Source organism: Engraulis encrasicolus, chromosome 4 (assembly GCF_034702125.1).
Source record: "Engraulis encrasicolus isolate BLACKSEA-1 chromosome 4, IST_EnEncr_1.0, whole genome shotgun sequence".
In the NCBI taxonomy this organism is placed as follows: domain Eukaryota; kingdom Metazoa; phylum Chordata; class Actinopteri; order Clupeiformes; family Engraulidae; genus Engraulis; species Engraulis encrasicolus.
Genome location: NC_085860.1, coordinates 24,614,017 through 24,686,105, shown reverse-complemented (window position 1 = coordinate 24,686,105; position 72,089 = coordinate 24,614,017). Strand labels below are relative to the sequence as shown.

General features: G+C 43.7%; 1 protein-coding gene across 1 annotated transcript; it reads left to right on the top strand.

Annotated features, from left to right (window-relative positions):
• The first annotated feature begins 33,375 nt into the window (after window positions 1-33,375).
• On the top strand, window positions 33,376-70,047 carry cry2 (cryptochrome circadian regulator 2). The gene is made up of 12 exons (XM_063196940.1): window positions 33,376-33,700; window positions 34,638-34,746; window positions 37,825-37,967; window positions 44,554-44,738; window positions 46,048-46,136; window positions 46,565-46,705; window positions 53,503-53,814; window positions 58,357-58,508; window positions 60,888-61,090; window positions 62,685-62,771; window positions 65,628-65,950; window positions 66,363-70,047. The coding sequence occupies exons 1-11, from the start codon at window positions 33,543-33,545 to the stop codon at window positions 65,942-65,944; spliced, it is 1,896 nt and encodes a 631-aa protein (XP_063053010.1). The 5' UTR covers window positions 33,376-33,542; the 3' UTR covers window positions 65,945-65,950; window positions 66,363-70,047.
• Window positions 70,048-72,089: the final 2,042 nt, after the last annotated feature.

The following is a 72,089-nucleotide window of genomic DNA, read 5'->3' as shown; positions in this document are numbered from 1 at the left end:
ACTGGAGCTTCTTGGGCAAATGAGCTCTTGCAGAGAAGAGAAGAGCTGGGCTGTGGTGTAATGTGTAGTGTCGTGTGTGTGCGTGTGTGCGTGCGTGCGTGTGTGCGTGCTGGCGTGTGTGTGTATGTGTGTGTGTGCATGTGTGTGTATGCATGTGCGTGCGTGTGCATGAGTGTGTGCATGTACAGTACAGTACGTAGGCCTACGTACGTACAGTGGATGGTGCTATGCATGTGTGTGTGCATGTGTATGTGCCATTGTGTGTTGCGTGTGACGCTCGGCATTCATCATGCTCACGGACTGCTGCTGTCTGTGTGTCTGTCTGTGCGTCTGTCTGTCTCTCTGTCTGTCTGTCTGTCTCTCTGTCTCTCTGTCTGTCTCTCTGTCTGTCTGTCTGTCTGTGTGTCTGTCTGTGCGTCTGTCTGTGGCATGGTGGCTGACTTGGCATCAGCTGATCTTTCTCACACATAAACACACAGTAGACACCCACACACACATACCAACATGGCACCATAAAAGTAAGATAAGACGGCTATTTAAAGTGTCCATCGCAGAGCATTTTCGCGTTTAGCCACAGAGTAGAGTAGAGTAGAGTGCTTTTATTGTCACTATATAAATACAGTGAGATTCTGTTTGGAAGCATCCCACAAATGCCCACAAAATAAAATATATATTAACAGTATAATAAAAAAATATATAAAAGTCAATATGCATCTCATAGTATAGAGAGTCCTGAAGTATTGAGGGGGGGCAGGTGACGTATTGAGTTCAGAAGTCTAATGGCAGTAGGATAGAAACTGTCCTTCATTCTCGTAGTGCGGGCACGCAGAGTCCTAAAGCGCCTGCCAGATGGTAGCATGGTGAAGAGCCTGTGACCAGGGTATGTGTGGTCTTAAAGGATGTTTAATGCTCTGTTTGTGCAGCGTGTATGGTGGATCTCCTCAAATGCTGTCCCGGGCCCAGGAAGATAGCGGGCCCAGAATTGGGTCCCTATTACATTGTATGTATTGGGTAGGGGGGCCCATTCAGATGACTTTGTCCCGGGCCCAGCAAAAGCTGTCAGCGGCCGTGTACACATGTGTGTGCCGGGGGGGTCAAAACGAGAGCAACGGCGTAGCAGATGAAGGGAAAACACCTGTGAAAGCCGCTCATGGTTCAAGCCCCTTGACAAGAGCGATAGCTGTGCAGGTGTCAGCTTTAATAAAGGCCGTCTTTATTCTCTTCCCGGACGGAGCCGGGAGGGGGCTGCTACACCTTTAGCATGGGAATATGAATGCGGCTGTGTGGCGGTGGAAATAAGTCTTATAGTATTTCGCTGGTGGTGGTAGTGTACGAGGGCTACGCTGTGCTGTGCTAGGCTGCAAAAACAAACCCATGAAATGCTATGCGATGGAATGAGAGATGTGTGAGATTAGAAGGGTATTTTGGCCTGTGTGTGTGTGTGTGTGTGTGTGTGTGTGTGTGTGTGTGTGTGTGTGTGTGTGTGTGTGTGTGTGTGTGTGTGTGTGTGTGTGTGTGTGTGTGTGTGAGAGAGAGAGAGAGAGAGAGAGAGAGAGAGAGAGAGAGAGAGAGAGAGAGAGAGAGAGAGAGAGAGGAGGGGGGTGGGGGGGAGAGAGAGAGAGTTTGTGTGCTGGTTGGATGGATTGGGTTGTCTGGGCTAAATAGCAAAATTTTACTAAAATGGGAATAAAGAAACAACTTGATAGAATAACAAAGTAGCCCTGCCGTCTGTTACAACCAATCAGTGTCTGGAAGACAAACCAGGTCTCAATGGTGGGCTACAGGGACAGAAACAGAGACAGAGAGAGACAGTCGATAAAGAGAGAGTGGAGAAAAAGAGAGAGAGAGAGAGAGAGAGAGAGAGAGAGAGAGAGAGAGAGAGATAGAGAGAAGCGGAGAGCAACATCGAGTGAAAGAAACACTTTTCACATTGCGAGACTAGTTGTGGGTCAGTCCCCTTTTTTCAAACACTCTCTTTTTTGGAATAGGGGGCTGGTAAGTACCCTCATGAATCTTGCTCTCCCTCTCAAATGGAGGTGGGGAGGCGGAGGGGAGGGTGGGGTGGGGTGGGGTGGGAGGACAGCGGAGCTGGGAGGGAGGATTAATGCTCTTCCACCGATGCCTCTTTTCCACTTTACTCCTCCAGGACCAGCGAACACCCCCCCTGCCCATTCCTCCCACCCCTCCCCCAGTACACACACACACGCACACGCACACGCACACGCACACGCACACGCTCACGCACACGCACACGCACACACGACATACACACACACACACACACACATGCTCACCCCAGGCTAATCCAAATTAATATCCTCCTCTCCCCAGCAAATGAGTCCTTGGGACTGGCCCCATCCCCTGTGCCTGTTAGAGAAGGAGGAGATGCAAAAACAAGAAAGAAACAGAGAGGTGGAGAGGGATGAGCGGAGAGAGCGAGAGAGAGAGAGAGAGAGAGAGAGAGAGAGAGAGAGAGAGAGAGAGAGAGGAATGAGAGGGGAGAGAGAGAGAGAGAGAGAGAGAGGGATGAGAGGGGAGAGAGAGAGAGCGAGAGAGAAAGATAGAAAGAGAGATTAGAGTGATTAGAATGATTAGAGAGAGCAAGAAGGGAAGCAGCGAAAGTGGAAAGTTGTACGCAGAGGGAAAAAAAACAAAGAGAGAGAAAGACTATGTGAGAGGAGAGGAGGAAATTAGTTGAAGGAGAGAAAGTTTGGGAGAGAGAGAGAAAGAGAGACAGAGTAGAGAGAGAGAAAGGAGGAGAGAGGAAGGGAGAGAATGAGTCGCAAACACTTCATTAGTTATTCCTCTCAGCTGTGATGCAGGAAGAGACGAGCTTTTCTCCTCTCCTACCCAGATTGCTTGCTTGATGGCGGTAATCAGTTTTACACCAAATGATTTATTTGCATACTAGGTGCCTTCGTCTAGCCGTAGAGAGCAGGCATTAGGGCCCTGGAATTATAGCCTCATGCGCCGGATTGTACAGCAAAAAATACATTTGGGTTATTGGCTTCTTTTTTACTTGTGCACTTTCTTGGAAAGAAAGGCAGGTAAGGCAACACTTCAGAGGTCAGTACTCCCAGAAGAGATGGACTCTGGGGCATGACGTCGAGAGTGGAAGGGGTTCAGTGGCTCAGGAAACCAGGGAAGCCGACAGGGGTGGGGGGACAAAGTGGTCACTTGTCCCAGGCCCAGGGAGAGAGGGGGCCCAGAATTGCATCCTCATTACATTGGCTGTATCTCAATGTCAAGGATCCTCCTGACCTTGCTACTAGGACGTGAAACGTCCAGTGATTGGATACTCGTTGGTGAACTCCACGGAGTATTCAATCACTGGGCGTTTCACATCCTAGCAAGGCCAGGATCCCTGACTTTGAGATACAGCCACTGTATGTATTGGGTTTGGGGGGGCCCTTTCAGATGTCTTTGTCCCGCGCCCAGCCAAAGCTGTCCACGGCCCTGCAGGGAACACATATGCATTACTATTCTTGTGTGCCTATGGTCACTGTCAAACTCCAGGCTTCTCGCTGTCAACTTCTTGTCAGAATACTGTATATTGTGTATGTATTATTATACTGTGTACTGCATAGGGAAACAAACATAGCAAAGTCCTCTGTGGTGCACATGCCACAGACAGGAGGGAGCCAACAAAGGGGTCAGTTGTCCTGGGCCCAAGGTGAGAGGGGGGCCATAATTGACTGCATTATATTGTATGTACTGACTGAGAGGGAGTCCTTTCAGATGATTTTGTCCTGGGCCAGGGCAAGGCTGTCAGCGGCCCAGGTGGTGCACTGCATGTTGGGAAAAAACAGCATAACTCTCTACAGCCTGTCTAGTGCACATGTACACTACATACATATTCAGTGTACCCACCATAGGCCCAAGGGAACAATGAAATCCACAAAGAAATTCACAACATACATACAGTATAGTTGGACACAACCCTGCTAATTTGTACTGTAATATAACTACTTGCATCCCACTCATCCCTCCAGCTATGGATGGACTGGGAAGCCATGAAGAGACTCAGGGCTGTTCAAATGGGGGCCCTGGGGCCAGATGCATCCCTTGGAAGGCAAGGCTCTGGCCCCCCATGAGGTCAGAACAAAATGTAAACAATACGTGCCCTATCAGTGTCCGTGCATAATTTGCGATCACTAACACTTCAGGTTAGGGATATTTCTCCTATGCATTCACATGAAAGTGAAATCTTATCTGAAATAGTCTCATAATAGACCACCCCAAGGCTACTAAGAAATAGAAAAGCAAATATCTGTTCTGTCTAGAAAGTTATCCGCTTGTTTTGCACCCTCACCTCGGACATTGTGCTGCATGCATTAGATTCAAACACATTCTATCTACGTTCGGCCATTTGGAATTTGAAAAACTGGCCCTCGGGGACGTTTAATTGAATACCCCTGGACTAGAGCAATATTTCTGAACAGGTGGGTCGGGACCCAAAAATGGGTCATGGAGGGGTCCTGGGTTTTCCTGGTTACAGTACCACCAGACTTAATCACAAGTGAGATTTTACATCGGAACAATAGTGCAAAGTAGCATGGGATTTCGCAGGCTAGTCCTGGGTGGGTCACAGAGCTGTGGTGTAAAATGTATGAATTGATCCTTTTATTGCTGGTCACAAAATTGAAACACGATGTGGTATTGAATATGACTGTGATGTCATGGAGAGAGTGGAACATGGTTAATACTCCTCCCCACTAGTTGATAGATATGTTGTATGTCAGCATACAATGCAAATGCTGATGCATATTGTCAAATGGATTTTTGTCATTATTTGAAGATTTCGGTCACACGTAATTACGATGGAATTTTTATTTGTATTTATATATATTTTTAGGGGCTTTTATATCTGTATTGACAGGACAGTACGAGATGCTGACAGGAATAGAGTGGGAGAGAGAGATGGGGGAGGATTGGGAAATGACCCCGGCCGGACTCGAACAGGGGTCCGCGGTGCCCACCTACTACGGAAAATTGTAGGTCCCAAGACTATTCTAGTTAAGAGCCGCTGAACTAGAGTAAACCTCACGGTCACATCTGTCCCAGCGGCCTTGACTTTAATGTAGCGACTATGAATAAGGGAAACGGTAAGAGGCCCAGCTGCTATGTGCTACGCCGGCCATGACCGTCATAACGAAACACACACGCACACGCACACGCACACGCACACACACACACACACACACACACATGTGCGGTGGTGGTGGAAACGAAACAACCTTCGTACGTGCACATGAATTTGTCATGGGGGACTGGCATTGGCCTGTTATCAGTATTCCTCCTGTGTCTCCCATATACCCCAACAGCTGTGGTAGCATGCTTTATAATTAAGGGGTGCGCCTGTAGCCGGAGATGCATGCATGTGTGCCGCCAATGCCGCCTGAAAAATCTTCCAAGTCACTTCACCTTTTATGAAACCTGAATCTAATTTCCATACAAATGATGTTTTACCAGGGACGCTTGCCTGGGAATAATGAAGAGTGTGTGCTCTGTAAATTATGTATACCTGCGACCCACCCTTCTCCTTCCTCTTCTCTTCTCTTCTCTTCTCTTCTCTTCTCTTCTCTTCTCTTCTCTTCTCTTCTCTTCTCTTCTCTTCTCTTCTCTTCTCTTCTCTTCCCTCCTTCTTTCTCATTCTCTCTCTTGTTCTCGTTCTCGTTCTCTCTCTCTCTCTCTCTCTCTCTCTCTCTCTCTCTCTCTCTCTCTCTCTCGTTCTCGTTCTGTCTCTCTCTCTCTTGTTCTCTCTCTCTCTCTCTCTCGTTCTCGTTCTCGTTCTCACTCTCTCTCTCTCCCACAGCCCCCCCCCCCCCCCCCCCCCCCTCCCTCCCCCCCCCGCTATATCTCACTCCTCCATCCTGACATGTTCAAACAGCTTTCCCTCTCAAAGCAAACCTGGGCTCTTGTCAAAATATTGATAACTCTTTATGTGCCTTGACATGTCATGCCACCCAGACTGCAGAGTGAAATCGCAGCCTGAGTCTCCCCCGGCCCCACCAACTTTCTTTTCTCCTTCTCTCTACTCTACTACGGTGCGACTCATCTTCAGTGAGTTGCTGGATTCTCATATTCAGGGCTGCGGACAGCTTTGACTCCAGGCCTGGGACAAAGTCATCTGAATGCCCCCCAATCACCCCCACCCACAGGGCTGGACTGGCCATCTGGCATAGCGGGCATTTATTTCATAGTGGGCCCTGCACCCTCCTGGGCCCCTATTTTCAGAAATGACAAAAATATATATGTATATATTTTATAAAACATTTCTGAAAATAGGGGCCCACGAGGGTGTGGGGCCCACCGGTGAGTCAGTTCTGAGACACTCCCCCTTTAAGCCAAGAGCGCCTGGGCCCTATTTCTCCCTCAGTCCAGCCCTGCCCATCCAATACAGATAATGTACACTGTGATGAGGACCCAATTCTGGACCTCTCTCCTCTCTTCCTGGGCCTGGGACAACTGACCCCTTTGTAACCCTGTGTTGGCTTTCCTGCTTATTTCTGAGTTTTTTTTCCTGAGGTTAACCCTTTTTTTATGTATGCCAGCAGTCTGGCACTGCATTAACAACTAATGTCACCTTTTGCCAATCTCACCTTGAACTTTTTTTTCCATTCCAGGAATTTTTCCAAACAACTCAGGTTCTCTATACTATTCTGAGCCGGGCCGGCCACCTTGGAGACTGTATTTCAGTCCAGGCATGGGAGGTGCAAGGGAAAAGTAACCTTGCAGAAATAACTGTGTACTTTGTATATCCTTGTCATTTTGCCCAGGATCCTAACAATTTCACAAATCAGAAACAACACAGCTTCCCTTCGCATCTGGGCAAGGCGGGAGTTAAGGCATTCAAAGTCTTCTCACCATGAGTTGCGAATTTGGGCGATAGAGACCTCAATCATACTCTACAGGCCTGCTGTGCCCGCAGCATCAGTTTAGGCTGCAGTTGCAAAAATGCAACTTCTCTTTGCCGCTTTTCATTTATTTATTCTTTGTTTCCCGCACAGCTGCTCTAAATCAGATGCCAACCGGTTGGTTTGTGGTCTACACTACAGCAGTCGCTGTACTCCGTGCGCATGTGAATCTTTCTGTCCTCCTCATTATTTTCTCTCCTCCCTTGTGATTTTCTTGTTTTATATTCCTGTTATCCATTTACTGACTTTTTGGCTGAGTCTGGAACATTCTCTCGTTCACTGTGCATAGTGCACTATAGGGTGGAGGTCACATTGTTTCATTTTATTCACAGTGAAGGCATTAACATTCAGGATTTGGTCTCTGCTTCCTAACACATACCAGTCTGCTTATAAAAGAGCTAGGCTATATGCTGCATGATCCTTTTATTGAGAGATTTGACATTAAAGGACCAGTTCAGTCAATTTCAATATGCTGTTGTATTGCTCACGCTACCCTTGACTTGTCAGTACCCGGTGATGCCACATTTTTCGGCTAAGCTGTTTCCGAGATATGAGTCATTCTAATGAGGGCAGCATTTGTTTACATTTATTTAAAAAATAACGTAGGCCTACTCCAAATATTTTCCCAAAAGGTACCGCTGTTTGCTAGTTGTCTGCTGATGTTGTATAGCCTTTCGGATGTTTTTGGGAATAAATAAAAATGTTTTTTTGAAATGTAAGCAAAGCGCTGCCCCCATTACAATGACCAAGATCTCGGAAAAGGCTGAAGAAAAAAAAAACTCAGGTACTGACAAGTCCAGGGTAGTGTGAGCATTACAACTGCATGTTGAAATTGACTGAACTGGTCCTTTAAATAATTGATGAGGAACAATGACAGTGTTTTACACTGCCAACAATTTCCAAAGATCTTTTCAAAACATTTGTTATGCATTTCAAAGCCCTCAGACCACCACAAAACCACTGTTTCAACACTCCATCAGCAGCAGTCCTGTCTAAAGAAATTCATACAGTGAGAAATCCATGCAAAAACTGGTTTTCAAAGCCTTGACGACACAGTTCATGCTTTGAATTCCTTTATAAAACTCTGAAAAGACCAGCAGGCAATCCCTAAAGCAAAGGACATACGGTAATTAATGTGCCCCAATGAGCTGACCCACAGGAATGTGCAATAAGCCAGTGATAAGCTCATCTTTTTTTAAACCAACAGAGTTACTTTATCAGGGCAGGGGGGCGGGCTGCACAACTCTGTTTATTTCACTCACCCCACTTTAAGGAAATATTTTTTCATTCAATTCATTCCACTCACTTGATGTGGAGAGATAGCATCAGTAACAAAATTGGAAAGCACTTATCGCCAACTTCATTAGCAGGGTTATCTAAATTACCGCAGCTTATCAAGTCCTTTTTTAATTTAATGACCATCCCATTTCTGCATCCTCTCAACATAGCTCTAAAGTCTAGAAGCCATTGGATATTGAATAGGCATCGGCACTGATGTTCAGTTGACAGGTCTCTGGTTCCCTTGTGGGTGGTGAATAGTCTACTTTTCTCATAGTGACTGTTTCTTCTTGATGGGTACTTCCTTGTAGTCTTTTCAGTATAGGGTAATTAATGGCAGAGGTGGCAATGAGTGCATTCAGATGCCAAGAATTCCAATTTTTATTACAATTTGAGCGCAAGCATTGCAAAGTGTTCATTCCAAATGTAGCCATATTTCGGGCATTTTTACACATGTTAAGGGGATATTCCACAACTTTTTTTAACCTGAAACTGGAATACTCTGTAACTGAGCTCAATGTTTGACTTGAAGAACAGGAGTATTGTTGCGCTCTAGATGTTTAGAACAATAAGTAGGTGCGTGGACCCAAAAAGTATAGTTCAAAGTAGGAGAGTTTTTTATTTTTTCTCAGAGCAAAGTAGCAACTGAGACATTGAAGCACAAGCACTGACTTGAAGAACAACATGGAGGTTTTCTTGCCTGTAGTAGATCGGCAGTGTGTTTGGAAGAGCATTAATGCACTGAGATGGGTCAAACTTCAGCACCATGGACAGCAGCACACTCACAACACCAACAATTCCTGAAGCACAGGGGAATTTTACTAGCCTGGTGACACCATGTACTTCCACCCAAAGATTTTTTCTCCGTACATAGTCTGGCCCTCCTAGCTCGGTTCGCTCATGGTTCTGCCAATCAGCAAATAGTTGAGAGTGGTGACACAGAACTCACCCGCGGAGTCCGTTACTGAATGGTTAAGGTAACACTATTCACACTTTTGTTATTTGTATGCTTTGGCAACACTGTATTTTAACAGTCATGCTAATAAAGTACAATTTTAATTTTAATTTGGAATTCGGAATTCCAATGAAAAGGTCAGACCATCTCCCACCCTCCATGGAAATGCATTCCTCTGAGCTCGTTCCAGACTGTTTGACAGAGTCAAAAAGTCAGTCGGCTTTCGCCCAGGCAAGAATTTTTGCCTTCCAACCTTTTTTGATAGACTCTCTGTATTTCTCACAATGAGGTGGAATGTCATGTACTGTAGCTTCAAGGTTGCCCTTGTCTTGCAACAGAAGACTAGGCGGCAGAATGCCATTGATGCCACAGAATGCCAAAGATGAATGACTGTTCGGACAGAAATGATCAATGAATGTAGTCCATATATGGAGGTCTGATGCATACAAATATTATACACACGCCATGTGAAAGTAGCAATCATTCAGCTATGGTTCTTTTTTTTATTTATTTTTTAGCTTTTTGTAACGAGGGGGGTGTTTGCGATTCTCACAATAGTGCAAAGAAAAAGGTTCAAATCACGTGTCCGTGCAATTTTCCCCTCATTGTCCGTGGCCTTTGCAGCGCTGAATGCTTCCAATTATAAGTTCCTCCAATCTGTTCTATTTTTCCTCTGTCATTCATGTCTTCCTGGGCCGTAGTAGCCTACTGGGGGAAAAAAATCAGGTTTTAAAAAATACCCCTTCGCCGCCAAGAACTTTAACACCCTTTATACACTATCCCCCACAATTTGCATTTCAATACTGGAACTGGCTCATAATGAAACCCTTTTCATACACCACCCCAAGATTTCTCCTCATCACCTCATTGTGCGTTCATACACCTGTGCCGTGCTTAATTAGTCCTAATAGGCTCCTGCTTTTTTCCACAGCTAATGGCGATAACAAAGTGAATTAGAATTTTGTTTATGAGTGTGAATACAAGCCATTTATTGTGCTTTTCAACATCCTCATCATTTTTCTCCTCACAGTGAAAGACTGTGGGTTCCACACAAGCTGGAAAAAAAAGATAGAAGCTCGCACGCAGGCACGCACGTACGCACAGACACACGCACGCATGCCCACACACACATCCACACATGTGCACGCACACACACACGCACACGCACACGCACACGCACACGCACAGCATTGAAGGAATATTTCTGTGCAAATAATGGAGAGTCTCACTTTGCACACGTGCACACACATGCACACACACACACACACACACACACACACACACACACACACACACACACACACGCGCGCGCACACACACACACACACACACACACACACACATGCACAGACAGGATCAGACACAGGCATGGGCAGACAGACGCATACACACACATTCATGCTCATTCTCTCACTCCTCTGTCACACACACACACACACACACACACACACACACACACACACACACACACACACACACACACACACACACACACACACACACACACACACACACACACACACACACACACACACACACACACACACACACACACACACACACAGACTGCGAAGTAATCTCCCTCTTGAGTTTGTAGTCGTGACAGTCGGCACAAAGTCAAATAATACGGGCCAGTGCTCCTCACACAAATGCTCTTCATTATCATCTGAATATGCATTGTATTCTAATCTTTTTTCTCAGGGAGGAAAATTTGAATATAAACCAATTCCTGCCTTTCTAGATTATTCACTTAGCATTTTTGTGAAAAGGCCACCTTTAATATTTCATATCAGAGGGTCATATCTTGTAAGTTCCCCTCCTCATCATTTCAACATTATGCCTGTATAGTATACACTCTCTCTGGAGAAGCCATTTGCTAGATATCCCCGCTGATTTGAAGGACTGCTTATTATTTCCACGCACCTGTTCAGAATGCTGACTTTGGCGTATTTGAAAATGTTTAGTATCCGGTGAGAGCCAAGGAGGTAGGAACTTTTTTCCTTGCATATACCCTCTCCACAAGCAGGGTCATCCCCATTTCTGCTTGATTTAGCAGTTTAGCATTTGAGAACACCGCGTGAGCTGCCATAAAGTGTACCATGTGCAAGTTGAATGGACAGTATATAATCCAGAATAATAACTATAATTATAATTATGCCTCCACCCCCCATCTGGCTGTTATTGCATCCGTCACCAATTTTTCTTTCTTTCTTTCTTTCTTTCTTTCTTTCTTTCTTTCTTTCTTTCTTTCTTTCTTTCTTTCTTTCTTTCTTTCTTTCTTTTTGAGTGGGTGGACGGAACTAGACCGCATTTTGTATCGCAATAATAGTGCTAGTCAAGGCTTGACGTTGGCAGCTAAAAAACAGCCAAATGCTGGTAAAACTGACTAGTAATAATTTAAATGGCTCTACAGCCACTTTGGCTGGTAGCTAAGCTTACTCTAGGTTATGCCATACCAGAGTAGTCCATCCCCTTGTACATTACTTGTTCGTTTATAGCCTAAGTTTAACCAAAGTGTATAGTTTCTTAGGTTCAATTCAACAAAGGGTCCAAACCAGTGGCACGCCAGACTGACTGACTTTCTTCGTACAAGTTCAGTAGCAGCAAATTCAGATAAAGTCTAGATATCTTTTTTTTTACATACATCACAGGCCTTTCCCATTGTGATTAGAGGTATGTTTCACTTAAGAACCCCTACCTTAAAAATACAATTTTAGTCTGGTTTAAAGTTTGTGCACATCTAGCTGAGCCCCCACAAGCATTATTACAGTTTTCCCCCATTTATGGCAACCTTTACACCTGGTAGATCTGACGCAGGATTTAAATGTTGGGCATCTCAAGGTATAGCCAAGGTGGCTGATCTATTTGATAGGAATATCTTCATGTCACTTGAAGATCTTCAGTCCAAGTACACAATCCCTTCCAAACACTTCTTTAAATATTTACAATTGAGAAGCTTTGTTCTAAGTCATCAAGGACGTTACAGCTACCCACTCTCTCTACTTGTGAAAAAAATCATCCTCAATTTCTTAATTTCCAGGTTTCCTTATTGTATAACCTCTTTGTAAGTAAATCCTCAGAATCATCAGACAATATCCCTCAAGCTTGGAAAATAGACTTACAGGAGGATATCTCAGAGGAAGACTGGTCTGAAGCATATTAGCTCATTCACAAACCATAAATACAAATTCTAAGTTACTACAATGCAAATGGTTGAAAAGACTATATATAACTCCTACCAAGCTACATCGATTTAATCCCAATATTCCAGACACCTGTTTTAAACATGAGAAAGGGTCTTTATTTCATTGTATGTGGGAGTGCCAACTTTCCTTATAATTTTGGAAAAAAGTGCTAGAGGTTGCTAGTCAAATCATTGATGAAGAAGTGCCCCTTCAGCCAAAGCTATGCCTGCTGCACATCTACCCGGAGGACTTTGCCCCCTCTGGGGATGTGCAACGTCCAAACACTGGTTGGCCAGAGAATGGAAGTCGGAAGCACCATGTGTGTTGGCACAATGGATGAATGGGATTTGTTTTTATTTTGCTTTAGAAAGAATCAGTTTTACTTTAAAGGGGAAATTAGACAGGGTTTGGAAAATTTGGTATGTGTTTTATGACTTTCTAAAAAGTAATAATATTTAAGTAGAGGGCTGGGATACAGTGGGAATTTGAATGGGAATTTGCTTTGTTATTGGGATGATGATTATTATTGTGTTTTTTGTATTTGATTTTTTGTTGTTATTTGTATATTGTATATTGTGTGTGTGCCTTGGGTTTGGGGGGGTGGGGGTCGTGATGTTCTGTAAATAAAAGTTCAATAAAGAAATGTTTGAAAAAAATACTTACAATAATGTTCACTTACAATAATGCCACAAATATGTATAGCCTATCTCTCTCTTGCTGACTGCATTTGTAGAAATCCACTTGCGGACCACTTGAGGTACGGTATCTTGGGGACCACCAGTGGTCCCTGGACCACACGTTGAGAAACATGCACTGTTCTAGAAAATGAGCATTCTGCAGCACTGCTGAGATGAATTAATTCTTGTCAGAGTCCTGCAGTCTGCCTCTGGGAAGGGTCAGGGGACCGGGCTAGACTGGCTATCTGGCATACCGGGCATTTCCCGGGGGGCCCTGCACCCTCGTAGGCCCTATTTTCAGAAATTATGAGGGGCCCCTTTAAGTCAAAAGTGCCCCGGCCTTATTTCTCTCCCAGTCCAGCCCTGTCTGGGGATGGTGAGCTATTGTCACATCTTTGCATCCATCATTGGTCCGTTGCCTTTCACACACACACACACACACACACACACACACACACACACACACACACACACACACACACACACACACACACACACACACACACACACACACACACACACACACACACACACACACACACACACACACACACACACACACACACGTGCAGCACACACATTATTGGTGTAATTTTAGAGGCCATAAGAGACATCCCTTTTGTCTTCTTTACAGAACACTTGCATGTGGATTTTAATGGTCATCAGATGGCACAGTTCGAACATAAATGTTGGTCATCAGTCCCTCCTGTAATCATTTTTCAATGTCATCAATAAAATGCTAGTGATTGGACAAAATAGGATGTGTATTGTAAATTAAAACTGAGATCAAGCCATGCAGGGCTGTCAGCCAAGACAGGTCCACCAGGCATTGAGAGAGACAATGAAGCCTGTAACAACATTTTTAGTCATCTACTATAATTTTCACCCCAACAGTCAAAATTTATATTTCAAATTTAACTCGGAGAGGTTTGCTGTAGCTGTATGTGGACTAATACTGTTACATAAAGGGGAAGGCCAGGCTAAAATCATCAACAGCCCACCGGGCAATTGCCCTGCATGCCCTATGGCCAGTCCAGTCCTGCGCCCCTCCCTCATCTAATTGTTTCCCAACCTGGCAAATCCAGGAAATGGTAAAACCAGGCTAGGTTCACATATACTGTACACACCCCCATTACTCAGTATTATGTGAGAAAATAATACCTTTAATATTCCCAAGGGGCTATCTTCTGTAGACACAAAATGTACACTTTCTCTACAAGGGGGCAGGATGCTGCGTGCTTTGCAAATCTGTAATAGCTTGCCAGGCGAATCTTACAAGGCCATAAAGAACAACTTGTGCAGCTACATACACGGCACCCGCAGATATCAGACACAAGATCAGAAGACATATTTCTACAAGTCTCAAACGAGAGCACATTTATGTTTGATGCCAATGTGAGGTGCTGTATTTTAAAATGGAAGGTGCATGTCCGTGCTGATTCTCATTCACAATTTGTCCACTGTGCTGCACACCCAAAATTCTAACAAGCTTTCTGTAAAACTTAAGGCCTGGGGCCTGCGCTCACAGTCTGCTGGCTTACTACTGGCTTAGCATCACAGCCAGGACTTGTCGAAAGTTGGTCTCATGGAAATCAGCACAAAACGACAATGGAAAATGTTTCAGCTTTGCAAGGTGAGACTCTCCATTACTTGATATTTGAATGTCTCTTCAATGCGGTGTGTGTGCGTAATGCGCATGTGTACATGTGTGCATGTGTGCATGTGTGCATGTGTCTATGCGTGCGTGGCTGGCCAGCGTCCATATCATTTATTTGTGCCAAAATACTGGCTTGTCAACACCATCTTGCCTTGATGGTAAATTTGGTTAAGTGAAATGCCTGATACAGGCACCATACGACTAACCACCAAAACTAGCACTAATACCAAATGTTAAGTGGCCTGCATCCCTTTCCCCAACATCCTTTTCAAAGATTGAAGAGAACACACCTTTCCAGAGGCAACATTGAATTGGGTCCAATATACAGCAGAATACTAGCCTGGGAAACCCCATGCTGCTCTCATTCACAGCAGAGCAACCATGGCTGAAATACTTGGGAGTTTGGAATCACAGAATGTTGAGGGAAGGCAAGAATAGATGGTTCCTGCCCGGACTATATCTCACTTGTGATACAGGCTATAGCAATATCCAGTATCACACCAATAATCGCAAACCAAAGCAAGACCTGTGATTCCCTGTGCTGGTTTTGACAAGTCATTTCAGTTATAGATCACAAACACCTGCTACTATGTATTTGAGAGCAGGGCTGGGGCAGAAAAGTGAGTGTGTTCAATCGTCTATCCACCACGTCAGTCCAGATATCCCAACAAGGTTTTGCTTGCACTCGCTGCCATGAATTTCAAGCAGCTGCTCCATTGAACACAACAGCAAAGGTAGGCTAGGCTAGGCTACTACCTCCTGCCGAGCGAGATGTCTCACCACGTCACGTTGGAGATTGGAGACAGTGTCAGCTTTCATTACTCTGGGACTAAGCAGAATTGAGAGCTAATGGACTCCAAAGCAAAGCGAAAAGCAAATCCTGAAAGGCCGGGAGCAAATGCTGCATCGTCCGTGAGACGTGCAATTTGCCCTCATCAACACCTCCCATCTGAAAAACACAGACACACGCATCTGTATATATATATACATACACACACACACACACGCACACACACACACACACAGTCAAGACACCGACACCGATCCACATGGTCGCACGTGTTTGCCAACTGACAGCTTCATCGGAGTGAACTTCTCAGTTCTTCTCTCTGGCTTCTAATGACTTGTCCGTCGCCACCACTCGGAAAGCTAATTGGAGCAACTGTCGACCCTGAGTGGTGCACGGACCAGGGCTGGACTGGCCATCTGGCATAGCGGGCATTTCCCGGTGGGCCCTGCACCCTTGTGTGCCCCTATTTTCAGAAATGTAAAAAAATAAATAAATAGGGACCCACAAGGGTGCAGGGCCCACCGGGGACTTACTTCGGCGCCGCTAATTATGAGAGTACCCTTTAAGCCAAAAGTGCCCGGGCCCTATTTCTTTCCCCGTCCAGCCCTGAGTGCTGCACGGTATATTCCACACACGCCAAGCAAGACGACGACGCAAGGCGAGGCGCAAGACTGCCTGGAGCTCAAGATCATTATGCTTCCATCAGACAAGTCTGCCGGGGTCCCTGGGTCCCCGAAGAAGAGGGAGGAGTAGAAGGAGAAGATGCCTGATTTGAGGGACTGGCGGCTCTATCTAGTGTAATCCCTTTTGTGATAACAAAAAAAGATCTGGCTTTTCAGCTAGCGGTTGGTGGTGTGTGTGTGGGGGGGGGGCTAATTGAGGAACCATGTGGTGCGGAATGCTAATAGGCGTGATACACTCACTCCAACTAATGCCGAGGTGATGGAGAAGGTGGAGAGTGGATTGAATTTTTGTACATTTTCCCCCTCCTCTCTCCCTTCACCTCTTTCCCCTGGAAAAGAAGTTTGATCTGGCTAATGAAAATAGACCTGACACACACATAGGCCTACACATATAAGGACACCACACACACACACACACACACACACACACACACACACACACACACACACACACACACACACACACACACACACACACACACTGCCCAACCTTAATATCTTAGTGGGGCCCGTGTGGGACCCTTTCTATCTTTGTGGGGCCCTTCCATTTATATTGACCCTAACAATAGCTAAAGAATACTAAACTGTGCCCAAACCTAAACAATCCCTATCCCTAACCTGTCAATGAGGAAATGTTTTTACAATTTTACTTTTACCAATAACAAGAAAACTATCCCAGCAAAAGGCTTCAAAACATGTGGGGTCCAGGAATTGGGCCCTGTATGGAGCGAGGGTCCTAGCATGTGGGTGTGCTCCAATAGAAGTGGCCTCTCGAAGGTAGATTAGTGTAGAGCACACACACACACACACACACACACACACACACACACACACACACACACACACACACACACACACACACACACACACACACACACACACACACACACACACGCTCACACACACGTTCACACACGACACAAGCAATGGAACAAGGCCTGTGTGCGCCAAGCATGACACAGATCTACCCTTTAAATGGCATCAGTTCTATATACTAAACCAGTGTTTCTCAACCTTTTTTGTCCTGTATACCCCCTAAGTCTTTTATCACATAATGAGATCCCCCCTCACTCATGCTCTATATCTGTTCCTCTATCCCAATGTGACTACACTCCATATATTTGTCATTATTGGAGTTTTCCACGTACCGCCTGAGATGTGCTCGCGCACCCCTAGTGGTACTCGTACCACTGGTTGGGAAAAACTGTACTAAACCATCTCTGATAACATATAATTTAAAGATTTACTTGAGCACAGAATGTAGGGTGAACAGTCTAATATGGTCACCAATGCATATCATCTGCAATATGAACAACATGCACTTTGCTCTGCTTACAATCACTGACCACATAGTCAGTTGATTTCAGTGTTGGTGTCCTTTCCAGTCTTAACAAGGTGCAATTGCAGATAAATGTCATCGTGCTGTCACAAAATTGGAAACATACTGCTCGACATGGATGTACTTCCTGTTTCATTATGATGCAACAATCAGGATAAACAAACTGCAATACAAGCACTGGCTATGAAAATGAACAACAAATAATGAAGCACATGATAAACGATGTCTAAATGATACAGAAGTGCATAAAGGAAAGCAAGAAGCAAATGGCTAAAACGATACAGAAGTGCATAAAGGAAGGCAACAAGGCAACAACAGGGACTGAGGGGGAGACCTATAAAATTCAACTTTCATTTTCTTCCTTTGTTAGATTTTGGTACAGGCTTTGTTTGAGCCCATACACTAATTAGATTGCACTCACTCACACAGACTTACATATGTTTTTTTGTTTTTTTTCAACCTCTTACAGTTTTCAATACTTTTTAAAAAAGCTCACCATGGAAAAGCAAAGACTGTTATAATTGCTCTGGTGCAGTGACATTTGCCTGTTTGATTTCAAAAGCTATTGAATTATGATTGCTGCACTAAGCATATTAATCACACCAATTTGCAGAGTGAGAATACAAATTAGTCGAGCGTGGCCCCACAGTATTGCATTTTCCATATTATTAGGATACCGTAGATGGTGGTGAGGGGTGGGGTGGTGGGAGGGTGAGTCTGTGATGGTTCGTTGATGTTGTTGATGTTTGTATTCCCTATGTCTCAGCTCTCATTGTCAGGCAGTGATGGCAATAATAAAAGGGGAATTTATTGCAGCTGTTTAATGATAAGGGGGCTCTGTGTGTCCTCTTAAGTGCAAGGCCACAGTCTGCAATAGGTCGGCAACAAAGTGAAAACTTTTCTGGCTTCTGAAAAGTACAGAACTTTGTGGCCGTAGCCTCTTACTGGTTGCCGGCGGGCCTAGTCACTATTAGTATATTCTGAAAATACTCAACTACATCATAACAACATTGCTGTGACAGAACCGAGAGCCTTAAGTAACAGATTAAGATAGCCATTACAGTTTTGGTGACAGTAAAGTTTTAGCATAGGCTCACTAAGGGGTTAATATGAATAGCACTACTAGGCCATCTGAAAAGGGTTGTGTGCCCATGCTGAGGCATTGCAAATGTCATAAGCCATATCCCACCACCCCTGCACCCCTGTGCCTCTGCTGACTTACTGCACATCTTTGCACTGTCACTGCACTACCACACACATTTCGATTTTTTAATTTATTTGGTAGGTGACTTGGGAATGGCAGGACATACAGTGCCGAACAGCATACAACACAGCAGCTTACCCAACGGCACTGCTGCACCCCCACCCAACACAGTAGCGAACAAGGCTGTCATGGTTGCAAGGCAATCTTTGGCTTTCAGATTTGGTTGTAGCTCCGTCAGTTTCATGTATACGGCATGTCCTGTATGCGGGAGAGCGAGGAGGAAAACTGGGATAGGAGATGATTTTATCTGCAAGGCTGACAGGTACTCATGTCAGGTGGCAGTCAGGGATATTGGCAGACTGCCAGGCAGATTGTCAGCAAGGGAACAGCCAAAGACGATCTGGAATGGAGACAGGCATCAATCTTTAAGCAAAGCAAATTGTCATATACCGTGCATTACAGACATGTGCAGTAGCTTAGTTAATGGTCAAGGCCCTTATTATATAAGTTTGTTGTTAACAGAATGGCAATGACCAAGTTTAATAATATATTGCTGAAGACTCTGTTCGATGTTGAAGTGTAATACAGCACTAATGGTTTTTCAACTAACAGTGACTGAACACTGATGGAGCAGTGCTCATTATGAAGTCACTTTTAACCAAGGATTCAGTAAAGTCAATGCATAGAGCTACACTGCAGTACCATGTGCGTTAAAAAAAAAAAAAAGGGGAAAAAAAGCACGGAAAACACGCCATATGGTGTGGACGGAACACAAAGCATGCCAGTGTTCGCGCTGGCCCCCAAGTGACCCCAAGGCCTTTAAGCTCCATTTCCCCCGTCTGACCTACACTAGGGCCGTCCGGCCTACCTAACGCTCATTCTCATGTCCTCATTAAGATGGTAGATGTCGCCATGACGCCGCACCTGATATAGCCACCGGCGGCTAAAAAACAGGCCATTTTTTAATCTGCTGCCAAAACTCCTCCTGGCTGGCGTCAACCGATAGCAGGAGAAGGGAGGAGAGGGCCGATGGGTGAGGCGCAGGGCTGGACTGGTAATCTGGCATACAGGGCATTTTCCCGGTGGGCCGACAGTCCTCAGGGGCCGATGTATATTTTTTGGTGCTATTGTTTTTTTTTCCCAGACCGGCCCGCCATATAGATGAGGTAGCCCATTGGTCTATCTTTAATATAGACAATGCACTGGGCCAATCATATAGTAGAAAAATATGTGGCGGCTTTGCCAAAACTGCCCGTGCCGTTTTTCGATCCCAGGCCAGCCCCAGGTGAGGGAGTGTGTTTCTAGGATGGATGGATGGATGGATGGATGGATGGATGGATGGATGGATGGATGGGTGGAAAACAGAGGGAGGAAGGGACAAAGGGAGCAGGTGGGTTTTGTTGGTCAGGTGGATGGAGGAATAAACATACAGGGAAGGGAGTGAGATGGGTTGGGTGAATAAAGGGAAAGCAGAGAGAGAAAGTGGAAGAATGAGTTGTGAGGCGAGGTACACAGTATAAAGGGGGGTGTCGATATTTCAGAGTAAACGTATATAAATCCACATCTGCATTTACAACATTGTGGAGAGTCAAATGACTCTGACAATGCAGGCATGCACATCATTGAGGTGAAGGGTGGATGGGCTGTGTAGCTGGAGCCCAAAAGCGGCCCTGGTATTTTAGACTTAGACCGGCCACTCACACATGCCCACTGTCTGTACTGAGGATGGACCAATGGGCTGCCCCATCTGAAATGCCGCTTTTTAATATACATTTATGGATTTTTTTTGTGCCTTTTTTCTGACAATACAGTGGAGGAGAGACAGGAAATGAGATGGGAGAGAGAGAGACGGGAAGGATCTGCAAATGATCCGAGCCGGAATCGAACGTGGCATAGTAACCCAGTGCCTTACCATTAGGACACGGCAAAGCCATTGTTTGCCACTTTTTATAAAAGTACATATATCCAGCATCACCTTCCCCTGAGCACTGTCGGCACACCGGGAAAATGATCTGTAGGCTATGCTAGATTACCAGTCCAGGCCTAGAGGTGGATTGGGGAGCAGGGGGGCAGTGGGGCTTGTCAGCAGGTGCTGGACTGGGAGAGAAATAGGGCCCGGGCACTTTTGGATTAAAGGGGCCCCACATAATTAGCGGTGCAGAACTGACGCACCAGCGGGCCCCACCCCTTCGTGGGCCCCTATTGTCAGAAATGTTTTCTAACATTTCTGAAAATAGGGGCCCACGAGGGTGCAGGGCCCACCGCCAAATGCCCGCTATGCCAGATGGCCAGTCCAGCCATGCTTGTCAGCGGCTGTACAGTACCCCCACGACCAGTAATAAGGCGAAGAGTCAAAGGCGTCCGGGGCCGTACTCAGGTTCCGCTGCCGGCCGCTTACGCGAGGGACCAGATTAAAGGCCAAACAAGCGAGGAGTTTGTGCGGAGAAATCCCATCTGCTCGCAGGCCAACTTTATTACATTGTGCCGCCACCTGATATAATTTGCCGAACAATACATATCAGTGTTCGCTCTTTTCCATATATAGCCGCGCTTAGAGGGGAGAATAAAATGCTCCTTGTTTTTCCAGACCATCCCTAAATGTCACAAGATATTGAGACTGATTGAATGGCTTTATTCTTTGTGTATCCCTTTTTCTTTCTCGCTCTCACTCTCTTTCTCTCCCTCACTCTCTCTTGCTCTTTTTTCCTCTCTCTATCATTCTTTCCATCTTGTCTCTGAACAAACTTCATTAAAGGAAACAAAAAAGACAGCTAACCCACATCTTGTGTGACGTGAGACCCCTGTCCTTTCAAATGACAAATGACTAAAGCTGCCATTTCAAAGCATATCACAGGGGTTGATCAGCCTACTTGAACCGTTTTACACAACAGCTATTTGTAACATTTATGTTTACATGCACCATTGAGGCTTTTAAGTCCATTACAGCTCTCCAAATAAGCTATATAAGGACTTGTTATCCTCATGCTATAAACCCAAGAAAAGGGGCTTTATGGGGACAATGAAGATCGATTACATTATACAGAACAAGATAAAGTATAAAAAACATACAGAAAGAAGATAATCACACACACACACACACACACACAGAAATGGAAGCACCCACTGAGAGAATAAGTGGGTAGCCTACAAACAGGGATGACGACAGGAGGGGACAAAGGGGTCAGAAATGACTACACAGTCTCACCCCAAGTAGTACATTTTTGACTACTCAATTTTTGACACCCCAAGACTGCAATTTTTGACGTCTTGGGTATTCCTTCCACGTCACATTTTGACTATGTCCTCAAAGGCGCCCCCTTGTGGCAGCATAACGTCATTGAGGTTAGGTTTAGGAATAGTTTTAGGGTTAGGCCACATAGTCAAAATGTGACGTGGAAGGAATACCCAACACGTCAAAAATTGCCGTCTGGTCCAAGGTAGTCAGAAATTGACTCCTTGGGGTGAGACTGCGTTGGAAATGAATTGGGTCTTGGTGGCATTGGATATACAGTATATTGAGTGGGGTGGCCTCTCAGATGGCTTTGTCCCGGGGCCGGCCAAAGCTGTCAGCAGCCCTGCCTTCAACTGCTTATCAGTGGTGCAGCACCCTTTTGTGGAATAGAAATCCGTACTGTATATCTTCCAAAATGCCTTCTAACGCAACGCATGATATGATGAGGGATCTCTCCTGTACTTTTATGTACAACAATTGAAAGAAACAGTTTTGTTTGTGGAGATATAGGCCACTATGCATGTGTGCTTACTGTAACATGTTTTAACCCTTTCGAGCACTGTTATAACCTTACTGTCACCAAACAGATGATGGCCATGTCTTAATCTGTTACTTAAGACTCTTGGTAATGTAATGTGATGGCAATGTTGGCATGATGTTAAGCTTTTTCAGCAAATAGTGAATGGGATCACTGGCGATCCCATCTGTGTGAAACAAGCCTACCTCAATCCAGGTCTGGCATATGCTGTAAACAGGGAATCCCCACTTATATTTATTTATTTATTTATTTATTTATTTATTTATTTACTGCGAAATTGAGCATCTCCAAGATCCAGCGCCTTTGTTCTGATTCCTTAATCTGTAGCCCGCTGGGTTGCAGATTTGGAGCTGCGGTGTGGCCTTGTTAATTAAAGAATCACTGACAGGAACAGAGCAAGCTGTGCTCGTGCTGCTGCCGCCGCCCGCCTCCTTGTAAAACTCTACCCCATTGGCACAATAGTGGCAGTTGTCTTCTGCAACCAACATTATAATAACTAGGGCAGAAATTGCACAAGCTGTAAGATTAAGACAAATTGGAGTGATCTAGATGTGGTATATTATTTGACAAATAGCTTTCACCACTTTGAAATCAAGCTGCTTGTTGCAGGAGCTTAATAAACTTTGTTTGAATTTGGTGATGTATTGTGTTTTTTTCTCAGACATATACTCACTAAAATTGTGTAGTGTCAAGTCAATTGACACTGAGGAATTTAGAGTGTATGAGTTACTGTTATACAATGATGCAATGTCTAGGAATAGCAGGGTTTTTATTTTGTTTGACATACTTGATCTTGAGTATAACCAGTTTCACCATGCATGCGTCTGGATACACTGTTTAAAAAAATGCAGTGTTAATTTAACACTTAGAGAGTACTCGGGGACAAAATACACTCTAGAAGGTGTTAAATAGACTGTTTTTTTGTGTAGGCCTACCATGTAGGAGACCCAGGATTGAATCTGACATGAGGTCATTTCCTGATTCCAGAATCAGCCTCTCTCTCCCACTCACTTCCTGTGTCTCTCAAAATAACTTTACTGAAAAAGGTATTCAGAGCACAAATGCTGTAGGGTGGCAGCACAGCTGATGCTCTCTGGCAGACAATGATAGTCTCCTCCTGGCTGTCCACCCCTCCTACCAGCCTGTAGAAGCCTAAAGCCTTAGTACAAATCTCAGTGTGTGATTTTTGTGCCATTGCTTTTGTAAGATTGTGGTGGGTGGGGGGTTGGATAGAGGAGGTAACCTTTATTTCCAGGAGCCTTTAATTGCAGTGTACTTACTCATTAGACACGGTGGCATACCGTCTGGTGTAATAAGTTATAACATGTCATTACAACTGTACATGTTACAATGTATATTTTGTCTATCTACATACTGATGATACCATAAAGACAGTAATGACCATAATACTATGAAGTGGTTTTTACCAAAGTGATGAATTCTTCCAGGGAGCCAAAGGGCTGAACTGAGGGCCAAGGCACCCTTGCTATGTAGATACACAAAAATACACATTGTGAAATACAATGTAATAACATGCACTAGTTGTACGTACATATTATTACAATACTTTTTCCACTGTACCTACTCTGTGTTACCGAAGAGGACTCAGATCTCATCCACGGCTACGCTGCAGGACTGTCAATATGGGCTAGCGTATCCATTGAGCTGAGCTACCCAGCTGTTACAATGCATAGAAAAGCACCAATTGCGGTTAGGTGTAGCGTTTCTGTAGTGAAGTAGTAGAGTAGCCCCGCTGGCACTCAAACCCGGGCATTCTGGGGAATTTTTTTGGGCTTCAGCCATATCTGAGGTCCCTCACATCATGACGTGGAGACCTCGTATGGCTCACATATCTGGGAGCACCTCCAATGGCTGTACATTAAGCCATCCCACTTCTGACACCATATGTAGCGAAAGGGGAGTAGAGCTGTCCCACCAGGACCCAGACTCAGGGTTTCTGAGATAGCAAACTGGGGCTTCGACCAAGAGTCGACCAAGCAGTCTCAGTGGCGTGACAGTCAGAGCATTCTTACAGCCCTGATGGTCGCTCCATCAGTTTGGGTCTGGGGTTAGGCTATGTTGGGTAACTGCCTTATGTACATATACAGTCTATGGTAACAGCCTATTTGTAGTTGATCTTGATGAAACAACCCATCTCAACTCAACAGAAGAGGACAGCAGTCAGCATCAGGGCCACTGACAGCTTTGGCTGGGCCTGGGACAAAGACATCTGAAAGGGCCCCAAACCCAGTCAATACAATGTAATGAATGAGGATCCATTTCTGGGCCCCCTCTCTCCCTGGGCCCGGGACACGTGACTCCTTTGCCCCACCCCCTGTCGGTTTCCCTGGTCAGCATCCCCAGGAGCGGATGTGGTCCCAGCACTGCACTCAGGTCCGCCGACAGGGGGGGGGGACAAAGGGGTACGCTGTCCCGGGCCCAGGGAGATAGGGAGGCCCAGAATTGGGTCCCCATTACATTGAATGTATTGGATAGGGGGCCCTTTCAGTTCACTTTGTCCTGGGCCCAGCGAAAGCTGTCAGCGGCCTTGACTGCACTGGACCGCACTGCACTACACTGTACTGTGCCCTGGCTCCAGATGGTTCTCCGGCCGTCCCGTCCCCTACGAAGCGGAAAAAAAAGATTCATTAATCAACAGACCATTATCTCACAGTCATGGAACTGGCGCTTTCCGAGCAAACTGCTGCAAGCCATCTCCCTCCCGAGTCTGTCTGCAGACCATCTGCTCCCACAACCAACTTCAAAAAAGAGAGAGAGAGAGAGAGAGTGTGTGTGTGTGTCGTGTGTGTCATGTGTGTGTCGTGTGTGTCGTGTGTGTGTGTGTGTGTGTGTGTGTGTTTGTGCGTGTGAGCGCGTGCGTGCATGTGTGTGAGGATGTGAATGTGACTCTATGTTCATGTGTGACTGTGCATGTGTGCATTGTGAGTGGGTGTGTGTGCGCGCACGGTTTTATATGGGAGAGTGCTTGCGACTGCATACGAATATGTATGTGGACGTCTGTATGAATTCACGTGTGAAAATGTCTCTTTGACCTTGGCTTTCTAGATATATAAGGATCTTGCTGCTGTAATAGAGAAACACCTCCTGTTCAGTCCCCAGACCAGTTAGCATTTTAAACCTTGAGATGTTACAACATAAGCATACGCATTTAAAACGAAAAGAAATCTATAACTGTTTCACCTGTTCATTTGACTGTATTACAAAATGGCTTTTTAAGAAAATCATGATGACGTTAAGTGTTTTCACGGCCTCTTGAGCCTGTCGTTCATGTGCAGGGCTGGACAGGGGCAGAAATAGGGCCAGGGCACCTTAGGCTTAAAAGGGGCCCCTCATAATTAGCGGCGCAGAACTGACTCACCGGTAGGGCCCGCACCCTCGTGAGCCCCTATTTTGAGAAATGTAAAGTTTAAATGTAATTTTGTTAAAAAAAAGTATTGCTTTCCTGAAAGGGGCCCACAAGGGTGTGGGGCCCACCGGGAAATGCCCGCTGTGCCAGATGGCCAGTCCAGCCCTGTTTGAGTGTCCAGACTCCATATCACTGCATGGCAAAGTGGATTTGGTGGGAAAAAGGGGTATTTTGAGACAGCGGTCTGTCTCAGGTTACTGCAGATATTGGAGGTGATTTCCACGCTTGGCTGCTGTCTCTCAATGCTCTCCACAGAGCATTTCACTCAATAAAGCAGCTCAGTGACAGCGTAATTGAGGTGCCCCCCTGGCATGATTGCCAAAAAAGCACTGAATATCAGGCCCAGCTATAAGCCCAGACGCTGATTACTGCCAGATTGAGAGACAGATAGTTTAGCTTGAGCTATTAAGAATTTCTCAGGCACGCCTTTTTTATTTTTTTACTTAACAGAGGAGTGGGGTGAGGGAGAAAGAAAAATGTGTTTAAAGTTCATTGCTGACTTCTGGGATGAATAAAAAAGTGTGTCAAACATCCATCATCTGAATTATGACAAGGTTACCTTCCTGAGGGACAAGGCGGAGGAGAGCGATCAATCATGTATACTGCTGAAGCCTCGTTACAGTAAAATAGTCAAGTCTATATCTTTGAAGATGTTTTTCAATGAGATGTGCAAGGATATTGCACACGGGCGTGATATTGTACATGCTTCTGGGATATTTTTGTAACATGTTAGAGTAGAGCAGAGTAGAGTAGAGTAGAGTATCCTTTATTAATCCCGAGGGGAAATTAAGGTGTCAAGTGGCATACATACATGAATACAGAATACATTACACACAAGATATTACAGACATCATTCCACATACAGTATATTAACCATATATAGCTCACTCTTACATACATTCAGCCCAAGGCAGATCTCACTTCCTCTCTCTCTCCCGCTCTCTCTCCCTCTCTCATTCTCACCCACCCACGCGCGCACACGTTAGGTAGCCTAGGTCAGTGTTTCCCAACCTTTTTCTTCAGGGACCCATGATTTTACCATTGCAAGCTTTGGTGACCCAACTGCGCGAGCGCCTGCATGAGAGGGAGTCACATGATACCCTCTGTTTCCTGCGAAAACTCATTTTTTGTCATTTTATTCCTCAATTCGTCTTCGGTGAAATATAGAATAAATGTTTAATAGCACTAACATTTTTTGCTTCTATGCATATATTAGTTAAATGCTTTGTCATTTATTCAACATGGGCTATATATGATATTTAAAATGAAACCCCTTACAATCAAGAGGGCTTCGCGACCCCCTGTGGATCTTTGGCGACCCACAGGTTGGGTCCCGACCCATAGGTTGGGAACCACTGGCCTAGGTACATGTAACCTTGTTGCAAGTGCACACTGTAGGTGAGTTCAATATAGCAGCACTGTAAAGATATTTGAAAAGATATGCACAAGGATGTTGGACAGATGTTATTATGTATACACATGCAAGGCTGGACTGGCCATCTGGCTTAGTGGGCATTCCCTGGTGGGCCCTGCACCCTAAGGCCCCCTATTTTCAGAAATGTAAAACAAGCAAAACAAAAAACATTGGGTTTTTTTACATTTCTGAAAATAGGGGCCCACAAGGGTGCGGGGCCCACTGGTGAGTCAGTTCAGTGCAGCTAATTATGAGGGGCCCCTTTAAGCCAAAAGTGCCCAGGTCCTATTTCTACCCCAGTCCAGCCCTGCACACATGTTTTTTAGATATGTGCAACATGTTAGATATACGTCATTGCGTCTAGCCTACAGAAATTGTAAGTGCACCGCTGTCTGTACAATAGCATCACTCAGTGTTGTATTGATTGTGATGATGCTTATCTGTGACGTACTGTACACAGGAAGGGAAAGAGACAAGAGTGCATGAGATACAAGATGAGTGTCCATGGGCAGAGAGCTTGTATTATCCCCCATTCCCATCAGGGGTGCCGACAGGGGGGACAAAGGGGACAGCTGTCCCGGGCCCAGGGAGAGAGGGAGCTCATAATTGGTTGCTCATTACATTGTATGTATTGGGTTGGGAGGCCCTTTTGTATTACTTTGTCCTGGGCCCGGCCAAAGCTGTCAGCGGCCCTGTACTCCACCCCCATTGTCCAAATAGGTGTGATAAGCAGCCATCCGGCTAGGCGCGAAAATGAGCTAAGCCTAATGCGGCGCGGAGACTAACACCTGTTTACACACATCAGCATGATAGGCTCTGTCACATTTAACAGTTGTGAGTGCACATACAATAAAACTCTAGATTTACAATTATTACTATAAATAACATTGACCTTTCCGCAAATAAACTCCAAATGACTAGGCCGAGGTACAGCAGTGTGGGATCAGACTTTGTGTGCTGGCTTCACCAGCCTTTACATTTTGTGTAGCCTATTTAGTGTAACTATAATGAACTTGTGTGCATGTGATGCAGTTAGGGGAGCTTATAAAACAAGATAAAGTTTGGAATCAGTAATGGTGAAGCTGATTTCATGTAACTATAGATTCTAAACAAATATCTGTAAATATCACACACCATCATCATCATGTCACACGCACACGCACACACGCACACGCACACACACAAACACTCACGCAGGCACACACACACAAACACACACACACACACACACACACACACACACACACACACACACACACACACACACACACACACACACACACACACACACACACACACACACACACACACACACACACAAACATTCACGCACAAACACACATACATACACACACACAGACCTCTCCACTTTTCTACACATTCTGGGTCTGTGGAAGCCAAGACCAGTCAGGCTGCTGCAGCCATATCACACCCAGCACAGACTAGTGCAGTATGCCCCCAATATTGAAGTTTAGCCTGCAGGATTATGCTGGTCAGCAAGTTCTCGTCAGCTTTGTCAGTGATTGATTTTAAGGCTCATAACACCCTCCGTTTTATCAAACCATTCATAACAATTGTCTGGAATTTTCCCAAGTTAAGTTGAGGCTTAGCATTATTGATCCGTAGCCCGCGGATCCAAAATTGCCTCGGTGCACCAGAGCGCATGTTAAGTCTCGGGCGCCCTCCTCGGATTTTCCTTTTACTGCTTGTGGCTATCGACCGTTTGGAAATGCCCAATGTTCTAGCACAAACAATTGTGTGTGTCAACAACAAAGTTCTGGGAATTGAAAGGTAGGCCTCTGCAGTAATAAGAATTGAATTGGAGTAACAACTCTAATTTATAGTGTAGTATTGAATATTGATTAAAAAATATATCTATAAATGTTCTGCTGGAAAGCTCAAATAAACAGTGTACAGCTTCATGATTCAGGATCATTTGTATTCAATCTGATAGCCTCATGGGGGAGTTCAGCCTGGGAGGGCTGCAAGGGAGGAGAGTATACAAGCTAAGAGCACCACCTGGTGGCTACTTCCAATTCCAAAGAGTTGCAACCTTTTTCAGCACACCTCTCGAGTAAAAGTCAAAATAATTTTCTCCCATCCTTTCCTGCTGCTTGTGGCTTTGTAACGTAAGGCTTGATATCATTGATGATCAAAGTTTTATTCAATATCTTGCAAAAGCACAAACGCATAATCTAATTTGCAGTTGGGATATTGAATTGGGGAAAGCAGTACCGGCTACTAGTCCATTTGGTGCCCTAGGCAAGCACCACTTCTTTCCTTGAGTGCAATTAGAAATTGGCTTCTGTAAACAGCAAAATACATCTGAGAGCACAGCTGATCTAGCACCTACACACGTATACTGAGTAGGCTACTCATCATGAGTAATCATTGTCAATGTAAAGTTTGCTGTTTAATTTTGCTTGAAATCCTAATTCTGTGGGACATGGCGCCCCCAAGACCTTCGCCGCCCTGGGTGACCACCTGTCTGCGTATGCCTAGCACCAGCACTGGGGAAACGTTGTTTTCTCCATGCAGGCAGAGCGACACAAAGAGGCCAGCAAGCCATTTTTATACTGTAGTATGTACCATTTAAGTAAGCAACCATACACATGAGCTGAACAATATATGTTGCAGTACATGGAATCAGGGGTGTAGCAGCAAATTGTGGGCCCTACAATCAGCTGCGATGGAGCCCCCCAGCCATATATCTATAAATCAAACTGTGTCCCTTACGAAAATTGACCATGGTAAACCATGTTTTTTTCAGCATGGTTCGAAACGTTTAAAAAAAAAATTGGTTCAATCATGGTTTGACTATGATTTAACTATAAAATTAACCATGGTTTTACCATGGTTTATAGTTATTCATTAAACTACACTTAGCTGCCGCTTTTATATCCAACGCACATACTGGTGACAGTCATTGGAGCAATGTTAGATTAGGTGCCTTGCTCAAGGGCACTTCAGCCATGGAGGGAGATGTAGGGAGAGGTGAGGGTGGGACTCAAACCCATAACTCTCTGATCTTCGGTCCAACTCCCTTACCGTTACACCAGTTTTCATGGTTTTTTTTTAGATAACCATGAAACCCACAATAAACCATGTATTTTTGAGCATAGTTTGTGACTATGGTTAATAGTCACATAGTCACAATCCATGCTGGAAAAACCATAACCATGAATAACCATTAGTCAGGAACCACAGTTTTCATGGTTACAAAAAAACATGGATAAGCCAATTGTAATACTATGGTTGGTTCAAAGTACTTAGATTAATCATGGCATACAATGGTACCATGACTTCTAGTGCCACTCAGCTAAAGGCACATGTGACACTGTGGACACTTTATGATTTGGAGTGTGTGTGTGTGTGTGTGTGTGTGTGTGTGTGTGTGTGTGTGTGTGTGTGTGTGTGTGTGTGTGTGTGTGTGTGTGTGTGTGTGTGTGTGTGTGTGTGTGTGTGTGTGTGAGTGTATGTGTGTGTGTGTGTCTGAGAGAGAGAGAGAGAGAGAGAGAGAGAGAGAGAGAGAGAGAGAGAGAGAGAAAGAGAGAGAGAGAGAGAGGAGGGAGAGAGAGAGAGAGAGAGAGAGAGAGAGAGAGAGAGAGAGAGAGAGAGAGAGAGAGAGAGAAAGAGAGAGCTGCCTTGGCTAAATGTATGTAAAAGTGAGCTATATTTGGTTAATGTATGTGTAAGTATGTGTGTGTCTCGTGGGTAATGTCTTTTTGTATGTGTGTATGCTTCTTGACACCTTAATTTAACCCTGGGATCAATAAATGATACTCTACTCTAAACCATGACATACCATGGGCCCTAGTGACTAAGTCACACTTTACCCCCGTGTACGACACCCTGCATGGAATGTGTATTAATAACTAACTTACATATGAGGAAAATGGGCCACATTTAAGGTGCCATATAGAGCCATTGTTAACATACATGAATAATGTTGTATTTTCAATATATATGACAGCTGTATCGGTCATAGGACATGTTTGCTAACCCAGAGGCACCAGTTCGAAGCTGGGCCGAGTGACTCTCTTGCCCTTCGCTGTACACTTCCAAAGACAAGTCTTCTGTTATCCAGTCTTGCACTTTAAATGTCTGTATGAGCACTGTCTATGTCCATACTGTCTTATGTCCATGTATAAGTACTGTCTATGTCTATACTGTCTATGTCCTTACCTAGATTAGTCTATGTCTGCATGGGAAAGCAAGAAATGTAATTTCAAATTCTTTGTATGACCAGTGCATGTAAAGAAATTGACAATAAAACCTACTTGATTTGACTTGACTTGACACCAGGACATCACTGCCATTGGGTGTCTGGAAATGAACCATTACCTGTAGAATGGTTTTACCAGACCACATTAACCCCTTAGCACAGTTATAATCGTACTGTCACCAAAATTGTAATGGCTATGTCATAATCTGTTACTTAAGGCTCTCGGTACTGTTATAGCAATGTTGTCATGATGTAGTTGAGTAGTGAAGTAGTGAATTGGCCTGCTGGCGACCCCATCTACATTAAAGGGGAAGAACGTTTTTTTGCACGTGGGGCCTTATTTCTGGAATAAAACACATCACTCTACACACCCATACCACTTTTTTCCCATTTGGTAAAGTTCAGAAGATATTGTGTGAGACGGCATCCACTCAACGGTAGTCGTGGGGGCATTCAAACCAAGCCCGTAAATGAGTTGTCCCCACTTTTAAGATGTTCTACAGTTATCAATTGAAGCCATTAAGTGGTCTTTCGCACCTCTCCCTATGTGTCCACACTTATTTCTTCAAACCAGAAGGAGCTCTACTTACTTCGCAATTAATTTTTGGTCTGCATCCTCGATGCCCGCAGGCACTTGGGTGGGAGGGTTGTGCTCAGCTCTGGTTTGAAATGAGCTCTGTCCAATCGCTGACAGTTGACATTTATTACGTTTTATGGCCCATCATTTTATTGCTATCTGGGCACCAACCTAGCAGATCGGGAGTTGAACCGGCAACCTTTGGTCTACAAGTCTGACGCACTAACTGCTTACCCCTGACTGCCCACATTGTGCACTCTGAACAAAGCCTGACATGTTCGGTAGGCCTACCCTGGTGGACCGGGCTCAAAAATTGGGCTGGGAAACACTCCTTCGCTTCATTTCACAGACAGTCAATGGTTTTTGAGGGAAAGGAACAGAGGGGAATAGACACACCCCTGTGTTATGCACGGCACTTGTCTGATGAGACATCCCCCTGGTGATTTGTGACAGGAAGCTGAAGATCCATCAGATGGCAGGAGACAGGGGATAGCTGAGCCAAGCTGAGGTCCACAAACAATTACCTACTGACCAGGGTGGCTGACAGGTTTACCGGGACCCGGGAGCCAGGACAAAGTCTTCTGAAAGGGCCACCTACCTATAGCCTGATAAACCAGACTAAATGTGGATGTCTAATTTAGTCTGGCCTCGATGCATAATACATCCGAAGAGTGTTGATAAGAACAACCTTCCCTCAAAACCCTGCCCGCTTTGATTCAAAACACATCTTTGCGTTGTAATTGGTTTGCCAGATTCATGGCATTCTGGCTTCATTGAATCATTATGCGAGGCCAGACCCACCCGTAGACAAAAATTTTTGCCGTCCAGCGGGTGGCGCTGGTTCACCAGGCTAACCTACCTATACATAATGTACTGGGGACCCATTTCTGGGCCCACGCTCTCCCTGGGCCCGGGACAAGTGACCCGCATTCCCCCCCTAGCGGCTTCCTTGCTACTGTAAAATGTAGGCCTAAATTAATTTTGCATTCCATCATAGGTATGCTCTGAAGTGTAGGGCTATTTATTGAGAAGAATCTCATTCTGTTGTGTGTTAACACACTAATAAACAACGCATCACTTAGCCTACATCTTGATGTCTGTGAATCCATAGCCACAGCAGCCAGTAAAAAGTAAGTTTTAATTTTTCTACACATTCTCAGTCTATTTGCAGCGATGGATCACGAAACGTGACTGGGTGTTTACCTATGTTGAGCAACCAATCATGCTCTGCTGCTCACGTCGCTCATTTTAATACTCTGTACACGTGTCACTCTTTCGACCAATGAAACAGGAGAGCAGAGGAAAACGATTACATTTGGTGTCGCTGTCACCGATCGCAAATACTTCAGAAAGCTTTAATCTGTCGCAACATCGGAAATGCATTGTATTTGATTTAAAACCAACATATATCGACTTGGACTCTAGCATGGACTAATTTGCAGTCATGGTCGTCAATTCTGTTCACTGGTTCCGGAAAGGACTGCGTCTTCACGATAATCCAGCTTTACAGGAAGCCCTAAATGGCGCGGATACTGTACGCTGTGTTTATATTCTGGATCCGTGGTTTGCAGGTTCGGCAAACGTAGGGATAAACCGATGGAGGTTTGTGAGCTTCCGTACATCTTTCTGTTGTTGACATCAAAGGAGAAACATGTGACGGTTCTAATTATGCACGTTTGGCCTGCTCACGAGTTGGCTAGCGTAGCCTACCACGTTTAGCTCAAAACAACTCTAATGGAATAACATGCCTAAGACTGACAACGTTTGACATCTTTTACCGTGCGCCCGTCGTTAATACAGTGCATCAAGTCAGAATTTAGGGTGTGATTCATTTTTTTGTTGTTGCTTTAATTACAACGCACTATCATGTGTGCACCCGTACCGCTTCATGGATGTGTAAGTTGGGCCAGCAAGCTAAGCTAACCAACCCATACGCGCATAGGCGTGTGTAAACACGTGTTTGGATTTAGTCAAATGCATGTCATAGCTAACTTATGAACATGTAAACTGTAACCCTTTGGTGCAAACGTTATGTCCAAAATAGCAATAGGGTAACTGATCTGTTCCACTGTGTTGTTACTGACTCTTATACGTAGTCCCCCTAACTAGCATGCTACCATGCTAACGCCTTTTTGCTCACGCCCACTTGGTCACTTGCTTTTTATGTAACACCTTAAATTACCAATCTTAGTATTGTGCGTCACTAATTACGATCTACTATGTTTCGCGTACAGGTAAATCGTACTTTAAACGATCAAAGCTGAAAGCATAAGAAAATGTGTTATAAAGGCGTTGTTATTGTTGAAACATCATACAGTAGGCTGTGATGCACTGCACGCACGCCGGAGGCGCAGAGCTCTTGATACACACAAGTTCACACGACGTCATGGCTGGAGCATTTAGTGAGTGTGGGTCACGTGAGGTCATTTGAAAAGAATTTCCACCATATGTCAACGTCATTTCAATGTAATAGAACTAATTGGCTTTTGTGTTTTGATATTAATACACTATTCATGTGTCACTGTCTATTTCACCTCAGGTTTTTACTGGAATCTCTCGAAGACCTGGACAGCAGTCTCAGGAAACTGAATTCAAGGCTGTTTGTGGTGCGAGGCCAACCAACAGATGTGTTCCCCCGCCTCTTCAAGGTCTGTCCATTCATTTGACATTGCATTACATTACATTGCATTGCATTTGGCAGACACTTTAAAACCAAACCGACTTTCGAACAGGACATAATCATAGTCAACATCACTAGCAGATACAAAGTGCGCAGGAAATATATAGAACAACAGATGCAAAGAACGGTTAGGGTTTTTTATTTACCCTTAGTTCCCTCCTGTAATGTAAGGAATTTCCATATGCATATACCTACTCTTTCCTGCTTTTAGCCTGTGTGTAGTTTTGTAGAGGGCTTTCTAGTAGCCTGTTAACATAATGAGAACCTTGTTACATGGTGGCATAAGAGGTTAAGATGAGTGTGTGTGAATAAAACTGGCCTATGATAAGCCAGTACAGTACATTGCACATAAACATGAATTCATCATATTGGCTTTTGTATTGTATGGCCGCTAATGGCTGTTCTGCATCTGTGGGGGTCACATGGTCTGTCATGGTCATGGTCATGAGTAAAGGGAAAGCTGGTGGGCGAGATATTCCAAGCAGAAAGGGGGGTGTGATGGGGTGGACATCCTCTCAATAATGGACTCTCTTTTATGTTAATATTTTATGCAGCCCTATGCAGAAGGACACATTTGAGTAGTGCCAGGCAATGTGACCTGTCACGTTTTCCCTGCTTTTCTTCTGCTTTTCCTGATTGACCCTCTTTGCTAATGATAATTTTTAAGCCTGATGCCTTATGCAGTGGTTGAGTTGTAAAATCAAACCAGGGGGGATGGTCAGAGAGGGATTCTGATTATTGGGAGTTCGGGGGTTTGTTCCTGAGAAAAGTTTGAAAATACAGTTGTTAAAAGTACAATTTTAATGCATTACATGAATGTATAGCCTATACATGAATATAGATCAATGGTTTTAGAGGGGGATGGTTTTTGACCATTTCCATTGAGGGGGGATGATTTGTGACCATTTTCATTGTAGGGGGGATGGCATCCCCCGACAACTCGAGCCCTAGCCTTATGATGAGTCAAGAGGCAACAGCATGCCTTGTGCTTTTCAGAGTACTGCTGTTCTCATTTGTGTTGCTGCCAAGTGCAATTATGGATCTACCATGCTTTTTAGAAAACTATCAAGTTAGTTCTCAAACTGATTATCATTAGATTAGCATAGAACAGTAATAGCTTAGTGATAGACTGTGAAGCGGAGGCAGTGAGTATTGCCTTTAGGCACACTCATTTCATGCATAGTTAAGATTTAATGCCATGTCCTTGAAACTAGACAACCGCAGCTCTAAACTGAATTTGAACTGGTTTGTCGAGTAGAGTAGAGTAACTTTATTGATCCCCAGGGGGAAATTCAGGTGTCAATTAGCTTACATAAATACACAAAACACAATACATTCTTCTCTCAAACTCACTACAGGCTACTAACATATAATTCTTTACAGTGTTTCTCATACATAGACAATTATGTGGCGCAGCACCACAGAATAAAAACCAAACGCCATAAATTGATCAACAGCCACACATGTCAATGGGAATAGATGCATAATACTTTTTCACTGGCCAAATGTCCATTGCCCGTACCTCCACCACACATTGCTACTTGTTCTATGGGAAACACTGCTATATAGTGAAGTGAAAGTGAAAGCCCAACTTGGAAACTCCAACTCCCACTGTCAAATTTGTGACACAGCACTCCACAGCACACAAGTGTGCACTGCACACAACAAAATTGCATTCATGCCTCACCCGTGAAAGGGGGCAGCCCCCAATGGCGCCTGAAAGGGAGCAGTGCGTCAGGACGGTACCATGTTCAGGGTACCTCAGTCATTACGCCCCCCACCAACCTGGTGGGTCGGGAATCGAACCGGCAACCTTTGAGCTACAAGTCTGACTCCCTAACCGCTTACCCATGACTGCCCTATATAGTTGGCAACAGTTCAGCTAGAAGTGGAACAAGCAGGGATGCAGTGCTGTGGGTCAGTTCTAGTTGTTCCCTTCTGTGCAGTTGTTAAATGAGTCATGGCAGGCCAACCACATAATGAACAGCAATTCAAAGAAATAAAAGTGTGATTTTAGAAGAAGCAGGCACACAATGGCTTGCTTACCACCTGCAGGCTTAAAGAAGGGGTAAAATGGGGCTGGCCTGTGGAGGCTCAACAATATACTGTTTTAGACCAGTGATGGACAGCTTGGCTTTTAGGAGCTGCATTTCTAGCCAATTATAATCAGTACACCTATTCAGAGGAGGTGATTACTGAATATACACTGTGTTAAAAATGTAATTTGGAATTTGATATGCAAGTCTGGAGCTCTTGCATTTTAGTTTGCTTCACCACAGGGTTTAAATGGTGTGTGCGAAATTGTTATTTTACTCCTTGAGAGTCAGAATTACTGTAAGATTTAATTGTGAAGCGAGAGGATTGTTGATTTTGTGTGGAAACCTGCTGCCAATTTCAACTTGTGCTTGTGTGTGTGTGTTATGTTCACAAAAGTGCATGTCTAAATGTACATGCATCTTGAAACAAGGATTGCATATGTAAACAAAACAGTGAAACCGTATGTGTCCTTAGAGTGCCTAAATCATGACCTACTTGCTTATCAAAAACCGGGAATTGCCTAGCAGGCCATTCACATTGTAACTAACCAGCGTCCCTTGTGATATTGCTGTATTTCACCATTAATATACACAATGGCATAGTGGAAGTACTAAACCTGTTACATGTGCCCCCTGTCTCTTGTTGTCATGGCCTAAAAGCCCTGATGAAGGCCGAAACATGTTGGCTATTTTAACCAGTTCCACTATGAACTAGCTAAGTTTATCTTTCTTTCTTTCTTTTACTTTATTTGTTCAGGACATTGCACATTCATGAACATATACATACATGTACATATATGTAAATATGCCAGATTGTAGCCCAAGGGCTAATTTCCACCTGGTGTCCAATAGCTTTTTAGATTGGTAAATCTTTTTAACGACAAGACAAGAAGAAGAGTGCCTTTTCATAACCTGATTCCAAGTGAAGTCTAGCCAAAGAGCACCTTAGCAAAAACTGGATTGAACACAGAAGCCCTCTGACCTATCTTCTTTGTCTTGTCATGTCTCAGGAGTGGAACATCACTCGGCTGACGTTCGAGTATGACTCAGAGCCATACGGGAAGGAGAGGGACGGGGCCATCATGAAGATGGCTCAGGAGTTTGGTGTGGAGACTGTGGTGCGGAACTCACACACGCTCTACAACCTCGACAAGTAAGTCAGCAGTGGTTTGCATTACTTACATACACACACACACGCACACAAGCGCACGCTCATGCACGCGCGCGCGCACACACATTTTACTTCTTTATTTGGATTGACAGATATACAATTATCATGGCACAATCCAAATTTGGTTTAAAAGGAGTCTAATACAGCACTAGAATCTTCTGTTCATAATGTCCTAAGGATAAAGGTGGCACCTGCGTTTCCATATGAAGAGGCTCCCAATGATGCAAGATATTGAGCAAAATTTTGTGAATTGCTTGGCGCTTCTTTTTGTCAGTCCACAGATCTGTAGACCACGCAAACAGAGTTTATGCACATGGCCCAGACTACCAAAAATGAGCACAATTACTTTACATGAGTAATTGCAGTTATTTAAAGCAGTACACAGTGGTTGGTATTTCAGAAGCTTCGTTGAGTAGCATATATCCAGTACAGCTCCAGGCCTTTTTATTAGAATACCATGAAAAAGTTGATTTATTTCCATAATTTCATCAATAATGTTAAACTGTCATGGATTGTAGATTCATGGCCCAGTTTTTTAACTATTCCGATCATTATTTTTTTTCTTTTTATATACGTTGGCCTTCCAGCTCAAAAAACCCATGAATTGGGGAATTCGCATTATTAGAATATTGTTATAAAATCACATTTTTTTTCATCAAAATTCGGGTCACATTAAATCAGTTGAAATTTGGTACTTTCTACATAACATGCAATGGTCAATACTTGGTTAGGACATTCTCTGTCTTCATAATGGCCATGATGCGTTTAACATTGAAGTCAATGGCAAAAACAGTGCATGGGAGTTATGGAAGCCCAGATATCCTTGATGCTTTGCTGTCAGCTGTTCTTGTTTGCTGACCTGATACCCCACACTTCACTCTTCAATATACCCTGTAGATTTCCATGCCACGTTTTGGCGCTTACTCACCAGTTTAATTCTAAATAACCAGAAATGAAACCCCATTGAAAATGAATGGGGTTTAATTTCTGTTGAGTTAGAATTAAACTGGTGAGTTAACACCAAAACGTGGCATGGAAATCTTCGGGTATATTGAAGAGGGAAGTGTGGGGAACCAGGTCAACAAACAAGAACAGCTGACAGCAAAGCATCAAGGATATCTGGGCTTCCATAACTCCCATGCACTGTTTTTGCCATTGACTTCAATGTTAAACGCATCATGGCCATTATGAAGACAGAGAATGTCCTAACCAAGTATTGACCATTGCATGTTATGTAGAAAGTACCAAATTTCAACTGATTTAATGTGACCCGAATTTTGATGAAAAAAAATGTGATTTTATAACAATATTCTAATAATGCGAATTCCCCAATTCATGGGTTTTTTGAGCTGGAAGGCCAACGTATATAAAAAGAAAAAAAATAATGATTGGAATAGTTAAAAAACTGGGCCATGAATCTACAATCCATGACAGTTTAACATTATTGATGGAATTATGGAAATAAATCAACTTTTTCATGGTATTCTAATAAAAAGGCCTGGAGCTGTATATGAATCAAATGAACATCCAATTTCTACAATTATAACTTGTCTATTGTTCTCATCAATCAATGTAAGATCAGGCGAGTTTGGTGAGTGATGGATAACATCTCCCAATGTAGTGCACTGATCACATGCACACACGCGAGCCCTGTCCGGTTTTCATTTTGACCCTTGGTCGAAACACCAGGCTGGCCTTTTGCCTTTTTCCAGCAGAGTTAAAGTTCATAAGTTAAAGGTCAAAACATGAATGCAATTGAAATTTAACAGACCACTCTTCACATGCGCTGAAGTAAGAAATAGGTTCACGTTAGATTTAATTGTTGCTGAGTAGGAGAGAGGCATAGCAAAAAAATGTCTTCCAGTCTACCATCACATCATTGCATTGCTAAGATGCTGTGCTCTTGTGTTGGTGAAGTTCATGTGATAAAAAGTCTTCAACTCTTCATCTTTGCTTTATCATTATTACAAAACATGCTGCTTTCATGTGAAAATCAGGAAGACGCCTATGTGAAACGCTGAAGGTTTTGTGTCCGAGTTAAGTTGCAACAGTGACAGAACTAAGTAGTGTAATACAGTGACATTTTTTGAAGTAACTTAGAAAAGCATTAACGGAAGTGCTTCTAGGATCCTCAAGCTTTCTTTGGAAACATGAGTGCTCTTTCAGTTGTTGTGTGAGTCAAACATTAAAATTAAAGGGAGAAGTGAAGCACTCTGGTCTCTTTTTTTCTTGCAAGATCGTGGCAGCTTTTTATAAAATATATAAAATATTATCCAATGTGGCAGCTGTTCAGGAGCTGCTACATTTTCGGTCGCGTTGATTTGTCTGTTTGCCTGTTAGCAGGATAACTCAAAGGAACGGATTTTGATGAAATTTTTTGGAGTTATTGGAAATGACAAAAGTAACAAGTGATTAAATTTGGGTGGTGATCCGGATTATGATCTAGGATTTCTTCATTATTGTGGGATAGGGCAAATTTTGACATTCCAGTTTCTAACTCCACAAAAACAAGGCAGAAAGACTTGAAAAAAATGTGGGTGCAACTGTCAAAAGTTCTATCAAACAGCTTCCTTGAGTGCACTCTCTTGAGTGCATTTCTTTTTTCCAGAGGGAAAAAACAATAATATGACTTGTTTATACAGATGCAACTAGCCCTCTATTAACTAAGCTTTGAGTTTTTTTGTTTTTACATGCAAAATCGATGGACAGTAAAATAAATGTGTCTTTAACTGGAAAGATCTCGAGTCTAAAGCAAAAATGAGTCAGCAGTACATGCTGTACTGCGTAACTACGGGTGTGTTGTTGTTTGTGTGTGTGTGTGTCTGTGTCTGTGTCTGTGTCTGTGTGTGTGGTGTTGGTTAGGGTTCGGACTCAGCGATTAATCATTTGGAAACTTTGTAACAATTGTTATGAAATTAGTAAATTACAATGATCAGCTTGGCGATATGTTGTCCATCATGTGGCAGAATACCACAGTTGGAGTCCACCGTCCTCTTCGCCGATTTCTATGCTAGTTGTTTGCAGAATGTAAAACAAGAGAAATGTAGAAGTAACAGAAGTGGAGCTGAGAACAGCAGATGCCAGATGTGACATGGAGTGACCCTGCAAAAGTTTTTTATCTCAAAGCTTTGGAGAAAAAAAACTAACACCACATCTGGCATGTTGTGATGTTTTGCTTGCTTTGATTATGACCTGACATAGTGGAAGTGAAGCCTGCATGTGAGCTACGTGTATGTATTTGTTGCCTTCAAATGCTGGTTTCAAATCAGACACCGACACTGTTGGAGGGTGGGTAGGAGGGTGTTATGCTTGTTATGCCTGTTAACCCTTTATAGGGCACACAAATCTCAGTTTCCGAGTGAAAAAAACAAACAAATTTTGACAAGTCTCCAGGCCACTGCTGATTGGTCAAATGTCATGATGTCACTATCTTTGTGAAAGGCTGATTTCTCCTGATTAATTTTATATAGCCCACTTGGTTGTACACCCTTGTAGAGAGGCATGGCAGGAGCATTTGTAATCGGTGTCAAGTGATCAAATATAGTCACTTGCCCTATAAAGTGTTTTCATCTTACTTACATGGAACAGCTGTGCTTTAAATTGGTAGATGAAGACATATTTTCAAGTTCTCATAGTTGTGAACGCAGGGTGATACAAATAATGAACTACGGTAGCTGTGAGAGAAGAGTTGAACAATAGCTCTTGGCACTGTGGCCAACCACGTTGTCTGTCTTGTTCAGCTGAAACGTGACAGTTGGCACAGTTTTAGATAAGTTCAGCTAGCCACACCTTTTCATTAAGTGGGTGTTCTTTTCCCTACCTGTGTGTTTTTTAATGTCACAGCTTAATCAATATCCCAATCCCTTGCTTCAATAACTCAACCAAAGCAGAGCGTGTGAAATGAATCCTGCCCGCTTGTTCTGGCTCTCCGCCAGAGGGGCAATGGTGAGCACAGGTGATAGTGCTGTTAATCACCCCTGCTGTTTTTGAAAAAAAGTTTGCACACTCCTTTTGGATTTTTTCTTCTTTAAGTTATTTTTTCTTCTTTTTATTCATTCATTCATTGGCAATGACGTTTCGTTTCGGTGAATCTGAGGAAGACCGAGTGGTCGAAACGTCATTGCCAATGAATGAATGAATAAAAAGAAGAAAAAATCCAAAGGAGTGTGCGAACCTTTTTTCAAAAACTATGTAATCTTTTTGTTCAGCACCAGGGATTGTGCACAAGTAACTCTCTACAAATCACCCCTGCTGTACCTTAGTAAGTTGGTCTTTTCTACCAGCTAAACTGACATTTCAGCATTTGGCCAGTTGGCTGGTTTAGACTGCCTACGACCCTTGACCTGTCCCCCTTGCCATGGGCAGTGGCACCCCACCCAACAACTGTACCCTGTTCAATAATTCACTGACTGAGCAGCAGGACCTGGCTGAATAGCTGGTCTGTCACTTGTTCTCGTATTGCTTGTCCTTTTCAAGAGCATGACTGGGTCATGGGTGATTATTGTTATACACCGCCTCGCTGCCCATGTTTTGCATATGGATATGAACTTAGACGTCTGCAACCACGACCGCGCCTCTGAGGCCCCTTCCTTGGGGTTCCAAAAAAAGAGCTGTTCTCAGATGAAACCCCCTGAACCTTGATGCCTACTTATCATTTTTATTTATTTCCATCTGTCTGTCTTTTTCCTCTTCACTCACCACCTCTCTCTCTCTCTCTCTCTCTCTCTCTCTCTCTCTCTCTCTCTCTCTCTCTCTCTCTCTCTCTCTCTCTCTCTCTCTCTCTCTCTCTCTCTCTCTCTCTCTCTCTCTCTCTCTCTACCTCCCCCATTCCCCATGTGCATTAAAAGTCATGTTGCGTCTCCAGGTGGACGTTACATAAAATCAGGTGTCTGGCTAACGGGCCCACGCTTCCACGTAGCCAAGAGAAAGAGACTTGTCAGTCGCGTTGCTGCCGGTTGGCGTCATACAAACAAACCCACTTGGAGCGCGTTCAACCTCTTGCCTACTGTGCTGTCAGTGAAACGGGCTGTCGGCCCCCCAGTGGCCGTGGGCTGCCACTGCAGCTCACACTGCTGAACATGTGCCGACGGGGGAAAGGGGAGGAGAGGGAGGGGGTAATCGGCACCCGTAAGCGCGTCACAGCTACTGACATGTGCTGGCGGGGAGCTGCTGCTCTCACACACGGCAGGCAGCCTCTTGACATTCAGACGCGGTAGCCAATGGGAGTGGCTCCATTAAAGCCTGGCTCAGTATAGATGCCCCGTCCGTTGTATAACATGCAGAGAGAGAGAGAGACGCCTATAAATACAGATGAATACGTTTGTAACTCTATCAGGTCACGCAGTGAGGTGGGGTGGGAGAGGTTACCTGCTTTTAAAGCAGCACACAGTCAATTCAAGTGGGACCTTCAAACCTTGTGAATATTAATTTCACTTTGTCTGGGTCAGGGGATGTTTCACTTTTCACATTGGGTTTCATTACCCCATTTCTACCCGTTTTGACCTTTTGGCAATAATGGCAGGGATAACTAATTCACGTCTGCTGTACAGATATTCAGCAGATGGCGTACCCAATCATGTCAATGTATGTGATGCAAATAGTGTATATGTAGTGGGCCATGATTGTGCACACAGAACATGCAGATCCCGTTTTAGATTTAAGCTCCATGCACATGTTGTACAGTAAATGGAGAAACGTCAAGGCCAATGTTCACAATCGCTCGCTTGGTTGTCTAGTAACGACTGGTAATAAGGCCAGGTGAGCTATTTCATTAGTGGTCCTCTTCAGACACTTGGCAAGGCCTTTTTAATAATTTTATTGAAATGCAAACTGTGTACTTGGCCGCGAACCAGTTCCAGTAGTGGCTCCGTGACCCGTTTGACTGCCTGCAGCGAACAGGGTTTATATGTGGGAAAGTCCTCTCATCTGGGTTGGTTAATTGCGCGGTTGCCTGGCAACTGCTGATGAGTCTTGGCTTGGGAAAGTATTCTCTTATATTAAAAAAGTCTTATGTATGAATAAAGTATGAATCTTCAAGATCTTGTATGTTTTTATTTTTTTGATAGCAAAATGGACTTCATAAAGTCCAGAAAAGACTTCATCTTGTCTTGTGTAGTGGTACATCTTGGGGGGACACTACTTATATAACTAAAACCTTACAAATGGCACTCTGAACTAATGTCCCCAAACTAAACAAAACAACCAAACTATATATAAAATTTATGGCTATACAAAATCAAATATATTTGCTTGTAAGCATCCATCTGCCTGTCAAATCACCCTTAATATACATTAAATTACACTTAATTGACATTTTTAAAATCCAAAGCGACTTACAGCTATTTAGATAGAGGGTACTGGTTACAGTCCCTGGAGCAGTGTGGGGTTAGGGGCCTTGCTCAAGGGCACCTCAACATTGGCTGGTGTGGGTTTCGAACCTGCAACCTTTTGGATTCCAAAACCGACTCCCTAACCATTGGGCCACGGCTGCCCCAATGCACATGTAAGTCATGAAAGACAAGTCTCACCCTTGTTGCTTTTGTCTCCCTTGCCCTGCCTGCTCTGATAGGATCATCGAGATGAACAACAACCGGCCGCCACTGACGTTCAAGCGTTTCCAGGCCATCGTGAGCCGGCTGGAGCTGCCCAGGAAGCCGCTGGCCACAGTCACGCCGGAGCAGATGGACAGCTGCCGCATACGCATCGCCGACAATCACGACGAACACTACAGCGTGCCCTCGCTCCAGGAGCTCGGTGAGTTACCAATAATGTAATGTAATGTTGCATTCATAAGCCAGCCTACTGCTAAGGTCACATTCACAACAAGTAATTTAAACTGATCACCTATTCACTATATAGTGCACAATCACAACGAACACTACAGCGTGCCCTCGGTCCAGGAGCTTGGTGAGTTACCAGCGCTAGTCATTTAAACTGATTTAACTAGTGGTCACTCATTCACTATATACTCCACAATCACGACAAACACTACGGCGTGCCCTCGCTCGGGGAGCTGGGTGAGTTACCAACAGCCAGACTGCTGCTGGTAATGTCACATTCATAACACAAGTCATTTAAACTGATCACCTATTCAGTACATACTGAACACTACAGCGTGCCCTCGCTCAAGGAGCTAGGTGAGTTACCAACAGCCAGACTGCGGGTAATGTTATATTCTATAATATTATATAAGCTAGCCTACTTCTAAGGTCACATTCATAACACAAGTAATTTAAACTGATCACCTATTCAGTATATACTGAACACTACAGCGTGCCCTCGCTCCAGGAGCTGTGTGAGTTACCAACAGCCAGCCTACTGGCGCTAGTCATTTAAACTGATTTAACTAGTGATCACTAGGGGTGGGTATTGGCAAAGGGTTCACGATTCGATGCGCATCACGATACACATGCCACGATGCGATTCTATCACGATGCATTGCGATTCATGTACTACTGTGATGCATTGCGATATTTACTTCAGTAAATGTGTAAAATACAGCTTATTTGTCAGTTGCTGTGTAGCTTTCTTAAGTCAGTTCATTCTATTTAAGCATTCTATCATCTGGGAGAGAGCTTACATCACAACAGAAATATTACCTATTCTCTACTGAACAAAATAACCCGTGGCAAATCGAATTTTATTGTTTTCAAATAATCAATTGTCATGAATCCATGCAGTATATTGAGAAAATAAGTATCACGATACTTTGTCATGAATCGATGCATTGTATCGTGAGAGTAAGTATCGCGATGCATCGATATGACGATTATTTTGCACACCCCTAGTGATCACTCATTCACTATATAGTGCACAATCACGACGAACACTACAGCGTGCCCTCGCTCCAGGAGCTGGGCGAGTTACCACAAGCCAGACTACATCTTAGCCTATCAAAACATAACGAAAAAGTTTTCCGTCTCATATACAGTCAGTCTCTGGTTATACTGTTTCGATTGACACTGACAGTAACTTAAAAAATGGCTTAGGTGTGTAGCTGTTGTTCAATGAGTTAATATGGGAACAGGTGTGACTGTGGATCTGTATGCTCTTGTGTTGTCAGGCTTCAGGAATGTAAGCCAGGCTGATCAAGTCTGGAAAGGTGGTGAGACGGAGGCCTTGGAGCGTCTTAACAAGCATTTAGACCGAAAGGTGGGTAGTCTGTACTACGGCGAATCCTTCTCTGAGCCTGTGTACACTTTATCGCTTGCACATCATATTAGTTTAGTAGTAATTATTAGATATACAGTACATATTAGATTAGTAGTAATCACAGATATTGGAATAGACATTAAGTCTCTCTCTCTCTCTCTCTCTCTCTCTCTCTCTCTCTCTCTCTCTCTCTCTCTCTCTCTCTCTCTCTCTCATGTGCGCAAAATGTTGACCCATTGTTTGTGCTTATAAAATACAATACATTCTGTATTTGGCAGATTGTATATTCTTCCATTTGACTTTTCTCCCATATGAATCTGAAAATATGGTTGCCTTGTCAGTGTGGTTCTTTTGTGTAATGTGATCCATAAAGACTTGTCAATTAAGTAGTAGCTTATCTCTGTTTTTGTTTGTTGTTTTTCCCCCAGGCATGGGTGGCCAACTTTGAGCGGCCGCGAATAAACATGTTGTCGCTGTTGGCCAGCCCTACGGGGTTAAGTCCGTACCTGCGCTTTGGATGCCTCTCCTGTCGAGTCTTCTACTACAACCTGCGAGACCTCTACATGAAGGTAGGCGGACGTGTGTCTGTGTGTGCAGGTGTGAGTGAGTGCATTAGATTTACAATTCTGGGCCCTGCCATGGCCAAACGATAGGGTACTCTTCTACCATGCGGCTGACCCGGGTTCGATTCCTGGCACGGGTCCTTTGTCGGCCCTTCCCCGTCTCTCTCTCTCCCCCCACTCGCTTCCTGTCACTACCTTCACTGTCCTATCAAATAAAGTAGAAAAAACAACAATTCTGCTCATAGAACATGCTAAAAAAAGACTGCTTATTGCGTACAAAGGCATGCATGCAATGCACAGAATTGTAAATCTGATATAATCATATGGTCATAGATGTGTGTGCTTGTGTCTGTGTGAATGCCTGTCACTGTGACTAGCAGTAGTCAGTGTTGGCAGATTGGGCGGTTTCCCGCCCAATTGTACTGCTTAGGATGGCCGTGTGTGAAAAAAAAAAAAGAATTTTGGAGAAAAAAAACCTTTGGCCAATTTTTGGCCATAGAAAGCAATAGACTTTGGGTGGGATTTAGTGCTTCCAGGCGGGTTTTGAGAATTTTTTGGGCTGGAAATCATCAGCCTCATCTGGCAACCCTGGCAGTAGTCTGCTAGTATGGCGGACCCTGTCTGTAATGGACAGGTCTTTTGCTACACTGTGACATCGATGCCGCCAATAATTCAGTTAGATCTACCATATTGTAGGTCTACTGTGTCGGGTTCAGTCGAGGAGATGTGTGTTGTGACAGTGCTTTGACAGCAGCCATCTTTGCAGACATGCATGTCTTTAGACACGCTGTCTTGATGCACACACTGCTTCACACCACACTGGGAATCTTTTGTGACTAGCCACTAGCGCCAACCATATTTGGTTGTCCACTTGTACAGTCCCAGGAAAAAGTTTGTACACCCTTTGAAATTTCTTACATTTCAGTCAAAATTTATCATAAAACATGGTCTGACCTTCCCGGAAATCTCAAGAAGGAACAATCAGAGTCTGCTTTAACTAATTCCACACAAACATTTACATGTTATCATATTTTATTGGCCATAAGGCTATAACATTCACAGGACAGCAAGGCATAAGTAAGTACACCCTTGCATTAAATAGGTTTTAACCCTCAGTTAGTTGCAATATCCTCAACCAGACTTGATCTGTAGTTGCAGATCAGATTAACAAAACAATCTGGATGTATCTTGTCTCCCTCTTCTTTAGAGAACTGCCTCTCGTCAGCAAGGTTTCGGGGATGTCTGGAGTGCATAGCTTTATTGACTTCATGCCATATAATCTCAATTGTTTTTAGTCAGGGCTTTGACTGGACTATTCCAGAATGTGTATTTCATTGTTATGAAGCCATTCTAATGTCGATTTGCTTCTAAAGTATGGGTTGTTGTCACATTTCAGCACCCATCCTCTTATGTGCTTCAACTGTGTGACAGACTTCCTCACGTTTTTTTCTGTAAAATATCACAATAAACTTGAGTTCATTGCTCCACTGATAATAGCAAACTTTCAAAGGCCTGAGGCAGCAAGGTAGCCGCATATAATGATGCTCCCGCCACCATACTCAGAAGTGGAGATGTAACCAAGAATAACTAAAAATGGGGTTCATTCTGCCAATCTAAAATTAATGGGGTTTCTGTCCAAAAAAATATTGCTGCACCTTTGAGGTTTGTGAAAAAGCATTTATATGCTTCATAAAATTACTGCTAAATATTCTGCAGACCAACGTTGAAACCAAAGTTGAATTTTTCAGGGGAACACATATGTTACGACCACTGGCTCGTGAGTGATAGTAACATAAAGGGAGACCACGCCGATTTGTGCATTTTACTAAAACAAAGGTTTATTTACAAAAACATGGACGATCAGTAACATGAACCAACCAAGGGGTGTATCAGTAAGTGAGTGTTGTGGTGCAAGTGTGGTGCTGGAGCATGGCTGCCGTCGGCCTTGACCATACAGTCTGCCAGACGAGTGAGCCGAGTCAGAGTGGAGAGAGAGCGAGTGCAGACAGGAAGGACTCCTTTTGTAGCCCAACCCATTAGCCCAATGATGGAATCCTGGTCATGCCAGCCCACAGCTCCACCTGCAGGACTGGAGACCATGGACAGACAGTCAGAAATGGCAACCCCAGCCAAGCTGTCATGGCTGGGCGTGACATCCCTCCCCCCTTAAAAACAGAGGCCCGATCTAATGGGTCTCTGAAGCACCATCAATATTAGCAAAACAAAATAAACAAAAAATTAGCCACACAGTATGCCATTAGCAAATAATTCTAGAATCCCCAATAATGCAACTAGTACCCCAGAGCAGCCAGACCCGCAATGCCAATTTTCACCCTCCCCACCCCCAGCCCAATATGAAACCTGCAAATCCCGGATCCAAGGACAGCAAACCTTTAAGGCAAACAAAAAGGACGGGTTAGAGAGACAAAGAACAGAGAATGACCAGCCCGTAAACACAAGAGTGCATTAACCAGCACCTTTTCTAAACAACCCAATGAACTTATGTGGAGGCTTGCCCGGACCAATCACAGACTCTAAGCCACGATCAACAAATGATGATATCAGAGAAGGCAGGTGTGCCTAATTGTGCATGTGTGCTTCACCTAGCACAGCTCTGAACTTTTTAAGTGGAGAAGGCTGCAAACAATTATCTACCTTCACAGCAGAACAGGTAGACATATCAGGCTTACCAATATCACCTGGGCGCACAGCAGAAGACACCACAGGTCTACTTTTTTCAATTCGAGCCTGACAACGTTCCAGTGACACTGGGCAACTTTTCTTCCAGTGTCCTTCTTCCAAGCAATAATTACAGCGGTCAATTTTTCGTAAGCCTACCTGGTCATTAACATTTGGGTCAAACTTTGGAATCTTGCAATTGCCATGACTAAAACTGTCTTTACGATTGTAACGAGGAGGAGAATTCAATGAAGGACAACTAGGATGATCATAACGATTGTCTTTACGACCATAACGAGGACAATGAGAATGCAATTGAGATTGATGCGAAGGGTTAATTCGATGATCATGATAACGAGGTCTGCCATGATGTGCCTTACTCTTGTGAGTCAATTCAAAACCATCGGCCAGAAGAGCTGCCTCTGCTGCAGTCTTTACTCCGCGCCCATTGATTAAGTGGAGAATTCTTTTCGGCAGGATGTTCTTAAATTGTTCAAAAATCAGCAAATCACACAACGCTTCAAACTTGTCAACAGACTCTGCAGTGAGCCACTGATTAAAACTCTTGGTCAATCTCCTCACCACATCTGCATGAGTTTGATTGCCATGTTTGCGTAAATTCCTGAAATGCTGTCGATAAGCTTCTGGATGAAGTTGGTAACATTTTAAGATGGCTTGTTTCACCACATCATAGTTTCGGTTCTCAACAGGTAAAGCCACAAATGCCCTCTGTGCTTTGCCCACTAGCCGTGGCACTAAGAGCAGTGTTCGATCCTCATCCTTAATTTTTCTTTGAGCGATGACATGTTCAAACAATGAGAAAAATACCTCTGGGTCACGTTCATCAAAGTTAGGTATGAATTCCAAATTTTCAAACAACCTATCCTTCGCCTTTTGCTGAAGTTCATGTTCCATTCTCATTTTCTCTACTTCCAATTTGCTTTTCTCCAGTTCAAGTCTCATTTTCTCCAATTCAAAATTCTTCTCCAATTCCAACAGCTGTTTTTGTTGCTCAAAACTTGACAAGCTTGGACTAACAGGCTGTGCAGCCTCAATTACAGGTTTCATTTCAGTCAGGTGTTTCTGCTTAGCTGACCTAATCGCTGATGGCAAGTCAATTCCCTGACCAGCTAATTGCACCAATTGCTGCTTGTTTAATGCTGCCAACAAGGTCTCCAGCGGAGCCTTTACCAAATCCTCCATCGCAATCATTTTTCTCAAATCCAGTCAATGACAAACTAGAGGTATGCAACAACAAAAATCAATCTGCCTACTGCGTGAATAAACTAGAGGAAACAAAACCAAAAACTAGCTCCATCAAGCTAGGCTCTCTCTACAAACAATCCAACCCGGTCACTAGTACATTGCAGTTTTGTTAGCACAGGAAATTAACCACGGAGCATCCCCCTAAACATTTGCCCCCCCACTAGTCTAACCTATTTTCACACAGAGCCCGAGGACGAGGATCATTTACTCACCAATACCTGTGGAGACGTACCATCCCGACAAAGCCGATTCAGCCGTTTCTCCAAGGCGGTGCCCTCGCCCAGACTCTGTGACAGCAGGAACCTAAAACCCGTGCTAGATGGGGATAAAGGCAACAGCTCCTACAGGTTCTATGCCATGCTACAAACTGCAATGAATCTTGACCAAAATGGCTGGAACATCCAAAATAAATGCTCTAATGTTCTACCTACACTTGCAAATGTAAACCATCAAAAGCACAAACCAGCGGATCTCCCCAATACAATGACTGATAGGCCCCAATTAAATCATATCAGTCAGTACACTTGAAACTTAACTACTCTCCTTCCTACGCTCCCATTGCCAGTAGAAGGAATTCTTGTAGTCTTACACAAAACAATTAGTACCTTAGTAGCTCTACACACCTTCCTACGCTCCCATAGCCTGTAGAAGGAATTACATTAGCTTTTACACAACACAGAACATAAGTATCTCTACGCACCTTTCTACGCTACCATAGCCAGTAGAAGGAATTATCATATACTTATTCCAAAGTGTACCAAAGTAGGCCTATGCACCTTCCTACGCTGCCACCGTAGCAGGAATTATCATAGCCTTTACCAAATCATTACCAAATCTCTGAATCTTTAGTTAAGACGAGCCCCCATATGTTACGACCACTGGCTCGTGAGTGATAGTAACATAAAGGGAGACCACGCCGATTTGTGCATTTTACTAAAACAAAGGTTTATTTACAAAAACATGGACGATCAGTAACATGAACCAACCAAGGGGTGTATCAGTAAGTGAGTGTTGTGGTGCAAGTGTGGTGCTGGAGCATGGCTGCCGTCGGCCTTGACCATACAGTCTGCCAGACGAGTGAGCCGAGTCAGAGTGGAGAGAGCGAGTGCAGACAGGAAGGACTCCTTTTGTAGCCCAACCCATTAGCCCAATGATGGAATCCTGTTCGAGTCAGCCCACAGCTCCACCTGCAGGACTGGAGACCATGGACAGACAGTCAGAAATGGCAACCCCAGCCAAGCTGTCATGGCTGGGCGTGACACATAGTATCATGTTTGGAGGAGAACTGGAGAACCACACCTTCACCAAAACATCATCTCCACCTTTGAGTATGGTGGCGGGAACATCATTATATGCGGCTACCTTGGTGCCTCAGGCCCTTGTCAGTTTGCTATTATCAGTGGAACAATGAACTCAGAAGTTTATTGAGATATTTTACAGTAAAAAGTGAGGTAGTCTGTCACACAGTTGAGGCACACAAGAGGATGGGTGCTGAAATGGGACAACAACCCATACTTTAGAGGCAATTGACATTTGAATTGCTTCATAACAATGAAATACATATTCTGGAATAGCCCAGTCAAAGCTCTGACAAAAAACATTTGAGATGATATGGCATGAAGTCAAGAAAGATATTCACTCCAGATATCCCAGAAACTTTGCTGAAGAAGGGCAGTTTTTTTAAAGAAGAGGGAGTCAAGATACATCCAGATTGTTTTGTTAATCTGATCTGCAACTACAGGAAACATCTGGTTGAGGTTATTGCGACAAACTTAGGGTTAAAACCTATTGAATGCAAGGGTGTACTTACTTATGCCTTGCTGTCCTGTGAATGTTTACATCTTATGGCCAATGAAAATATGTAAACTTGTAAATGTTTGGGTTGAATTAGTTAAAGCAGACTCTGGTTGTTCCTTCTTGTGATTTCCGGGAAGATCAGACCATGCTTTATGACCAATTTTGACAGAAATGTAAGAAATTTCAAAGGGTGTACAAACTTTTTCCTGGGACTGTATTTAATCTTTTTAGGAAATGCTTTGTCTATATCTGTACTGCTAGTCACACGTTGGAAAAAGGCAGTCAAGGGTTTGTTCAGACAAAAAAAGAGGAGACCCTGCTTAAATCAGGATTTTTCTTTAACCCGCTTCCCCCCCCTCATGGGACCCTTCTTCACACGTCTGGATGTGTCAGAGACGTCACAGAAAAAAATGAAAGTGGGGGCAATAATATCCTGCTGAACGTGGACTTTCTCATCTTTTTGGCCTGCTATGGTACTGCTCCCAGGTCATACACCAGTATGTGCAGGCTTTAAGCTCTCAGCAGTCATGGGTTTGTAATTTTTCAACATTGAAATCGCTTGTTGATAATGGTCCTGTACATCTAAATAGGATCCCCCAAAACTGCTGCAATTTCACATTCAGAATTTCATCCAGCCAAATTTTTAAAACGAGCCTGAAACTTCAAGTACCACATGATTGTCATTCATAATAAGGATTGCTGTCATACAGTGTTTAATGTCCTACAGTAACATGCCTCCACCTCCCCCCCCATCCCCAGCTGCGTACGTGCTGCAGCCCCCGCTCTGTTGTGATATTTGGTATGTTATAAGTGTTTTTTATTTTTTATTTATTTATGTATTATTAAATATTTTTGGGGGCTTTTTGCCTTTATTTGGAAGGACAGTAAAGGTAACGACAGGAAGCGAGTGGGGAGAGAGAGATGGGGAAGAGTCGGCAAAGGACCCGGGCCTGTACCCTACCCTGCCCTACCATTATTGCCACAGTAGGGCTATGTGATATGTATTTTTGTCATATAGTACAAGTGTTTTTGTAACATGTTCTTCCCCTTCTATTCCCAAGCTGCGTAAGCGCTGCAGCCCGCCCCTCTCGCTGTTCGGCCAGCTGCTGTGGCGGGAGTTCTTCTACACGGCGGCCACCACCAACCCGTCCTTCGACCGCATGGAGGGCAACCCGGTGTGCGTCCAGATCCCCTGGGACCACAACCCTGAGGCGCTGGCCAAGTGGGCCGAGGGACGCACCGGCTACCCGTGGATCGACGCCATCATGACCCAGCTGCGGCAGGAGGGCTGGATCCACCACCTGGCGCGCCACGCCGTGGCCTGCTTCCTCACCCGCGGAGACCTCTGGATCAGCTGGGAGAGCGGCATGAAGGTGAGTGAGGCCTGGGCCTTGGGGGCTTGGAAGGTGTGTGGGCTTGCGTGCGTGTGGGCGTGTGCGCATGTGTGCGTGTACCATGTGAATGAGTGAACACACAATGCTGTGGTCATGAACATGTGCATGAATGTCAGGCCTGCGGGCTTGGAAGGTGTGTGTGCGTGTGCGCATGCATGTGTGCGTGCACCTTGTGAGTGAGTGAGCAAGCGCACAGTACTGTGGTCATGAAGGTGAGGCCTGGGCGCTTGGAAGTTGTGTGCGTGCATTTGTGCGTGTGTGCATGCGTGCGTGTAGCCATGTGAACCACAGTGCTGTGGTCATGAAAATGTGTGCATGAAGGTGAGGCCTGCCTGGGGGCTTGGAAGGTGTGTGCGTGCATTTGTGCGTGTGCGTATGCGTATGCGTATGCGTATGCGTATGCATATGCGTGCATGTGTGCAGGGCCACTGACAGCTTTTGACGGGCCCGGGGCAAAGTCATTTAAAAGGGCCCTCGATCCAATACACAACTTACAATTTTGGGCCCCCTCTATCTATCTATCTCTGGGCCCGGGACAACTGACCACTTTGTCTCCCCCCTGTCGGCGTGCACCATGTCAGTGAGCGAGCGCACAGTGCTGTGGTCATGAAAATGTGTGCATGCTTTCTCCTCACCGGGGAATACAGTAAAGCAGAATGAAGATGAGCACTGCTTGGGGCAGGGAAGTTAAGATACGTTTTCATTTCCTGGATTGATTCTATTCTGATCCAGAAATTCGCATTTATGCCTAGAATTGTAAGATAGGCTATAAAAACCTAAGTATCTCGGGTTCTGAAGCACATACAAACATGATATACCTTGGTATGAAGAGGTGGGAAACTTGGTATGAGAGAGAAAGGTGGGAAAAGGCTAGCACTAGTAACATGTTCAGGCCGTATTTGTGCATGTAGCCTACGTGAATGTGGAAAAGAGCTACAGATGTGGTTCAGAAAATATATTCGCCTATAATCATCTGCAAAAGATCGATCCACGAACGTGTATCGATATCGGATCACGATTCGACCTTTTAACATACCTGCAAACTTGTCACCTTTCGGCGAAATTCGCCGTTTTGATCTGAAAATAGGTCACTTATGTGAATCGTGTAGATCCGAAGAGGTTTTTTTTGGGGGGGGGAGGGGTAGACGGACTACAGACAGATAGACTGGATACGGTACTCATACAATCTAATACTACTAGTTCTACAGACATTGGTCTTTTGTTGGTCTGCCTCTGCCCTCTCGTTCCCATTGGCCGGCAACGTGTGTCGGGGGAAACATTGACCAATCAGAGCGCTAATTCAGAGGCTAGTTCTACTAGCGGCAAAACTTCGAGGCACCGCATCAGTCGGAGTGAACAGCTGATGAATCGGTGGCTGTCAAACATATTCCCCCGTCAATGCTGTCATTATCTTTACCTTCGGTACTATCGCTTTCCTTTTACAAATGACCGCTGTCCAAATCACTGTTTTAAAAGTAAACGGGATTTGAGCAGGGTTTATGAATTGTGAATGGTTTCATTAGCTATGTCCACTTGTGAAAATAAATAGCCTCAACGGCAGCAGGTCTGCGGTCCTAACATGGATGCTTAGCTTTGATACTTGACCAAAACGGTATTGGATACTTCAGAGTGAGAAAATGTGTTAGAATGACGGTAGGCAGGGCCCGACTGCGCTATAAATTGGCAGATTAGCAGAGAACTACCGGTAAATTTGGTTCCCTTATGTCTGATCATTTAACCGGGAATAGCGAGAGCCCTCTCTACAGGCTCGATGAAACCTTCATAAACGTCAGAGGAATGCATAGCAATGGCTATTTGTCGTGCCCCCGCCCCTCAATAGCTATTATTTTTGCAACGTGTGCAATCATGATTTTAATGTTAGCCACCAAGGACATAATACTATTAGTCTAAATAGCCTATTAACCTAGATGACATCTGTTATCTTATTCTACAATCTAATACTTCTTCATAGTACACCATTTTATTGGGGAAATGCTGAAATTCGACCATCATTCATTCATTCATAAATTCACTAAAATATCTTGGTACTATTTTATATAGCTAATTTATATTATACATTTCCCTATTATTTACCCTCTTTAGCCAAAAGCAGCAAATGCTTTAATTTCATAGTCAAATGCAGTGGGGCTCAGAGTTAAGACAACCCCAACCTCCCTCATTTTGGCTGGTAAATAGGACAACTTAAATTTTGACAGGTGGTAAGTGCAGAGGCGCTCCTTGTCATTAGGCTAGATAGGCAGCCGCTTGGGGGCCCCAAACTAAATGGTGAACAGCTCAAGTCAAGTCAAGTAGGTTTTATTGTCAATTTCTTTACATGCACTGGTCATACAAAGAATTTGAAATTACATTTCTTGCTTTCCCATACAGACATAGCTAAGACTATACAGTAGTTGTTGAATTTTCGCTTGGTGTCCCAGCTCAACCTAGAATTGCCTCTGGGTGATTGTATGTTTGGCTTGTAAGACATATATTGGCTGGTGATTAATAAAATTCATTCAGAAGTCTGATTTCTAATAGTGTAGGCCCAATAAACAAAATATAGTCTTTTTCCCTGTTTTTTTTTGGGGGGGTGGGGGGGGGCAGGGGGGTTCGCCACGCCGCGATGCCGCGATTAGTTTGTCACCTTTTTCAACCCTCCTGAGTTTGCAGGTATGTTTTAAACCCAGCCCTAATGGGCTGTGTGGTAGTGATGCTGGTTGATTTCTAAATAAGACCTTCATCATATGAATGAATTTAATTATCTTGAAGTTTAAAAACAAAACGGCTATGCATTTGTTCTGACTTTCTCTGGGCTCTCATCGTGGCTTTAAATTTTTTGAAGGATATAAACTTAACAGATCTGTGTATTGTAGATGTGCATGTACGCTTAGCAGGCCTGATGATTCAGAAACATAAAAAAAAATAAAAAAAAGTTTTGTCCAGGGATTTGTGTTCAGCCAGCGCATCATCCAGCCTTGTAACTAGGTAACCAGCTGCTGGTGTGGTGATGCCACTCGAAGTGGGAAATGAATGGGGGAGAGCCGTATTGTACAGGCCTGGGACATTAGCCTACTATTTAAGAGTTGAAGCCATTTCCTGTGGAAATTAATTTTAAGCAATGAATATGTCAGAAGAAGTGGATCACACGCCAGCGCAGGGCATTAAGAGATATTCACAGGTCGCTGCAATGTTCTTTTGCTCTCTCTTATCCCCTCTCTCTCTCTCTCTCTCTCTCTCTCTCTCTCTCTCTCTCTCTCTCTCTCTCTCTCTCTCCGTTCTAAAAGCAGCCTTTGATTTACTGCTCCCATTACTTGCCATCGCTGTGCTAATGTCACTGTTGCTAGGGAACAGGGCACGCTCTAGCTGGAGTGGCACTTGAACTCTCCTGAGCTGGCAGAGCGGAGTAATGAGCCTAGAGGAAGAGGAAGAGGAAGAGGAGAGAAGAGGCTCTGTTGTGCAGCGCCGGCTTTACACGCATCTTCATGGCGTCATCTTCACATTGTGTTTTGTGCTGGGTCTTAATCGTGCTGCTTTGACGTACAGTAAAAACCCACGGTATAGGCTACACATGGGCCTAAAGTTTCATTCATTCATTCAGTCACATTCATTTTCAAGGCCCAGAGGAGAGGATCTATTTTCTTCTTCATGGCATCGTCTTCACATTATGTTTTGTGCGGGGTCTTTTCTTTATCGTGTTGCTTTGACGTACAGTAGGCCTATGTCTAGCCTATATAGATTTTCTTTTCAAAGTTGTATCTTCCAGGGATCCCTAATGGAGCACATTCATTTTCAAGGACCTCCACCCCGCCCCATAAATGCATGAACTGTATGTCAAGGGTTGTGACGTGTTCTCGCCATGATAAATGAAAAGTCTCTTATCGTTGCTTGTGTTTATTAGTTATGAGAATGGGAGCAATGAACCGAATGTGATTGGATAACTGTAACTAAACACCACTGATATCCTTGAACCTGTTCTGCCGTAGCATTTTCATCTATTAAAAATTAAATGTAAGGACCCCCTGACAATATACCACGGACCCCCAGGCTTTCCGGGACCCCATTTTGAGAACCCTTGGCCTAACCCCATTTTGAGAACCCTTGGCATATACTAAACATCTTTTCTCACTCCTCTGTGTTCAATAGCGTCATCTATGTGATTGTACGCTTGCGGTGTGGAATTATCTCCCCATCTGGGGTGTGCTATGACGTCATTTCCACCTGCGTGCGTACGTGCACGTTAGTTGTTTCACCATTTTCACGTAAGGGAGAGAAGATGGTCATATAAAGCACGTACTACGTCAGTACTAAGATGACATTACCAACCACATGTCAACACGCTCCTCACGAGCACACAGTGTTTTTGAAGTGATATCGTCGTATACAGTTGTTTTCAAAATAACTGTGTCTTTAAAAAAGATGTGTGTGTCCAAGTTCTTCAAATAAATTGTACTTTGTGTGTGTGTGTGTCTGTGTCTGTGTCTGTGTCTGTGTCTGTGTCTGTGTCTGTCTGCCTGTCTGCAGGTGTTTGAGGAGTTGCTGCTGGATGCTGACTGGAGTGTGAATGCGGGCAGCTGGATGTGGCTCTCCTGCAGTGCCTTCTTCCAGCAGTTCTTCCACTGCTACTGCCCCGTGGGCTTCGGCAAGAGGACCGACCCCAGCGGAGACTACATCAGGTGGGCTCACTCACTCACTCACTCACTCACTCACTCACTCACTCACTCACTCACTCACTCACTCACTCACTCACTCACTCACTACAAACCTCAGCAGAGACTACATCAGGTAGACACACACACACACACTCACACACAAGATCCCAGTGGAGGCTACATCAGGTGGGCACGTATACACACGCAGAGAGACGCACACACACACACACACACACACACACACACACACACACACACACACACACACACACACACACACACACACACACACACACACACACACACCTAAGGTTGGAGTGACCATGTGGGTGTAGGTATGCTATGCTGCCCTAAAAAAGGCAAAGTGCAGTAACTATGGCAACATTGCAACTGAGAAAAATGCATTCAAAGCCTTGGTATTAGGGTATTAGGTTAAACATTGTAGTTTTTGAACGTTGGACATATTTGAGCAATACCTCTAAAAATGGGACAAATTTGGACCATACGACTGTCAAAAAATAAAGGCGGCATGAAGATCATTTTCAGCCTAAACTCAATTTGGACAACATGCAGTATGTAGTTACTAGTGTTGCACCGATACAATTTTTTGGCCCTGATACTACGGATGTGCATTTCTGGCAAAAACACTATTCGAAATTCGATGGCCACTATTAGAATATTATTCGAAAATCGAAAAAAGAAAGGGGAAAAAAAAGACGTGCGTTTGCTGACATCAGGACTCCCACCGTCATCCTTTGAAAACATCTACAGTACGAGGTGGGAACGTAGGCCTGGCTACACCTCTGAACGTCCAGCAGCATGTTCACTGGAGGAGGGAGTCTGTGTGATGGAGCTGGCGACCGCGTCCGTGCCGTGAAATATTTCTCATTCCAATCCCTTCCCCTCCTTCCATTCTCGTCACGGCAAGGGGAATAATAAACCCCACTCGAACAACATTGTGTTGTTCGCTAGTTGGGCTGCATTAGTTAGCAATTGACATTGTTGACATTATCCCGATTCGCATGGCTACAATGGTGGCTTTTACTTTGGAAAAGTTTTTTATCCAAATCCGAAGCAACTTCATATGAAATGACCCCCAAATAGTTGCAGATTATAATTCATGTAGTGAGCCAGATAAAATCGCCTCAGCTAAGAGTATCATGTTTATCTCCCTTGTTAGGTCATTATTATTAGCGTGAGACATATTGAAATAACCTGCCATTGTTGACACTGACATTGGCTAACGTAGCTTACCTTGCAAAAGTTTACGCTGGCCAAATCAGACGCAAATTGATGTGACATTATTCCCGAATAGTTTCAGATGACGTTCCAGGTTTACAAAACCATCACCAATTGCAGATTTCAAGTGTCAACGATTTATTGATAAATGCCCAATGCCCAATCCTGAAATGCACGAGATGCGTGGCTTTTCCCTGGCTGTAAACACTGCGTGTCGGCGGGGGGCGGGGCGCTTTCAGACACTTGCCTTACGTGTTGGAAATGAAAGATGAGTATTCGTATTTACTAGGTCAATTTAATAAAACCCTGTAGAAGTATTCATTTGTCACTTAACACAGCAAGGGAGGCCAACACTGATTTGTTTTTATGTGGGGTCTGCATTTTATGAATGTCAATGTGGATTTTGAGACTGGCTCGATTTTTTATTTTATTTATTATTATTATTTTTTTATTATTATTATTATTATTTTATTATTATTATTATTATTTTATTCGACAGGACTATTGGAAATTCAAAGAAATAACGAACATTCGAATATTCGTGCACATCCCTACCCGATACCCGATACCTGGCTGTGCAGTAGCGGCCGATACTGATACCACCCTATTTGAAATGTAATGAAGGGCTGTAGTGCATACTACTGGGATGTAAAATAATTGCATGGCTTTGTCAGGCTGCTGCCTACCTTTTGTGAAACAGGAAAAAGACTAATACAAACTGTATCCAGCAAAACTTTTTATACTTTTTAAATACCTCTATGAAATAACTAATTTCAAGGCTGAAAGTGTCATACAAGCACCTGTAAATGGTATCGGTGCCCTATTTGTTGGTACTCACCGATACCGATACCACTATTTTAGTGCCGATCCACCGATACTGGTATCGGTATCTCTGAAACACTAGTAGTTACTGCACTTTGCCTTTGTAGGGCAGTAAGGCTGTCAGCGTGACGAGCGGTCAGAGCCCAGGTTTTGGTATACCAGAGGTTCGTGTTCAGGGGGCATACTTGATTCTTGTTTTTTTTTTGTGTGTTAGCATGTTCTTTGCATTCACACACTTTTCATTGCCCTAGCCAAATTTGTATTTCAAAGACATAAACAAAGGCTCACATCATATCTTCATCTTATTTCATCTTTATGTTGTTATTCTTGTTGTTTTCCCAGACGCTACATCCCAAAGCTGAAGGACTACCCCAACCGCTACATCTACGAGCCTTGGAACGCGCCGGAGTCGGTGCAGAAGGCGGCCAACTGCGTAGTGGGCGTGGACTACCCCAAGCCCATGATCAACCATGCCGAGAGCAGCCGCCTCAACATCGAGCGCATGAAGCAGGTGTACCAGCAGCTCTCCCACTACAGAGGACTCAGTGAGTGCGGCTTGCTTACACATTCTTGCTTGTAGACATACAGTATACTGTAGGACTATGCATTATCTCTTTCTCGCTCTCCGTTTGCTGTTATGCACGATTTGTAGGGGAGGATGGGGTGGTGATTGTCCCCTTTTCTGGTTTTGATATCGCCACTTTTTCTACTTGTTTTTTTATCACAGTTAAATGTAAAACCATTGATATTGCTTCCAATCGGAAACATCTGGTTTTCTGACAAATCGCACCGTTATTGCCATGTGACCTGCATCTATCAAGCATGTTTGCTTGGTGAATTACAGTGGTGACAGATTTCCTGCATTGCAGATGACTTAACTCGGGTACTTACATGAACATTTATTTCAAATTAGGATGATTTTGAGAAAACACAACATAGTTAAGCGACTACCCTCGGGAGAGATGAGAATGTATTCCTGACTACAGCACATTTCAGTTTTCTTATTTATTAGCTATTTATTCTTGCATGGAACATGAACAGAAACATTATACATTGGTGAACTAGAATCCTGATGTACAACTTTTACGTACTTCTCCAGTCCTTCAGCTTCTGGGCTCTTGCCGTCTGTGCGGCGCACACAGGTGTCATGCAGCTTTGGCCTTATATATGTCAGCCGAGAATCTATTGTATTGTATTGTATTGTATTGTATTGTATTGTATGGCCTTATATAATCACAGGGTGGCTTTTAAAAAATGGTGCCGTGCCGTGTGTGGCGGCCGTGTGAGACCTCCCACGCTGTAAGTTCAGAATAATTCCTCCGCTGGCATTAGCCTTTGTGCTGGGCCCTGTTGGAGCCGCAGTCAGCATGACCTTATTAAGTCATTTACCCAGCAGGCTGCTTTTTGATCCCTGCCGTGTCATACGCCACAAGGAAAATCACACACAAAGGGACACACACACGCAAGCACGCACGCACGCACACAAGCTCCAGATTTGCAGTCGTTTTTACCTTAGTTGTGAAACGGCAGACTGGCCTTCTTTTGTCACGTTATATTGCTGCACCCAGAGTTAATTGTAGATTTTGATTCACAATTATGTGTTGTGTGCAGTGGTCAGAGTGGAATAGGGACAAGAAATAAGACTTGTGTGCTGCAGCGGGGTCAGTGGCTATCATACTGATGTCAGTGATTTCACAGTTGTCATGTGCAACTGTATTGGTCATGCTTATCGCTTCACTCTGCTATTTACTCAAAAACATGACATGATCTTGTTTTTGTCTCATTCATTACAGATTTGGTTTGGGTATAATGATGTATACCTTAAAGGCATCCTGCTTAGTTGCGCAATAGTAAATCTTTGACACCACCTGTCAACATGATTAGACCTATTACCTATTATTGTGTCTTCATGACGTCTATCTGCCATTGAGGTCTCTGGCCTCCTGCTTTTATGCTCTCTCTCTCTCTCTCTCTCTCTCTCTCTCTCTCTCTCTCTCTCTCTCTCTCTCTCTCTCTCTCTCTCTCTCTCTCTCTCCCTCCCTCTCTCCCTCTTGTAATGATTCTCATTTAATTAAATCTTACTTCTTTCCACTCTCCCCCCCTTCCTTTCTTGTGTGCATTCTCCTTCTCCCTTCTCAGGTCTGTTGGCCTCCGTTCCCACCATCCAGGAAGAGGTGGAGCCGTCCTTATCGGATGACTCCCAGGCCAGTGGCAGCAGTACCACTGGTAAGGACCAGAGTGCCCCCGCCACCGTGGGCTCCCAACAACACCCCTCATAATAATTATAATAGGACTTATAATGCACTATCTTGAAGCCCTGTACAGAAATGCTTGTCATTGTTTACCAACATCTATGGAGTTGCAGAAATGGGTTTACTTTTACATTTATTCTTGGACATAGTTTTGATACTCTTTTAATCAATGCAGTAAAGCCGTTCCTCGTGGAATTTGAATATTTTTGTGCATCAGACAGCTTTGTTTCAACAAAACTGTAATGTCAGTATATATGTGCTTTTAAAACCTACAATGGTGAATGTCTAAAGCTTATGACATTGTAAAAAAAAAGTAGAGGAAGTAAAATGTATAAAACCCACATTTTGGAGTGTAAATAAATAAAATGTTGTAAAAGTAAGAGCGACGTGTGTTCTTAAGTGTTACCATATGCCAACATAATTTGCAATGGTTCTCACATAAGCAACAGCACTGCAGTTCAAATTCATAGATGAAATGGGTTGTCTCTTTAAGATACATTTTTACTGCAAGACCACCAGGCAACACCAAGTTCTTAGCCGTTTTGGCTCAACTGTGAAATTCTATGTCCTACCTGGGGGGGAAAATGAAGATCACAAAAATTACAAATGTTATTGGCATTACAGTTCATTACAAATTTTATTGAGTACAGTACACAACTGAGTTAAGGCCCTTTCGCCCCCTACTCGTGGGATGGTTACGGAGACCTGTGGAGTGTTTCACTCTTTCTAACTCTTGATTTTGTACGTAGTTTCACACAAAATCGAGGATCTTAATTTATTCAATAACGTACAACATATGAAGAGAAATGCTTGCGTAATTGACCACGCGTAGGGTATGAATCGGCCTTTACACGTTTATAAGAATGGACTGGCATGGTCTGAACCACTGCATGTAGTCGAGTGTGGAAAGCTGGTCTGTTTTAAAATCAGTTTGCAACGCGCTGCAACTGTTGTCTGAAGCAGCAGCCATTTCCACCAGTTTTTCACCATTCTACTTGATGTAAGGTCTTGCTATCTGCTGGTCTATGAGATGGTGATTAGTAAGCTGAGCTGATGGTATTCAGTTGATTCTCATATTCAATTGGTATTTTTCAACCCTGTCCCTCAGTGGTGCTATTCATACATTTCAAAGCTTGATTGACACAGCTCTATTGGCAATAATTCTTGTTCTGTTGTACGCTGGTTGCTCAATAAGCAGTTCTGCCTGATATTTCCTTGCAGACCATACTCAGAATTGCAACAGTGCGGTATGCAACTCAGATAGTCTGATAACTTTAGCTGAAATGTTGAAGCATCAATTTGTTTTAGAAACCATCATATGTCTATATGGCGTATGTTTGGAAGTCTTCCTTTTTCCATAATTATGTCTCGTGAGTAATCCCAGGATGGTTCTTCCTTCCTTCCAAATATGGAGGGATTGTTTTCCACAAAAAAAAGAATGCTTTCCAAAATGGTATCATGGTCTTCTTTCAGGGAAAAAATGGAACTACCTCTACTGTACAACCCAGAGGTGTGGTTTCTTGAAAGCGTAGTTGTTAGCAGTTAGCAACTTGGGTAGTTGTCAAAGGGAAACTGCATTGCATACAACAAAGTAGCTTACAAAGTTAGCAACTATGGTTTCTAGAGATGCACCCCTGATCTCCTGACTCCAGAGGGGTTGGAAGTCTAGTGAGAGTTTTCTCTGTGGGTTGAGGTGATGGTTAATATAACACAGGTTGTTTTTATATTCGAAACATAAGTGTATGTACGTACAATTATATCAGAATGATAGCTGATGTTTACATTTTTTGGTTTGTTACTCTTGGAATGGCTAAAAAAAAGAGGAATTACAAATTGATTTCAGTCCGTCAGCCTGTTGGAGCATTTTAAATTCCATTGGTGGAAAGGCACCCAAAGTCTTCATGCTTTGCCAACATATTAGGCCATCAGTCCGACTCACTTCTACCAGTTCCATGAGGCTCTCTTCAGTCGCCAAGGCGCCATCTTGAACGGTTCTCAGCGCAGCAACAGTTCAGGTAGGGTAAATCCCCTTGATAACCAGGATATGGCTTTTCGTCCTGTACATGTTAAGTAAACCCCTTCAGTAAGAAGTCAAGAAATATTGACAGGTGTAGGCCGATCACAGACAAGCATTCTAGTTACCTTTTCCCAGTTACCAGTGTTGAACTGGCTTTGACATAGGGCTTGGTGGCTGATATGAGCATTGCTCAAGTGTGGATATCAGGGTCTGATTATGCATTAGAAGTCCTTTTCTGAGTAGCTAAGTGGAGTAATGTAAATGTTTTGTTGCATGTAAAGTTTAAACATCTCACACTGACTCACAGTTCACTCTCTTTTTGTAAGGTGCAAAGAGTTAAGCTGTATGCAACTGGACATCTACTTAGATCTTGACTTGAAGATGTTTTGCTCCTCATTCCAGAATCTTTTCAGTTTAGTTCTGGACTCCATTTCTCGAAGTCATTGTTTCTAACTTGGTTAGCAGTGACGCTGTTGAAAAAGCACACCCCAGGTCAATGTAGAGGGAAATGCTGGTACTTACACTCTCCTGAACAATTCCCTTCACCACTTTGACAAAAGGGGAGTCTTTAGTGACCCATCTCACTTGAGACAGAACCTCTCTTCACACCTTGACCATCTTTAGTATCAGAACTAAGCTTCTTGGGCGAGGAGCAAAACGTCTTTTGGCTGAAATAATTCAGTCATTGAGTTGCTTACTGCTAAACTCTTTGTAGAGCATCATGACCTGCATGCATGAGAATCCTCATACATTTTGTAATACGTGTCCAAACAATTGTGCAATGTAGCCAATTCAACTTCGTATGATTCCCAGGTGACCAGACAACACCACAGACCACCACCACCACAACAACAACAAACGGTACCACTAAAATAAGCAAGATCACGCCAGATGCTGAAATGACAAAACCACCACTACTACCACCACCAGCAGTTTCCACATCGACAGCAGCCACTGCCAAAGTCAGTGCAGTGCCCCTGCTGGCCTCCTCCACACCACCAGGAGGCATGAGTTCAGTCCAGGCCCAGAGGAAGAGGAGCTGGCCCACAGAGCTGCCCACGGCCCGCCGGTACTCACAGTCCAAGCTCCAGCACACCAACACGCCCTCCACCACCAGCAGCAAGGAATAGACCCTGGTACGGTACTGAACGGATCCTTCTTCATACATCTAGGCACAATCATATCACCAGGGCTCTAAATCAGCCAACAAGCCAAATGCTGGTGTAATTTCAGTTTGGCTGTTAGGAAATATCCACTTACTACCCACTTTTACCCATTAGTGAATGTGTGTTTGGCTTGTAAGATTAACATCTACTAGGCATTTTGGCTGTTGATGAAAATAGTTAATTTAGATCCCTGCATATCACTAATGTCCACCTAGACGGCTTCAGATAATTGACTTCCAAGCTCCAGGAGAGTTGCTTACAAGTTCAACTAAACTATTGATTAGATGACCTGGATGAATGAGAATCTCACCAGTGTGTCTGTAGCTGCCATGCACATGACCTCATTATACTAAGATTTGTAATCATTGGCTTCTGTGTTTAGAATGTCCTGATGTCTCGAAAAGAAGACGGTCATCGTGGCGATGATTGGTTGTGTGCAGCGATGGAGGGTCCCGATTCATAGTCGCACCCGCACGTATCCCGGTCAACTGGAGGAGGAGGAGGAGATGCACCTTATTTGGTGACTGCACTGCACAAAAACCCTCTCGATGACCCATAAGGAGATGGACTCAAGCATGCAGCTCTACACGCCTTGCGTTACATTGCAGAAAAAGCAGCCACATCATCATAAACCCGCTCCAAAAGAGTGAACGCATACATGGACTCCGTTGCAAATGTTACTTAAACTGTATGATAACAGCCAGGGTGTAATTGCTAGTGCCTCATTGGCTTTTCTTCTAAGCACCTGTTGTTGTCCGGTAGGCTGTGCCAGTTTGGGTACACATCAAGGATCCTAAATCATTACACAGGTACATTACTCTAGAATTCTTGGTACTATATACACACATTACCACAGTACCAATTTGTGGAACACTTCAGACTTACTAGTTTTCTTTCTGCGTTCTGTCCTTCTCGAATGTAATATGTTCCAATACAGAGAATGAGCTGAAATGGTGAAAAGTTCAAAGCCAACAGCCAAAGCGCACAAGGAAATCTAGAGCAGCAAAAACTGAAAACGGAAAAAAAGTTAGGTCTCCTTTGTCGAAAAGCTAGTCGCTGATTACTTACAAGGACGACTATGCACAGCAATATGTGAATTTGTACAAAAGAGTGACTTTCAACATGGCAGTTTTGCCATACTTAAATCTTACAGATTGCTCGTTTTTATTGTTTCTTATTTCTTTTACTTTTTTAACTGAAATGAATCATCACATCACATTAAATCTCATCACATCCATTTCCATTAAACCTAAAAAAAATAAAATGTGGTGTTCCGAGATCTCTGGCAGGTTGGCGTTTGTACCATACTCACTGTTTCAGATCATTTGCTCCGTGTTGATGAAATGCAAAGACCTGGAGTGCGTTTCTCGACAACATCGTCGCTAACCAAGTTAGCAACTTACTTGGTTGCAATGCAATTTCCCATTGGAAACCTAGTTAGTTGCTAATTGGTTAGCAAAGGCGCTTTCGAGAAACGTGGTCCTGAAGTCCCCTGGAACCTCCTTTTGACCAGTAGGGTACTGTATTTTGATGTGCAAAACTTAGAACTTGTTTGGGGAAAACTATTCTCACTCTGCGAGAACGCTCTTGTAGTTATTTGCCTTCTTGCCACTGAAGAGGGGAGTGATGACTGTTCAATCATGTCCTGAGGGGAAACTAAAAAGCATTGTAACACATTAGCGAGAGTTTTGCAATAATCAAAGATACTTAAGTTATGGATGACCAAAACACAGTGGAATGAATCGTAATTGTATCTTTGTTTTCTTTTCAGTGTGCCCATTGCACTTTAAAGTGAAAAGCCAAAGTGGCAAGTTGCCATGGAGATATGATTTACAGAGGTGATGGGGGTTAGTGAAGGTTGACCGCAAGGTTGCTTAGCATACAGCTCTTCTAAACCTGGTTTTTAAAAGTAGTTCTAGTCCTTTGTTCTCAGGTCATAACATAATGAAGTCATTATTGTGCAATTAATGTGACCTGTATGTGACTCGTAAAGTACAGTTCTGAGGTGTTTTGATCATATAGGTCTAACGTTAAGCCAAGGGCTACATGCCTCGAAATATATTGTGTAAAAAGTCAGTCAATGTACGTAAGAAAATTGTGGGCAGAGCTGTGGCATGCAAAAGTAACAGTGGCTTGCAACAATTTGTAAGACACACAGTCATTGAAGATACATATCATATCATACAGTACAGGCGATCATCAAAACATGTCCCATACATTTGTATTCAATACTGAATTTCCATACCTTGGCCCAGACTTGCAAGAACAACATTTTAATAATCCCAGCATATGATGCAGCAGCCACTCCCTCTCTGAAATGCCCAGCAGATTGGTTATCGGTCCAACAGCTCATATTAAATTGGACATGGAAACAAAAGACAAAGAGCATAGCTACAAATGAGCATGTAACGTTTAGCTGCCCAAAGTTTACCAAACATTAAAAAACTAACTCAACAACACTTTCCAGGTTTCTCTTATGTCGTTTCTTTGGTCTAGTCTAGTCTGTGTGCCTGTTAGGATTCTCATTCACCCAGGCCGTGGTACTCATAAGAGCTATGTTGTAGGCAACTGGACGTTTTTTTGGACCTTGAAGATGTTATACCCTTGGTCTCCAAACAAAGGTCCACAGGCCAAATCCGGCCTGGGCATGGCAAACATTTGGCCCGCCATGAGCTCCGAACAAATGAAAACATAAATGTGTGTGATTTTCGATCACTAAAACTTCAGTGGGTCATATCTCTCCAAAGCTTTCACAGAGAGTTTGATCTTATGCTAACAGTCTCATAACAGACATTGACAAGAAGGGGAAATGGGAAAAGCGAAAATCTGTTCTCTGTCCAGACATCTAACTTGTTTCTCAGTGGTTGGGGCGTTGGTTTGGTCCACATCCTCACTTGCTCTACACAATTTGGCCCTTGGAGAAAAATAATTGGAGACCACTGCGTTACACCCTTCATTCAAAGGGTTCCAGCTGTGGCCTAATGATTGGGATTCTAGATTTTGGCCCTCCATAACAAGAACAGTATAGTTGCCTACAGCACAACTTTGATCTTTAGATTTGCCAGGGTCTCCTTCTGAGGTGCATGTCAAAGCCCCACCATTGAATGTCACTGCAAAATTAAGGGTAGTGAGGTGAACAACGAAGGTGGTTGAGTCATGTCAAAACTGGTTGATTGAACCCAGAGATTAAAACCGGTAAAAAGTGGAGCATATGTGTTGGTACTTAGGCATTTTATTTGAAACGGGTTTTCCCCAAGTTGGCTAAACCAAGTGTTGGACTTAACCACCTCTTAGTCCTGCAGCAACACACCTGGGCATGTCTCTCTTTAGTTGACTTGGTGTTTACTGTATTCTGTAGGACCACCCCACTCACCGCTTCAATTCACCTCAAACTCTTGTCTTCCCTTAACTGCACTGCACAGAATATTGAGATGATGAATAGTCTAGGCAGAATACATAGGTTCTAAATTTTTGTTTACTCCAGGCTGCGTGACAATAGCTGCGTACACAATCTCTGATTGTTGGAAATCGCTGTCGGTCAAAAAAATAGCTCACGTGGTTGGCTGCCACTGTCTTGCCCCTCCTCACAACATCTTGTTTATAAACACGGTGAACCCATGTTTGGGCCAGAGCCATTTAACACTCATCATCGACATGTGCACATACACTACATGGTCCAATCACATGACTTCCCCCCTGTGCTCCACCCAATACAATCTATAGCATTTGCCCTCCAACATCAGTTCCCTTTGTAATTGTCTCCAAATCATTTTACATTCCACACAGATGTGTTCATTCAACAACTTACTTTGTTTTACTTTTAAAGGCTTTGTGGAATAGTTTTATTTTATTTATTTTTTGTATTGTACAAAAGAGTTTATTTTCTTTAAAAGAGCTGATGGGAGTGTGATCCACTTTTTGTCTGTTGGCAGTAACTTATGAAAGGTTTTGCACGGCATGCTTTAATATCAACATCTGAGACCATCTCTGTTGATATATTGCATCCAGTCATGTTTTTTTTCTGTAGGATACAATATATCAAATAAATTTATGAAATTATTTGTAAATGCTTTGTTGTTGTGTTTTGTCCTCCCCCGCTCTTTAGTAAGGCTGTCACAGTAAACTTGGACTGATACAAAAACACCATAGATAGAATGTTCTCTAATCTCACAGTTAAACACAGGGCAGACATCTCAAGACTTATTAAAAATGCAGGTAAGATTATGGGGGTAATGCCCCCCCTTAACCCGCAGGAGCTCTTTGAGCAGGCCACTACCAGTCAGGCGAATGCCATTGTAGCGGAACGTGATCATGCACTAAATGGAGAATACTTCTTTCTGAACTCTGGGAGGAGGCTCAGACTCCCTTGGTGCAAATATAATCGTTTTAAAAATTCCTTTATACCCCATTCAATCAAGCTACTGAATAAACAGGGAATAAGAGAGATTGAGTGGGACAAAATGGACCTCTGTAGCTAGTGTTGGTGGGGATGGAAACTAGGGTAAAAGCTGGGAGGGGGATATGTAAACATGAATGTATCCCTGTGTTTACTATTTATCTTTATTTTTTATTTTTTTTTTAAGGTAAACTATGGAATGGATGTAACCTAGTTATTTATTGCAGGGTGAAGGTGTGGTTGGTTGTAGGACGGTGTGTGTGTGTGTGTGTGGGGGGGGGTACTGAGCTGTGTGTGTGTATGGGGGGGGGTGTACTGAGTGTGTGTGTGTGTGTGTGTGTGGTGGGGGTGGGGGGATGGACTGGATGGGTCAGGGGCAGTGGGTTAGGACATCCAGTGCTTCTGAGCATGTAGGCCTACACTGTTTTTCTTCTATTGTTTTACTGTTGTTTGTTTTTCTGTGTTGGTGTCATGTGTCCTATGTGTTCTATATGTTCCTTATGATGCTGCAACCTCCCTGTCTCCAAAGCAAATTTCTCCTTCGTGGAGACTAATAAAGAAACCTAATCTAACCTAACCTAATGGTGCATTATTTTGAAACTCGGTTGTCGGAAACCCTGACCTCCATCTCGGGAAAGTGCAATAGAATGGGTACTCAACTCAGGGTTCCGAAACATAAACTCGGAGCACTTCCATGTACTCCAAGTTCGCTAAACATTTGTTTTTTCAGACATTTGTATTTTGTCTGCAGCTGTTGCAATAGAGCGCATTCACAACGGCTGTCGGGAGAACAAACTGGGGTCCACCGACAATTGAGTTTCAAAAGAATGAGCCATAAGTCAGGGTCAACATCCAAATTACACGGTATATTACTGGACAGCACTGCAACCAGGTGGACTACTGATTTAATTAATTATGTACAGTATTTTGCCTGATTTCTCAGGCAAAGCAGCTAGTGAAAAATGGTAGGTTAGCCAAACTGACTTCAATGTATAATTCTATGCAGCATCATATAGGCAGTAGTACAGCGCAGTAGACCAGGCTGATCCTCCTTTAGGTACTGGGTTTTACAGCTAGATGGCAGTGTTGTATTACCCTCCACCTGTAGCAGAGTGGCCACCCATCTAAAACACAATCTGTCAATTTCATCTACATTTCATGAATACAGCAAGCATACATTAATATAATCACATAATACATCATACGAACATTCTATGATATTACAGTTATAGCTGCTTTGTATATGCATTTGTTAATGCATCATTTGTCATCATGAAAGCCACCTGAATTTTGTTGACCATAACAGTAACTACAGACAGTGATATGCAGTAAGCAAAATGGCTGGTATGAATTTGGCTTCCCAAAGTAGAATCCACACTAGAGTAAATGGATGGTACACTTCCCTGTGAAAGTAATAAACTACTAGAAAAGATACTTGACAGATGATGAGAAGCATTTATACATGGCAGTAGTGCAAATACCTAATGACCCTAACATATAGTAAAAAAGGCAAACAAACAAAAACATAACATCAGTAAGCCTACAACTCTGCCTAGGAAGGTTGAACTAAGGGCGTTGGTGCAAACTCCTTTCTATAAACCAAGCTGGGGCCTCAGCCTTGGCTCAAAGGGATAAGGCATTCAAGACATGGGTTTTTCTTATCTTAGACTTAGACTTCTATTTTGTCCATTAAACTTGCATGAAATGGAACAT

What these genes read in the sequence shown, in the direction of transcription:
- cry2 (XM_063196940.1), top strand. Translation starts at nt 33,543, where the DNA reads ATGGTCGTCAATTCTGTTCACTGGTTCCGGAAAGGACTGCGTCTTCAC. An exon ending in TGCGAGACCTCTACATGAAG is followed by an intron (nt 46,706 to 53,502) that starts GTAGGCGGACGT and finishes TCTATTCCCAAG; the next exon opens with CTGCGTAAGCGCTGCAGCCC. An exon ending in GCTGGGAGAGCGGCATGAAG is followed by an intron (nt 53,815 to 58,356) that starts GTGAGTGAGGCC and finishes GCCTGTCTGCAG; the next exon opens with GTGTTTGAGGAGTTGCTGCT.